This window comes from Orcinus orca, chromosome 3 (assembly GCF_937001465.1).
Source record: "Orcinus orca chromosome 3, mOrcOrc1.1, whole genome shotgun sequence".
NCBI lineage: Eukaryota > Metazoa > Chordata > Mammalia > Artiodactyla > Delphinidae > Orcinus > Orcinus orca.
The window spans coordinates 140,880,834-140,952,922 of record NC_064561.1 but is presented as its reverse complement, the minus strand read 5'-3'; positions in this window follow the sequence as shown (position 1 = coordinate 140,952,922).

Below are 72,089 nucleotides of genomic sequence, written 5' to 3'. Positions count from 1 at the left end.
CATACAGGTCTTTTGTCTCCTTAGGTAGGTTTATTCCTAGATAGTTCATTCTTTTTGTTGCAGTGGTAAATGCGAGTGTTTTCTTGATTTCACTTTCAGATTTTTCATCATTAGTGTATAGGAATGCCAGAGATTTCTGTGCATTAATTTTGTATCCTGCTACTTTACCAAATTCATTGATTAGCTCTGGTAGTATCTGTTAGCATCTTTAGGATTCTCTATGTATAGTGTCATGTCATCTGCAAACAGTGACAGTGTTACTTCTTCTTTTCCGATTGGGATTCCTTTTATTTCCTTTTCTTCTCTGACTGCTATGGCTAAAACTTCCAAAACTATGTTGAATAAGAGTGGTGAGAGTGGGCAACCTTGTCTTGTTCCTGATCTTAGTGGAATTGCTTTCAGTTTTTCACCATTGAGGACGATGTTGGCTGTGGGTTTGTCATATATGGCCTTTATTATGTTGAGGGAAGTTCCCTCTATGCCTACTTTGTGCAGGGTTTTTATCATAAATGGGTGTTGAATTTTGTCAAAAGCTTTCTCTGCATCTATTGAGATGATCATATGGTTTTTCTCCTTCAGTTTGTTAATATGGTGTATCACATTGATTGATTTGCATATATTGAAGAATCCTTGCATTCCTGGAATAAACCCCACTTGATCATGGTGTATGATCCTTTTAATGTGCTGTTGGATTCTGTTTGCTAGTATTTTGTTGAGGATTTTTGCATCTGTGTTCATCAGTGATATTGGCCTGTAGTTTTCTTTCTTTGTGACATCCTTGTCTGGTTTTGGTAGCAAGGTGATGGTGGCCTCGTAGAAGGAGTTTGGAGAGTGTTCCTCCCTCTGCTATATTTTGGAAGAGCTTGAGAAGGATAGTTGTTAGCTCTTCTCTAAATGTTTGATAGAATTTGCCTGTGAAGCCATCTCTCCTGGGCTTTTGTTTGTTGGAAGATTTTTAATCACACTTTCAATTTCAGTGCTTGTGATTGGTCTGTTCATATTTTCTATTTCTTCCTGATTCAGTCTTGGCAGGTTGTGCATTTCTAAGAATTTGTCCATTTCTTCCAGGTTGTCCATTTTATTGGCATAGAGTTGCTTGTAGTAATCTCTCATGATCTTTTGTATTTCTGCAGTGTCAGTTGTTACTTCTCCTTTTTCATTTCTAATTCTATTGATTTGAGTCTCCTCCCTTTTTTTCTTGATGAGTCTGGCTAATGGTTTATCAATTTTGTTTATATTCTCAAAGAACCAGCTTTTAGTTTTACTGATCTTTGCTATCATTCCCTTCATTTCTTTTTCATTCATTTCTGATCTGATTTTTATGATTTCTTTCCTTCTGCTACCTTTGGGGTTTTTTTGTTCTTCTTTCTCTAATTGCTTTAGGTGCAAGGTTAGGTTGTTTATTCGAGATGTTTCATGTTTCTTAAGATAGGATTGTATTGCTATAAACTTCCCTCTTCAAACTGCTTTTGCTGCATCCCATAGATTTTCGGTCGTCGTGTCTCCATTGTCATTTGTTTCTAGGTATTTTTTGATTTCCTCTTTGATTTCTTCAGTGATCACTTCGTTATTAAGTAGTGTATTGTTTAGCCTCCATGTGTTTGTATTTTTTACAGGTCTTTTCCTGTAATTGATATCTAGTCTCATAGTGTGGTGGTCAGAAAAGATACTTGATACAATTTCAATTTTCTTAAATTTCCCAAGGCTTGATTTGTTACCCAAGATATGATCTATCCTGGAGAATATTCCATGAGTATTCTGTTGTTTTTGGATTGAATGTCCTATAAATATCAATTAAGTCCCTCTTGTTTAATGTATCATTTAAAGCTTTTGTTTCCTTATTTATTTTCATTTTGTATGATCTGTCCATTGGTGAAAGTGGGGTGTTAAAGTCCCCTACTATGATTGAGTTACTGTTGATTTCCCCTTTTGCGGCTGCTAGTATTTGCCTTATGTATTGAGGTGCTCCTATGTTGGGTGCATAAATATTTACAATTGTTATATCTTCTTGGATCGATCCCTTGATAATTATGTAGTGTCCTTCTTTGTCTCTTCTAATAGTCTTTATTTTAGAGTCTATTTTATCTGATATGAGAATTGCTACTCCAGCTTTCTTTTGGTTTCCATTTGCATGGAATATCTTTTTCCATCCCTTACTTTCAGTCTGTATGTGTCTCTAGGTCTGAAGTGGGTCTCTTGTAGACAGCAAATATATGGGTCTTGTTTTTGTATCCATTCAGCCAATCTGTATCTTTTGGTGGGAGCATTTAGTCCATTTACATTTAAGGTAATTATCATTATATATGTTCCTATTCCCATTTTCTTAATTGTTTTGGGTTCGTTATTGTAGGTCTTTTCCTTCTCTTGTGTTTCTTGCCTAGAGAAGCTCCTTTAGCAGTTGTTGTAAAGCTGGTTTGGTGGTGCTGAACTCTCAGCTTTTACTTGTCTGTAAAGGTTTTAATTTCTCTATCAAATCTGAATGAGATCCTTGCTGGGTAGAGTAATCTTGGTTGCAGGATTTTCTCCTTCATCACTTTAAATATGTCCTGCCAGTCCCTTCTGGCTTGTAGAGTTTCTGCTGAAAGATCAGCTGTTAACCTTATGGGGATTCCCTTGTGTGTTATTTGTTGTTTTTCCCTTGCTGCTTTTAATAGTTTTCTTTGTATTTAATTTTTGACAGTTTGATTAATATGTGTCTTGGCGTATTTCTCCTTGGATTTATCCTGTATGGGACTTTCTGTGCTTTCTGGACTTGATTAACTATTTCCTTTCCCATATTAGGGAAGTTTTCAACTCTAATCTTTTCAAATATTTTCTCAGTCCCTTTCTTTTCCTCTTCTTCTTCTGGAACCCCTATAATTCGAATGTTGGTGCATTTAATGTTGTCCCAGAGGTCTCTGAGACTGTCCTCAGTTCTTTTTATTCTTTTTTCTTTATTCTGCTCTGCAGTAGTTATTTCCACTATTTTATATTCCAGGTCACTTATCCGTTCTTCTGCCTCAGTTATTCTGCTATTGATATTATGTAGAGTATTTTTAATTTCATTTATTGTGTTGTTCATCGTTGCTTGTTTCATCTTTAGTTCTTCTAGGTCCTTGTTAAATGTTTCTTGCATTTTGTCTATTCTATTTCCAAGATTTTGGATCATCTTTACTATCATTATTCTGAATTAGTTTTCAGGTAGACTGGCTATTTCCTCTTCATTTGTTAGGTCTGGTGGGTTTTTATCTTGCTCCTTCATCTGCTGTGTGTTTTTCTGTCTTCTCATTTTGCTTATCTTACTGTGTTTGGGGTCTCCTTTTTGCAGGCTGCAGGTTCGTAGTTCCCGTTGTTTTTGGTGTCTGTCCCCAGTGGCTAAGGTTGGTTCAGTGGGTTGTGTAGGCTTCCTGGTGGAAGGGACTAGTGCCTGTGTTCTGGTGGATGAGGCTGGATCTTGTCTTTCTGGTGGGCAGGACTGCATCCAGTGGTGTGCTTTGGGGTGTCTGTGACCTTATTATGATTTTAGGCAGCCTCTCTGCTAATGGGTGGGGTTGTGTTCCTGTCTTGCTAGTTGTTTGGCATAGGATGTCCAGCACTGTAGCTTGCTGGTCGTTGAGTGAAGCTGGATGCTGGTGTTGAGATGGAGCTCTCTGGGAGATTTTCGCCGTTTGATATTATGTGGAGCTGGGAGGTCTCATGTGGACCAGTGTCCTGCAGTTGGCTCTCCCACCTCAGAGGCACAGCACTGACTCCTGGTTGCAGCACCAAGAGCCTTTCATCCTCACGGCTCCTCAATTTGGGATGATTCGTTGTCTATTCATGTATTCCACAGATGCAGGGTACATCAAGTTGATTGTGGAGCTTTAATCCGCTGCTTCTGAGGCTGCTGGGAGAGATTTCCCTGTGTCTTCTTTGTTCTCACAGCTCCCAGGGGCTCAGCTTTGGATTTGGCCCCGCCTCTGCGTGTAGGTCGCCGGAAGGCGTCTGTTCTTCGGTCAGACAGGACGGGGTTAAAGGAGCCACTGATTTGGGGGCTCCGGCTCACTCAGGCCGGGGGGTGGGGGTGGGGGAGGGCGGGGCACGGAGTGCGGGGCGGGCCAGAGGCTGGCGTGACGCAGCAGCCTGAGGCGCGCCGTGAGTTCTCCCTGGGAAGTTGTTCCTGCATCCTGGGGTCCTGGCAGTGGCGGGCTGGACAGGCTTCCCGGAAGGGGAGTGTGGAGAGTGACCTGTGCTCGCACACAGGCTTCTTGGTGGCGGCAGCAGCAGCCTTAGCGTCTCATGCCCGTCTCTGGCGTCCGTGCTTTTAGCCGCGGCTCGTGCCTGTCTCTGGAGCTCCTTTAAGCAGCGCTCTTAATCCCCTCTCCTCGCGCACCAGGAAACAAAGAGGGAAGAAAAAGTCTCTTGCCTCTTCGGCAGGTCTAGACTTTTCCCCGGACTCCCTCCCGGCTAGCCGTGGTGCAGTAACGCTTCGCAGGCTGTGTTCATGCCGCCAACCCCAGTCCTCTCCCTGCGCTCCGACCGAAGCCCGAGCCTCAGCTCGCAGCCCCGCCCGCCCCGGCGGGTGAGCAGACAAACCTCTTGGCCTGGTGAGTGCCGGTCGGCCCTGATCCGCTGTGCGGGAATCTCACCGCTTTGCCCTCCGCACCCCTGTTGCTGTGCACTCCTCCGCGGCTTCGAAGCTTTCCCCCTCTGCCACCCGCAGTCTCCGCCCGCGAAGGGGCTTCCTAGTGTTTGGAAATCTTTTCTCTTTCACAGCTCCCTCCCACTGGTGCAGGTCCCGTCCCTATCCTTTTGTCTCTGTTTATTCTATTTTCTTTTGCCCTACCCAGGTACGTGGGGAGTTTCTTGCCTTTTGGGAGCTCTGAGGTCTTCTGCCCACGTTCAGTAGGTGTTCTGTAGGAGTTGTTCCATGTGTAGATGTATTTCTGGTGTATCTGTGGGGAGGAAGGTGATCTCCACGTCTTACTCTTACACCATCTTCCTGGAAGCCTTGGCATTGATTTTTTAAAATATATATTTCTATATCTGTATTATCAATAAACAAAATATAATTTAATTTTGCATTGAAAAAGTTTTACGTAACAATATGTATTCTTACATAATTTGCTTTCCCACCCCTGAATATAATGTTGGGTAGTTTGTTTGTTAATGATTCTGGGATGTGCACATCAAGGATTATGAGGCCGGTGAAGGAGCAGAAGCAGATATACAAATCGATTGATGTTTTGGAAACTGATGTTTGAGTCTGTGAGAAAAGAATTAAAGTATTGGGCTAATGTATATACAAACTAAAAGGTTGCTGTGATGTTATAACAACAATGCTTTTATAATGGATTTTTGTGAAAGACTCTAGATTCAAACAGCTGGATTCAAATCCTACTTTCACCACTGTAGGGGGATTCCTAAAGAAGATTGTTATTGTTATTTTGCCTTTGGAAAAAGTAGAGCGAGCATGAGTCTGAAAAAGTTTAGGTTAAGATATTGAATATATTTTGGATTTGAATGTTCCATTCTGAATAAATAAAACATGACCAAACTCCTAGACATCTGTCCTGGAAAAGGCGTTCAGACTGAAAATATTCTGTTCTGGGGTCCTGGTGCGGTGTGGGGCATGAGACAACATGGGAAAGGGTGGTGGTGATGAGGCATTTAATACATTTCCTTCCTTTCTCCTTTCTAGAAGTGTGTAGTAATGAGAGCTCAATTCACTTGGTCTTGGTGGATGAGTTAGAGAAAATTTGAATATACCTCAACTCTTGTCTCTCTGACTAGCTCATTGAAATTGTTTGAACCGCCATATACTTGGCTGTGTAATCTTGCCCTTTTTAAGACTTAGTTTCTTCGTGTGTAATGTAGAGATCCTATCCGGACAAATGAGATGATGCATGCAAAAATTCTAGGTGCAGTGCTGTGCTCATAGTTGCGTTATCGCTGTTACTATTATATCACAATTACTTATTTTAAAAGCTCAACTCAGGAGTCACTGAACTATGGAGGTTTTCCCTGACCTTTCTCTGTCCTCCATTCCTCTTCTCAAATCTTCTTCAGAGTTTAAGATTGTTTTAGGGGACTTAGTGTTTTTTTAGCACTTACAGTTTATGTCAATTATAGCTTTTATCGTTATAGTACAAAGCTTACTTACTTGTCTGTCTTTCTCACTAGCCTGTGGGGTCCTGTATCCAACCTCAGGCCCAGAATATAGAGCTATTCAATAAATTTTGGTGTGTGATTGGACTAAAATAAATATCCCTTAAGATGTTAATATTATATTTACTAAATATGAATTCAGCCAAGTGACTCTCATTTTCAGATAATTTATTAGCAGCATTTATTAACGTTCATTTGTATCTGCGACTGTTAATTCTCCTAAACTCTCGAACCAGAGAGCATCATGGAAAATAGTGGCCTTGCATCACCATGAATGGAGAGCCAAAATAAGACTTAGGACACAACACTTGGAAAATATATATTGCCCCTAAGGAATGACTAAAAACAGAACAATGAAAACAAATTAGAGCTCAAAACCCAGCCCTCAAGTGAAAACATCTGTCTGAATTTTTCAAAAGTCTGAAAGTTTTACAATTTGTATTAGTTTAATTGAAAACCCATTAAGTAAATCTGGGGAAAATCATTCTTATTCCTGGTAGAACTGCTTTCATTATCACCAACCCAAAAGCTATAACTGTAAATGGGAAGAAAATTTCTTAAAATTCTTGACAAAAGAAGGCATTTATTTTAAATTATTTTAAAATTAATTTTTATTGGAGTATAGTTGATTACAGTGTTGTGTTAGTTTCTGCTGTGCAGCAAAGTGAATCAGTTATACATATACATATATCCACTCTTTTTAGATTCTGTTCCCCTATAGGTCATTACAGAGTATTGAGTAGAGTTCCCTCTGCTATACAGTAGGTTTTTATTAGTTATCTGTTTTACATATAGTAATGTGTATATGTCAATCCCAATCTCCCAATTTATCTCTCCCACCCCCCTTTCCATCACTTTCATGAGAGCTTGGACTTTTGACCATCACTTTCATGAGAGCTTGGACTCTTTTTTTTGAAGGACAAAGGGGTGAAGCTCAGGGTAGTTAACAAATATATCGAAGAAAATTTTCAGAGGGGCAGTTACAATTTAAGGTTGTACATTACCTTTCTTAATTTAACTGAGAAGTTTCAGTTTGTTCTAATGTGCACAGGCCTTCAGACACTGCAACACTTGGAATGTTTTTAGGGTCCATATCTGGCACCTTCAGTGGGTATAATGCCCTAGGCCATGAATTAAACTTAAAATGGTCTTTACAACTAGTAATTGCCGTTGTGTGAATTTTTTAGTGTGTAACATCACAGTCCTTTAATATAGGCCCCCCCTCCTTTTTTATTTTTTTTGAAAATAAATTTGTTTATTTTTGGCTGCGTTTGGTCCTCATTGCTGTGCTTGGGCTTTTCTCTGGTTGTGGCGAGCAGGGGCCACTCTTCATTGCGGTGCGCGGCCTTCTCATTGAGGTGGCTTCTCTTGTTGCAGAGCACGGGCTCTAGGCACGCGGGCTTCAGTAGCTGTGGCATGTGGGCTCTAGAGTGCAGGCTCAGTAGTTGTGGCGCATGGGCTTAGTTGCTCTGTGGCATATGGGATCTTCCCGGACCAGGGCTCGAACCCATATCCCCTGCATTGGCGGGTGTTTTCTTTACCACTGTGCCACCAGGGAAGCCCCCACCCTCCTTTTTGTAGCTAGTTTTCTCTGCTCTAGAGACTGGCCTCTAGCAGGAAGAAGAGGAGGGTGAACCAGTTGCATCTAGGAATGAGTTTAGGTCGTACTTGCATTGCTGGTTGAGGACACGGAGTCTACTGTGAACTCCAGAAGGGTGAGTGAGTTACATGGAGAATCAAAGCAGTCTATTTTCCCACAAAACATGCCAGGAGCGAGACAACATCCGCTGAAGAATAACTCTAACAAGTGATATCTGTCATCCCGGGAGCTCAAAGCATTCATGGCCACTCACTCACCAAGCCGTGTGCCACACCTGTGCTGTATCTATAGCTCATTTACAGATCAAGAAGCCAAATTTTAGCAGGTTTGACCCTGTGACTCAAAGGGAAGCAGGGGAATATATGAGAACATATCCTAGGGGCCAAGTCTTCTCACTCAGAGTAATCGTGGTGTGGAATGGGCTGTCAAGAGGGACAGTGGGCACCACCGTTATCTTTATGATTTTGATTGGCCACTGTTTTGAATGATGGGGATTCTAGAGAGCGAGGAGGTAGTTTCTGCCCTAGAGGAGCTTCTAATTCCATTTGAGAACTTTGCCTCATGTGCGAAAACAAGTAGACAAAGCTAGCCTAGCCTAAGCGCCAAATAAAGAATTCAGACAGGAGGTTCAGAGGAGGGGACTGTTGCTCAGGCTGAGGCTGTCGGAGATAACTTTACGGGGAAGGACGTTGAGTTGGGGCTTTGAGGAAAGACGGGACTTGGGCATCGAGAGAGGTGTGAATTCCAGGCTGAAAGATGCGAGGGCAGTTGGGGGGAGTGACCCCTGTGGGGTGTAATGACAGAGAGGGAGGTACCACTTTTACCCAACCAGGTTAGATTACCCGACAACAGATCTCACATCTGCCTCCCGGAAGGCAAGGAGCCCGGGATATCGATGAGATAAAGCTGGGTTGCGAGGACCTGGGGAAAGCTAATTGGATATAGGAAAAAGGGAAGAGAATCGTCATTCTGCGCAGGTGCAACTAAGCTACGTGCTTCTTTAAGGGACACATGTACAGAAAATGGCAGCATCGGCACCTGAGGGTGGAGGTTTTGGCCCTCTGACGTCAAAAGGTCACCAAGAGGACACTCGCGCAGGCCCAGTTGGAGGGACCGTAATCCAGTCCTAACCGGTTCGAGCTCATACTGGACGCAGCTGACTCCAAGTTCCTGAAGAAAATTCGGGCAAACATCTTATTGTTTACGCTACATGAGGCTTGGAGGACAAGCAGGTTTTTGTAAAAAATAATTAGCTTGATCAGTGAAGGCAGGTGACAGGTGTAATGGATCTAACTGATGATTACCCTCCGTTCCACCACCTTAAAGCGAGTTTAAAAAATCCCTAGAACCTCTGATCAGGGAACAAGCTCTTTTCTCTGAGTTTCTGGAAGTGTAATTTCTTTTGTGAGGTAAGCGTCTGCCCGACCATCCTTTCTCTGAAGGTCATGATGACCAGATTGAGGTTCTGTTTCACCTGCTGGATTTTTACTGGGCAGGATCCAGATTGGAGCAGCTGTCCTCTCTGCTTCCTCATCCTGAATGGTGGCCTTGTCCTTGCCTACAAGAAGTGGCCTGGGGCTTCCCTGGTGGCGCAGTGGTTGGGAGTCCACCTGCCGATGCAGGGAACACGGGTTCGTGCCCCGGTCCGGGAAGATCCCACATGCCGTGGAGAGGCTGGGCCCGTGAGCCATGGCCTCTGGGCCTGCGCGTCCGGAGCCTGTGCTCCGCAGCGGGAGAGGCCACAACAGTGAGAGGCCCGCTTACCGCAAAAAAAAAAAAAAAAAAAAAAAAAAAAGTGGCCTGAAGCAAACGGAGACAGTGCTGTTTTGTGAAAACCAAAGGAAGGATTTTAAGAAGGAAGAATGGTCAACAGTTTTGACGGATGCGAAGTCAAGAATGAGGTTAGAGAATCTAACTTTTTATGGTCGATAAGTAGAATAATTATTCGCTTCTTTGTGGATTAAGGGGGTGCAGATAATCTGAGTCAGGCATTGCCAGGTGTCCTGCACGAGCTTGAACAAACTTTCCAGTGACTCGTATATATGTTATTTAAAAATTTTCACCATTATCCACGTATTAAAAATTAAACTCAGGGCTTCCCTGGTGGCGCAGTGGTTGAGAGTCTGCCTGCCGATGCGGGGGACACGGGTTCGTGCCCCGGTCCGGGAGGATCCCACATGCCGCGGAGCGGCTGGGCCCGTGAGCCATGGCCGCTGAGCCTGCACGTCCGGAGCCTGTGCTCCGCAACGGGAGAGGCCACAACAGTGAGAGGCCCGCGTACCGCAAAAAAAAAAAAAAAAAAAAAATTAAACTCAGCTCTTCTGCAAGATGCATATGTCTAGTGCATGTGTTCTGGAGACTTTTATTATGTTAAAGAATTGCTGTAGCCTGTTATTAAAATTAAGTGGTTTATTTCGACATTAGGCAGAGGGGTTTGACTAATGTCAACATTCTGAGAGAAATTTGTGGAAAACAGTTTTTAAGTTGAAACACTGATGCAGCTGATGCTAATTGCTAGTCTCCTAGTTAAAGCTCGTACATTTTTTGTAGGGAAGTTAGGACCCATTTGATTTGGAAGTTTAGGAAAGTCCAGTAATAAACCAATGGGAAGGAGGGATGCTTTGAATAGGGAAGCAGAAGAAGAGTAAAATGAACAGGTTTTTTTTTTTGGCAAAATATTTAATTATAACAGAAAATTATTAAAGAAAAGTGGTAAATGCTGCTACACTATCACAGCAATTATTTTTGCTTTATGAAAATATTTTACTCCTGCCTTGCCAAGTTTCTGTCCATAATCATGCAATTTTAAAAACATTGTTGTAGTATAGGGTACGTAAAATGGAGTATTCTGCCTTTTAACTTGGGATGTGCCTGACATATGTTGATATTTAGTCTCCATAATTAACTTTTAACATTGTCTTGTAATATTCTGGTAGGGGTTTCCTCTCAGTTCCTGCCTCTGGCCAGTGACTTCCGTTTTTCCTCTCTGGTTGTCAGCTCACAGCCCAGGGGTAGAGTCAGTGCGGAGTTTGGGTTTAGGATCTTCATAATATTTGCTGGTAGCTGATTTTGCCAAGGATATGCTCTCACTGGGCATTTCACGCCACCCTCAGGCTGGGGAAGACCGTGAAGGAGGAGAAACGGGACTGGAGAGTGGGAGAGAGAGAAGCTTGTGGAAGGAGGGAGAGATGCCAGGGCCGGGAGGATGGCTTCCTTTCTCATCCTCGCCCTGCAGCTTTCTTCTTTGACTTTCTGCCCACGTTCAAGCTCTGTCTGCACCCATTGTTGCTTATCCTCCCCTTTGTTCCGGCTCCTTCTTTACCTCTCTCTTCATGGCTCTCCCCTCAAGGTTAGTGTAGTTCAGAGATTCTGAACCCCAGCAGTGCCTACCTTTTAAATACGTATTTTGTAATGTACCTTTTACTATCTTGAAATGCAATTTATAGGTCATAGAAGCTCAACACGCATAATTTAAAAAAATCAATATGATGCTCTAACTGTAAGATAAAGAAAAAATAAAAGGCCATCAGTTTAAAATAAAATCAGGCACGCTCACAAATGCTCAGGCACAGCTGTACTAGAAGTCTCTATGAAGGAGACATGCTCACGCCTACTGATAATGAATACGCTTGGTATTAAGAGAAATAGCATTCAACTGGGTATTTTTGGCCTCAAAAATTTTCAACATATTTGAAAGTGTGCATAAGGGCTAGAGAAACATCTGCCTATCAGGTGTCTCCAGCTCCTGCTTGTTAAATGCCAGTATACCCCCAATCACTATGATGATCAAAATTACCCCAATAAAATTAAAAACCCCCTTTAAGGTGTGGTACCATTCCCATTGAAAATCACTCCTGTAGTTAATGGAAGGCTGAATTCTGAGCTTCAGTACCTGGACCCACGTCACGTCTTTCTCAAGCTATCTCTGGGTGAACAGGACCAGTGGGATGTTCGTAGCTGCGGGCACTTCCTGGTGGGTCTCTGGAAAGGACCCCCCGAGTGGGAGCCAGTCCGTAGGGAGGTCCTCCTCCCTGATTTCTATGACATAGAGCCACAGTGTGCTTGGCCTGACATCATGCATTGCCACTTCTTTTGGAGAGTGAGCCTCCTCTCCCCTCCAGCCAGAAGGTTCAGGAATCTACACCAGACTCTCAGGGGCATAGTACAGTAGCACCAAACACAGTACCCTGCCCTCCGAGCCACATGGAGGAACGTGGTACCCAGTCTGGCCCAATCAGAGTGTTTCTCTGGGATTTTTCACATCAAAATTGATGGAGAGGAACTTTCTTTGCTCTGGGCATGTTGATGAATGAAGTCCAGAAGCTTCTAGAAGTTGTAGTTTAAGCTTGTGGAGAAAGCTGCCATGTGGAAGCAGAAATAGAGACATTGATATCTGACAGCGATCTTTGAGGCTGAGCGCTCTCTCTGCCCTTTCCCTTCCTTGCCCACGGTAGTTTGAATTGTATCTCTGCGATGGGCAAGCTGGCCAGCCCAAATGCCTTTCCAAGAAGTCCTACCCTTATCCAGGGCTACCACGTGATGCAGTTCTAGAACTGCGCTGTTCCATGTGGTAGCCCTTAGGCTTATGTAACTGTTTTTTTAAAATACACTTTAATTTTTAGAGCCGTTTTAGGTTCACAGCAAAATTGAGCAGGCGGTACGGAGCTTTCCCATGTACTCCCCGCTCCCGCCCATGCACAGCCTCCCGCATCATCAGCATCCCCGTTACAGCTGATGCACCTACACCGACGTGTCATCACCCAGAGTCCGTGGGTTACTCGAAGGTGTTACTCTTGGAGTTGTGGGTTCTGTGAGTTTAGACAAACGTATAACGACACGTATCCACCATTAGGGTATTATACAGAGTAGTTTCACTGTCCTAAAAGTCTTCTGTGCTCCACCTATTCTTCCCTCCTTCTCAACTCCTGGTAACCACTGATCTTTATACTGTCTCCATACACGTGCAGCTTTTAAACTTTTGAAATGCGACTAGTCCAAGCTGATGAAAGTGTAAAATACAAACTGGATTTAAAAAATTTAGTACTAAAAAAAGGTAAAACATCTCAATAATTTTCGTATTGATTATATGTTACTCTTTGGATCAGTGACACTTAGTGACACTCTTGGATCTATTGGGTTAAATAAAATATAATGTTAAAATTAATTTTACTTGTTTCTTTTACCATTTTAAATGTGAGTAGAAGAAAATTAAAAATTAAATTAAAAATTAATTAAGAATTAAATTAAAAATTACGTATGTGGCTTACATCTGTGGCTTTCATATAGTTCTTTTGTACAGTTCTGGTCTATTGCCCTCCCCTTTTTTCAAAACAAACAGTTTTTTATTGAAGTATAGTTTATTTACAGTATTGTATTAGTTTCAGGTGTACAGCAAAGTGATTCAGCTATATATATACATTTTCCTTTTTCAGCTTCTTTTTTATTATAGGTTATTACAAAATATTGAATATATTTCCCTGTGCTATACAATAGGTCCTTGTTGTTTATTTTATATACAGTGGTATGTATCTGTTAATCCCAAACTCCTAACTTGTTCTGTCCCCCCTGTTCCCCTTTGGTAACCATAAGTTTGTTTTCTGTGTCTGTGAGTCTATTTCTGTTTTGTAAATAAGTGCATTTGTGTCATATTAGATTCCACATATAAGTGATATATGGTATTTGTCTTTCTCTGACTTCACTTAGTATGATAACCTCTAGGTCTGTCCATGTTGCTGCAAATGGCATTATTTCATTTTTTTTAAAAAATGGCTGTACAGCTCTGGTCTAGAATACCTACCCTCACAATCCTTTCTATCCCCGTCAACTTCCCTCGGAATTCAGTCAACAGGTCAATTTTGTAGATTAAGATGCAGAAGGGTTCCTAGGTGCAGATCCCAATTTATGAGTTTTGCTCTGCTATTGTTGTATGAATTTTGTCCATGAGACTGGATGGATTTTGAAGAACACACACAGGCTCAGCTTCTAGTCCCTCACCAACACCTCTGTTCACAGAGATCAGCAGGGCCATGGTTTAACAATCCCAGCTAATGACACGCTGCTAGTTTCTAGCCAGTAGATAGTGGTATTTTTCTACCAGAAGAAAGAAGCCTATAATCTCTGCCCTTCATGCCATTGACATTTATTAGTGCTTTTCGAAAAGACAGTGACACAGGTTAAGGAATTCAAGTTGCAGGTGCAGTTTCCACCATATTTTAGTGAGATGTTGATGAAACAAGAGATGTTATGGCTGTCAGCACCTCCAGTTTAGTCATTGAAAGTAATTGTGGCGTTCGTGAACCTCAGAGATCCCTAGATTATAGTTTGATAGCTCACACAAATTAGGTCCTGATTAGCCCCTGAGAGGTTTGGTGGTAATTGACTGAGAGAGGTAAACAGGCACACATACACACACACAGATACACAAATGTGTGTGATGTGTGTATATATATTCCAAATTGTTCCTCATTCCTAGAAAGTGATCGAGGTCCTATGAATGAGCATGTATGGTCTAGACTCTGAGGAACACACTTGTTTAGAGAATGCTTATTGCAGTTAGAAGCCTTTATGAGGGCCTCAGAGTTAGGCCGAGTGAACTGATCAGCGTATTTTTGGCTCTCTGGGGGCCCCTGAGGGTAATAGTCACTACCAGAGAACTTATCTGTAGGACTCCACAGGGCCACCAGCCTAGTAGAAAGTGGGAAAATGCTGGAAGATTTTGCTGAAGAATCATAGTGCAGTGAAAAACGCATGGAAAATTGAGTTACAAGACCTGAATTTGAGTCCTAGAATCCATCGTTTACTAGCTACCATGACTTCAGGGAAGTTGGCTAGCATAGCTTCCAAACCTATAAAATAATAATGATGTTAATAATAATAAAAATAATAACCCCCAACTTGCATGGTGGTTTTGAGGATTTGAGGTGCCATATGTAAAAGCAATTTTATTAATAGAAAAATAACTTTATAAATATTACTTGATGTCCTGGTTAATAAATACTTTGGCTATAGGGAATTTTTAGTTATAGCATCATGTATACATATAGAGTGGCAATTTTCCAAAAAATGAACACAGTAAAGTACATTAATAGTAAAATTCCACTAAACACTTAATGTTTTTGGATTATTCTAAAGGCATGCTAGGGTTTTGGCATGCCCTGTAATTTAAATTGCCATACCAATTACAGCAGAAGATAAGAGAGTAGTATAATCAGTTAACCTTCGGACAAATAAAGACTTTTCTGTATAGTGTTTTAACGTGGACCCTGTCCTTCCTGTGATCTTCATAGATGCTCTAATGATAATCCATAAGTAAAACCTAATATCTATTAAAATTTGCGTAGCAGATCCCAATAACTGCTGCACTGGGCTAGGCCAGAGAGACTGGCCTTTGTTGAAGGATGGGGGAGAAGGAGGCCTGGGATTTGGTTCAAGGTTGCTTTTACTTGGCTTTTCTCCTGTGGTGGCTTATCAGCAGTAGGAAGGATGCACACGATATAGGACGTGAGTGGGTACGGGTCTCGTTGCTTCCTTCGTATTTCAGGGAGGTGCCTCCACAGTTTGCTAGCCTTGGCCAACCTTGAGAAGTAGGAAGTCTGCCAACTTGGAAGAGAACAGAATCAACTGCCTTTTATGCCCTGGCATCCAGAAATACATTATTTGAGCATATAATGCAAAAATTTGCCCCCCTCAGCACGCAGAGTCTCCAAGGTCCAGGTTCTTGCTGGGCCAGCACCGTGATAATATATTCTAGGCCAGGCCATGGCCTGCCTCATCCTTATAGGAACAGTCCTTTCAATGGCTGCCTCTGTGGACTTACTGTATCTAAAATACATGTCTGGGTTCATGGTCTGCTTTATTTTTATTTATTAAAAATTTTTTTAAAAAACAATTTATTATTTTGGGTTGCGTTGGGTCTTCGTTGCTGGGCGCGGGCTTTCTCTAGTTGCGGCGAGCGGGGCCTACTCTTTGTTGCGGTGTGCGGGCTTCTCATTGCGGTGGCTTCTCTTGTTGCGGAGCGTGGGCTTGAGGTGCGCGGGCTTCAGGAGTTGTAGCTCATGGGCTCTAGAGAGCAGGCTCAGTAGTTGTGGCGCACGGGCTTAGTTGCTCCGTGGCATGTGGGATCTTACCAGACCAGGGCTTGAACCTGTGTCCCCTTCCTGGGACTTGGAATGCCACTTGGAATGCCAATGCCACTGCATTGGCAGGTGGATTCTTAACCACTGCACCACCAGGGAAGTCCCTAGTGATTCTGTTTTAAAGTATAATTCCCCTTGAGAGGGCACCAGCGTGTTACTGTGAATTAGTTTTTATCTGCTTTATTAGAGTTCTTCCATAACGGGAACAAGGCAGTATAAACACCCTGGATCCCTGTGGGGTGAAATGAGGTTCAGAAAGGAGGATGTTTCCTCCCAAACAGCTTGTCAGTCTTTCAGGAGGGAGGGTTGGGTTTATATGTGTGCCCAGGTTGTCAAAAGTGGATCAGGAATTCCCTCTATGCCCTGTTTTTCATCAATGGCTACCACTGAGTATTGTGTCTTTCAAAATGAGTTGGCAACTGGGCCAATGACTAGAAGAAATATTAAGCAAAGAACTTTAGAGAAATGTATAAATCCCCCCATCCATCCATCCCCCCATCCATTTATCTTTTCATCCATCAATCTGTTCCTTCACCCATTCGTCCAGTCTACCACCTCGCTCATTTCACAAATGTTTCTCGAGTACTCGTTGCTATGCAGGACACTGGTTAAATGCTATGGAGGATATAGCAGTAAGTTAGATATGGTCCACACCATCACCAGATTTAATAAGGGAGATAAAACATATGCATATTAAACTTAAATAATCAGTGAACATTTATTTATAATCTACTTCACATGAAACACATTATGTATATATTAAAAAGTTGAGGAAGACTCTCTGCTTTCAACAAGTTTACATTGTGTCACCACATCAGTCAAATGCCAAAATAATTATGATAAAAGGCATATTATGATACATGACATAAAAGAGGCACAAAGCAAGTGCCTTGGGGATGAGAGAGGGAAGGTCATACACTTAGTGGGCTGACAGGATGGGGAAAGTAAAACTCATGAAGAAAGTGTATTTGAGCTGGGGCATGAAAGATGAACTGGCTTAGAAGAGATGGTGACAATGAGGGAACAAAGACACAGAAGGAGGAAATCACGAGGCATGTTTAAGGAAGAGTGAGATGTCCAGTTTCAACAAAGTGTAAGATAATATGTAGAGGGGAGAGTTTGGAGTCAATGGGGAGCCAGTGAAGGTTGTTGAGTGGGTGAGTGGCATGAGAGAGGAGCTGTGAACTGGGAAGATTAACTGGAAGCAGGTCTCAAAAATGGGTTAGAAGAGACAGACAGTAGGTGGGGAGATCCATTTAGGAAGCAATTAAAGTAGTCCCCAGGGGGAGTTGATGAATGTTTAAAGTGCAGTAGAAGGCAGTTTTAGATTGAGAGACCTTGCAGAGGCAGCTAATTAGACAATACATTTCAATAACAATATTTAAAAAGAATAGAAAATATTTATTGAGCCCTTTTTATATGCCAGACATGGTGCTAAGTGTGTTTTCTTGTTTAATTTTCACAACAGCTCTTTATGATAGAGACTTTTATTGTCTGTACGTTACTGAAGAGGAAATGGTATTTTCTAGAGGCTAAGTCACTGGCTTAGGTCACTTAGCTGTAAATAGCAGAGTCTGGATTGGAATCGCCATTAGCCAGCCTGCAGAGCTCTGAACAAGCAGGCCACACTGCCCCTCCAGGTTACAGCCCAGTAAAGCCTTTGCAAAGCCTTTATGCATCAGATTTTATACCTCAAACCAGAATAATAATGACCTGATACTAAATAAAGATAAGATCAATGGCATGTTCCATGTTTAAATGAAGATTTAAAACAATGGGTGCTGTATTGTTCATTTCCCTTTCTGTCCCTTGTTTTTAAAACTTGTCAGGTTCACCCTTTGCAGTTTCATCAAGACACTTGTAACTTCAGGCTGTGTTGTGGATAATAAAAATGCTAAGAGATTTTCTCCCATGTGTTTAGTCCTTGTCCAAGGGTTCAATGCTTTTATCACTCTAGAGAATCCCCATAGCACAGCGACTCTGGACCCAGGCTGCCCGGGCTTGCTCTTTGGCTCTGTCAGTGACTAGCTGTGTGCTCTTGGGCAAGTCACTCAACTCCTGTGTGCCTCAGTTTCCTCATGACCCCTTTTCAGGGTCATTGAGAGGGTTATATGAAGTATCTGCCAAGCCCTTTGAACAGTGCCTGCCACAAAGTGAGGGCTGTGTACGATAGTTATTATCATCCATTACTTCGGAGTTACTAATTTCTGTCTCCTCAGATTTTCCTTTTAGGGCCTGCCTCTGATTTCCTACCCCCTACCTCTCCAGTCTACCTCCATCAACTCTTAGGCAGGTACTAGTAACTCTTCTGTTGTTAGATGTCACGAGAGCCCAGCTCTAAGGTGTCTTCCTTCACCTTTCCCAAGGTTTTACAGGTAATGTAGGAGGCCGTCTGTTTTAAGTGGCAATAGTCTGGACACTGGAGTCAGACAGAGTAGCTTCAAATCCTCGTTTCATTGTTTGCTCACTATATAACCTTGGACAAATTACTCACCTTCCCTTTGGTAGTTAAAGTCATGCTAGTTGCTGTAACTGATAAACCTTCAAAGCCCAGGCTGGATCCGGTAGAAGCTTATTTCTATAAAGTAAAAAAATCAGGTGCTCCTGAGTAGTGCAGTGATGCGGGCTCCCAGGTTTTCCCTCTTCAGGATGTGGTTTCCAAAGCTGCTCTGGAGAAGGAAAGAGCCTGGAGGAGTCTATGTGGAGGTTTTCAGGGCCAGGACTTAGAGTTGTCTTGTCACCTTGGCTCATGTTTCATTGTCTAGGATTTAGTCAGATGGCCCCACAGGAGCCTGGGAAACCTTAGCTGTTAGCTGTAGGCATAACAGTGCTGCTTCACATGCCACCCCAAACTCTGCAGCTTGTAAAACAGTCAGCGTTTATTGTTGCACTCATGGGTTTGCAGGTTAGCTGCAGCCTGGATGACCTGGGCTGGGCTTGTCTGGGTGGCTTGGGCTCAGGTCCGCTCCCCACATGTTCATGCTGTGGTCCAGGCTCAAAGGGCAGCCACTACCTGGAGGAAGCTCTTCTTAAGGTGATGGCAGAAACATAGGAGGTATATTCATTTCTTAGGGCTGCCATAACCAAATACCACAAATTGGGTGGTGTAAAACAACAGAAATGTACTCATTCATAGTTCTGGAGACTAGAAGTCCAAAATCAAGGTGTGTACAGGGCTGTGCTCCCTTGGAAGGCTCTAGGGAGGAATCCTTCCTTGCCTCTTCCAGCTTCTGATGGCTCCAGGTATTCCTTGGCTTATAGCAACAGAACTTCACAATCTGTGCCTTCATTTTCTATGGCCTTCTTCTCTGGACAGCTGTGTCCTTTTCTGTTTCTTATAAGGATACTCTCCTTGGACTTCAAGTCTACCATATTTCACTATGCTCTCATCTCAATCCTTAATTATACCTGCAAAGACTCTGTTTCCACATAAGGTCACATTCTGAGGTTCTGGATGGACATGAATTTGTGGGGGACACTATTCAACTCACTACAGGAGGGCAAGACCAACCAGGCAAGTACATCATATCTGCTCAATATGGCCAAAGCAAGTCACATGGCTAAGCCCAGTCCCACCTCTGGGGGGGCGGGCAGTTGCAGTTACTGGACAAAGGGTGTATTCAGAGGGGGGAGGTAAAGAAATGGGCCAATAATTCAGCCTACTACAAAAACATAGTTTGTTGTGAGTCTAGAAGAAGGGATTGGTTGGTGATTCTGTAATACTTCTTCTTCATCTGTATAAATGGGTTTACTGAGAAGTACATAACTCATGGGTGTTATGATGATTAAAGACATGTAAGCTGCTTAGCACAGTATGTAGCACATGGCAAGCACTAAATTAATGTTAGCTATTATTGTCCTTATAGAACTTCCATTCCTTTTCTCCCGTCTGCTTCACTTCTCTTTATTATTCCTTATATTCCTCCCCCCCTTTTGCTAATTTCCATCAGCACAAGTAATTTCCATTTTGCATAATTCACATAAACCAGAAAAGAAATTCTCCCAGTGATGATCCTGTTATATTAGAATTTGGAATGAAAGGGGCTCAATTATCAGGAGAGAGAACTATTTAGGACATTCAGTATTAAGATAGTGCACAATGGTGGCAATAAACAAGGCAGACAAGTGCTTTGACCTCTACGAAGGGAGGTTGCTGTGGGAAGAAGAATTCGGTGAGGCTTTCGCGAAAGCAGTGGGAGTGGAACGGGACCATTACCTTTGCAGAGCGGAAACAGTCCAGCTCAGTTTTGAAGCAAAAGCGGATCAGGTCAAGACAACACAGCAAAGGATGCTGCGTTATCACCAGCCTGGCCTCTTGTCCGAGAGATAAGAACGGGTTCCCCAGTAGCAAATGCACTCTGTTTGGAATATGAGTTGTTCTATGCTAAGGAGTCATATTTCATCATTTCTGGGAGTTGATGCCAGAGAAGGAACTGTTGTCACATGAAGCCTTTTTATAAAAACTGTTTATTTGGTGGAGTCTTTATGTTTAACTTTTGTACCAAAATAATTTCTGAATGATGACTCACTTCCAACCTACATGGCATGCACAGATGCAGCTAATGTCACATGTTGTTGAAGCTCACTGTTTTCATCTTAAAGAGCCAGTGTGCAGCTTCTGCTAAGGTCTCAGGGTTTCCTGAGATTCCTGTGAACGCAGTATTGCAAGCTGCACCCTAGGCAGAGAGTGATGGGACAGGGTGTGACCTTTTAAGGACTGTATGGACAATTGGAGTACACAGGAAGCTCAAACACTGCAAATGGACTCAGGGACTCTCTTTGTGTCTGTTAGCTGTGGATGTCCTTTGTAATCTTGAAAACTTTAGGAAAGATCAATAGTTTCCATCAGTTGTGTGATTACAAATTTCTGATGGTGTAAATGTAAACTTTTATGTGGAAATACACATGATTAGTAAAATGGGTTCCCCTGCAAAGCCTGGAGCCAGCTCTACTTTGTTCAACACACTGCTGTGCAAAGGAACACTCTCTCCTGGCCAAGAGAAGTGGGTGTGGGTTAGGAAACATGAGTCCTTGGCTGGAGATGGAGAGGGGACTCCTGGACTTGGAGGGGGATGTGGTCTTGCCCAGCAGAGGGCAGAGCTGTTAGGGGCCCTCCCAGGAAGCTTCGCATATGGGTCACCTGGAGAGTGAGGGATCATTGCTCTTCTCCCATTGACCTCTGGGTCCAGAGGATGACCACAGGCTTCTTGGTCCCTTCTCTACCATCCATGAGTGTACGTGAGCGTGCGTGCATGCGTGTGTTTGTGTGTGTGTGTGTGGGAGTGGGGAGGAGGCTGGAATACCAAGACAGAGGCGTTAGTTATCCACTCGCCTCTGTGCTCTGCCACTGTGCCAACAGCATCCAAATGCACCCATTTGGGTTCTCCACCCAGACGTAGCTACACAGGCCCCTCATAGCCCCTGGGCCTCACTGGAGTATGGGGCAGACACTGTCTATTGCCTACTCACGAGCCATTTCCTTTTTCAACCCCCTTCTTTCCTACTAACAGAACCTGATTTATTCAGGGAGCAGGTGGAATAGCAGGTTGATCTTTGGGAACACAGACCCTTTGTCAGCCTATAGGATAAAGCATTGAAATCAATTAAGGGAATTTCATTCCTTTTGGTTCGTGATTGGTCTAAGTATTTCCATATAACCCAGTTTTGATGAACTAGATGTAAGTGGAAGTCTGCAGGGGATGGCCTTCTTTGGTGGGGGGGGGAAGAAAAAGCTGCATGAGATGGGGCCTTTTAGCCTTTTCTTTTCTTCCTACCTGGAACATGGATGTGATGCCTGGAGGTTTAGCAGCTATCTTGAAACCATGAGGTAAAAAAACAAACCAGCATACTAAAGAAGTCAGAGTAAAAAAACAAAAAGAACCTGCCTTGGTTTGCTTATTTCCAGACTGTTTTATTGTATAAGGAAAATGTCTCCCTACCCCAATAAATGAGATCCACTGTTACTCTGTTTTTCTGGTACTTGTAGCTAAACACTTTGGCTTAGTTTCACTATTGGCTATTTTCCTAAATTCTGCAAAATGTGAGACTGCCCCAATGCAGGGAACAGGTGACAGTATTGAGGAAGAGAAGAAGGTGGTCCAACGAAATGGTGCTCTCCTCTAACTCACCAAAATCTTGAGGTGCTACTCTCTGATTACAGTACCTCTGTGACAAATGTGACACTAAATAGGTGTAAGTGCATTGTGCTAAATGGAGTGGGGCCTTAGATTGGTGACAAGTAAAGGCTTCTAAGGGAGCCTGGAAAGTGACTCTCTTATTGGAAAAATGGGATGGGGGAGAAGAATCAGAGGAAACAGAGGAGAAGATGGGGTTATAAAGGAGATAAAAAAGGTCCTCATACGCTCAGCCACCTTTCACCACTCTGTGAGTTTCAGATGAAATGTGGTCAGCTGCTGAAGGGGTAGTGAGCCTGGGAAGCCAGGGGTGACCCAGAGCAGAGAACCCTTGTTCCCTAGGGCTGGACATGAATGTCAGGGGAGATGCTTTGGAAGAGTGTGGCAGGACTCCCCACATTTAGTGACAGAATGTATAAAATCTGGAACGTGATGGCATGGGAGAAGGGCTGCCTGCTAGTCTTATACACCACCCGCAGAATTAATGTTGTTACCTATTATTTTATATACGTGTGGACCTACATAATACTAGCAACGATGCTGTTATCCAGGGATTGGACCCAGATGCATTGAATGATCAGGCAGTTTATGTAAATGAGAGAAACACATGCCTCATTTAAGGGGAGCAGGTATTACTAACCTCTAGCTCAGTGTTGCCAGAACTTCTAAGTTTCCCAGAGGACCTGAAAAAAATACTGATTTCTATATGAATTCCTCTAATTTTAAAAGTTGGTAATGAAGTCCAACTTTTAAAAATGCTGCGTAGCTAAGCAGCTGATAGCGTCCCTGGCTGGTGGGTCACCAGTTTACAACCTTGCTGCCATATAGTAACTCTCCAAGGTAATACTTTAAAAAAAATTTATTTTGTTGAAGTAGATTTACAATGTTGTGTTAATTTCTGCTGTACAGCAAAGTGATTCAGTTATACATATATTCTTTTTCATATTCTTTTCCATTATGGTTTAAAACAGGATATTGAATATAGTTCTCTGTGCTATACAGTAGGATCTTGTTTATCCATTCTGTATATAATAGTTTACATCTGTTAACCCCAAACTCTCAATCCACCCCTCCCCCACTCTTCTTTACCCTTGGCAACCACAAGTCTGTTTTCTATGTCTGTGAGTCTGTTTCTGTTTCGTAGATAAATTCATTTGTGTCATATTTTAGATTCCACATATAAGTGATATCATATGGTATGTGTCTACTTCACTTAGTATGATAATCTCTAGGTTCATCTATGTTGCTGAAAATGGCATTATTTCATTCTTTTTTATGGCTGAGTAGTATTCCATTGTATATATATACCACATCTTCTTTATCCATTCATCTGTCAACAGACATTTAGGTAGTTTCCACATCTTGGCTATTGTGAATAGTGCTGCTATGAACATAGGGCTGCATGTATCTTTTTGAATGATAGTTTTCTCTCAATACATGCCCAGGAGTTGCTGGATCATATGGCAACTCTATTTTTAGTTTTTTGAGGAACCTCCATACTGTTTTCCATAGTGGTTGCACCAATTTACATTCCCACCAATAGTGTAAGAGGGTTCCCTTTTCTCCACACCCTCTCCAGCATCTGTTATTTGTAGACTTTCTAATGATGGCCATTTTGACCAGTGTGAAGTGGTACCTCATTGTAGTTTTGATTTACATTTCTCTAATAGTTAGTGATGTTGAGCATCTTTTCATGCCTGTAGGCCATCTGTATGTCTTCTTGTCTCCAAGGTACTATTGATGGAGAGAGGCCCACAGGTACTGGAAGGAATGGGATACAGACCCAGAGAGGACAGGTGAGAGAGAGGTGGGAAAGTTCTGCATAACTAAGCTATTTTCATTAAGAAATAAAAACCGGAATCTGGAAAGTTACATATTGAGAAGAAACCAGGTCTTCTTAAAACATCCATTGATGAAGGACTTGGTACTGAAAGATAGTACATGGACAAGTACATAAAAGAATCATGAAATATCTGTGATTACATGATATAACAAGGGACCTGATATAAAAAATGGACATCTCAATGGATATGATGTGAAATGAGGAAAATATACAACAGATGGAAGAGGACTAAACAGGATGGAGAGTGTTCTGTTATCCACAATATTTAAGAGTTATCACCAGTTCTTCAGGAAGAGAGTGTTGGTATCAGAATTCCTTTAGACATCTGTATAAAGTCCATCACCTGTCCATTTAGGAGGTCCTGCTTTCCCTGTCTTAGGCTTTTCTGGAGACAAATGGAGAAAGTGGGAGAAAGGGGACTTACTGGAGGTTTGCAGAAGTTACGTAGGGTATTTGGAAGAGAGCAGATTTGGCATGTGAGAGTAATGGGTAAGGAAATGAAAGGGGGGGATTTAAAATATTGCTGTAGTCTCTGGATACATCCCGTCCCCGACCCATGATGCTAGGGAATTTCAGCAACCTCTTCCAGTCGTAATGTAATCTTTTACATGTTGTCTTGATGCAGTTTTGAAGCTCTGGCTAGAGGCCAGTCAGTTCCCCTTCTTAGACAGGAGGCTAAGTCCACACTCTAACCATCTCCCTAACTGGGCTCACAGTCTGGGCCCTAATCACTCTGTGGCCAGGTACCAGGCAACCAGGGACACTCCCTGTACCCCAGAGACTGCTGAAATTATTCAAACTAGCTGATCCTGTTCACCCTGCCTCTCCTGTTCCTTCCTGCAGAAATAATAATGAAGGCTCTTGCCTACCCTTCCCCCCTCTTCCTCGGCCTAGTGGCTGACCCTGGTGCTTTCCCATGTGGCCCCCTGTGGCATGATGTGTACTCCTTCTCTTGGGATCTGTGAGTATAATAAACTGTCTTTTCATTAGCTGTCATCTCTTGATCTGTTGGCCTGTCATACCTAAATAATAATAAAACCTATCAAAACAGGTATATGGGCCCTCTGACTGCATCTTGCCTCTGGGGTAATAACTTTATGAGTTTTAGGCCAAAAGGTAGCATAAAAAAAAAAAAAAGATCACCTTGACTGTGGGTATCATGTAACTTTGCTCTCCTGTGTCATTCCACATGGCACTTAGGGTACCAGGGAGGATGTGTGGACTGGGTACTTTGGGTTGGGGTGGGAGAGCATTGTCATTTAGAACCTGCTTTCGGTTCTTATGTGGGAGATCAAATAGTTGGTTTCAAGATTTTTTTTTTAAGTATGCTTTTTTTCCCCCTTGATGGGCTTTGTTAAAGATACATTAGTACAAGAACCAATATCAACCATGGCTGTTATTTTAATGTATTTCTTCCTTGGCCTTTTCTATGCATTAATTTTTTTCTTTACAGAGATAATATTTATTGTATATATATATGTGTATGTATATATGTATACACACATACATATACATGTATGTAGTATCATTTCATATAATATTAGAACCTAAATAGGCCATAAAGAATCCACCATTGAAATCCATTCATACTAATAATTTTAACTACTTTATGGTATTTTATTTTATGGATATACCATAATTTACTCAATGATTCTGTTTTTGTCATTTTGAGTTCTTTTCCCCCACCAAAATAATGTGTTAATTAGCAACTTTGTGCAAAAGTCCACCTACCTTTGGGATTATTTTCTCAGAATAGATTCTTTAAATTAAAATTATTGAGTTAAAGGATATTAATATTTTTCTCTTATGTACATTGTTCAAATCTGCATCTATTTTATACTTTGTCAACTGAAAACATATATTTCACATTCCATAATATTTAAAAATTGAGAAAGAATTAGAAGTAGAATTTTTAAAATTAAAAACAAAACCACATGCACATGTTATGTTGTGGAATGAAATTTGGGAACTATATGTCTAGAAAATAAGATTCCCGAACCAGACCTAACTGAATCAAAATGTCTTAGAACGCAACATGTTAACTTGTTGAAAACAAACTCCCCAGCTGCTTCCCTGGTGGCGCAATGGTTGAGAGTCCGCCTGCCGATGCAGGGGACATGGGGTTCGTGTCCCGGTCCGGGAGGATCCCACATGCCGCGGAGCGGCTGGGCCCGTGAGCCATGGCTGCTGAGCCTGCGTGTCCGGAGCCTGTGCTCCGCAACGGGAGAGGCCACAACAGTGAGAGGCCCGCGTTATTCATATTATTCACTTTATTTTACAGGTGAGGATTAGAGACTCAAAGAGACTGTGTATGTCTTGCCCAGGGACACAAGCCCCTGGGTTATAATGTGGATGGTTTTAATCATACCTCGAAAAGGTTAAGCCAGCAGCGAACTGAGAGAGTCATTAATTCCTGCAGTCCCTTGCTTATTAGAGCTGTCTCCTGACCTAACCTGCTATAATTAAGGGTCAGGAGATAGTTCCATTACAGTCTCTTTTTAACTTGGGATTGTCAGTCAACTTATTTTTGACTCACTCAATAGAGGAAGCCTATTTATTAAGCCATTAGTCAACTTGCTCTTTTTTAAAGACAGCTAATGTCCTTTGTCCTTTTCCAGTGCTTAAGTCTCCATTTTCCCATTTGGAAACTTACTGTCATGACCTGGCATTTGGTTCAGTAATTTGGAAGAAATTGAAAAGGGGTTGGAGGTAGGGAAGAGAGACACTAGGTCTCAGAGTGAAGGTTATTTTGAGTCCTACAGGGCTGGGTCTCATCATCTTAGTTGACTTGTGAGAGTGGGAGAAAACCTCAGTTAGCAAGCATATTTGAGGACATGACTTTGCAACTCCACTTCTGAAGTCCCATCTCTGGGTCCTAATCAGAGAAATTTCTGGGAAATTCATGACAGAGAAGGACATAATTCCTAGGTGTTAATTTACATTAATGTCAAGTTTTTGGAGAAATTTTAGCAGAAAAAAATCTAGGAAACAACCTCCGTTATGATGACATTTTCTTTCAAAAGACACACACATCCATATCCTCCATTGCCTCTCACTTAATTTTTTTGGGGGTGCAGGGAGAAGCTACCAAACACTTATGGGATGGTAATGAAAACCTCTTATTAAGAATGCAGAGGGCTGAATGGCCAGGTGTCAGATGACCCGCTTCTCCACTTCATCTCTGCCCTTTGTTAGATCTGTGATCCAAAATCAGATGAAACAGAAGAAACTTGATTGCATCCTTTTATATTGAATTGGCCCCCAAATCTCTTTTATTCCATTTCCAGTGCTTTGGGCACTTAGCCCACTTGCTGTCCATCTCTCTTTTTACTTCTGAGATTCCACCACATGATGGAAGACAAAGAAATAATGAAGATGAATACCAGTTCCATGAATCTCCTCTAATAACTAAAGTTCTTAATGTAATTACAAATATTTAGATCTTGCAATGGTTATTTTCTAAAGGACAATTCCTACTTTTAATACAGTTGTAATATCAATGGATACCATTGTAATCTCTCTGCCTGCAAACACACAGACAAGAAATGAGCATTTGTGTAAACATCTCTGGAAATTTTTTTTTAAAGGTACATGAAATATAAATAATGCATAATGAGATCTTCTAAATTCTAAAGAAAAAGTTAAGCAAAATGATTGTCAATAAATGCTTCATTACTTTTTGTAACTTCTGAGAAAATGATTAGTTTGGACCACATTAATAATCCTACAGGTTTTAATTTTTCTGTAATCTGTGTACCCATTAGTACATTGGGATTGCTTTTGCTGTTACTGAAACCATGTGTATGCCAAGTCTTATACTATAATGTTGTTCCAATGGAGGGAACATGCAAGCTGCTTTACAAAGGTGTGCTTTGCAATGACCCACCTTATACTAATTCCCTTTATAATGATCTACTTTGCTACACTCTTTTAAGGCATTTGCTAGTGAGCAGAACAGTAAAAATTCTCATAGCTTTGAAAAATTTCATCTATCACTCATTGCAAGCCCTACCTTTGGTATCTTCATCTTTCCACATCAGTTGCTATAATTTCTTTCAGGGTATAATTATATATCCATGTTATTTCACTCCCATTTTTGTTACTCATTTCAGGACAAGAAATTTATAACAAAATGACATTCAAAAAAACTGAAGGATATCAATTTTGGGGAAAGACATTATGAAACTACATAGTAAGGAAATATAATATTTTTGACTTAAGTCCATGTGTATTTTCAAAAGGTAAAAGAATTTCACATCATAAAGGAAAAGAAATGTAACTCTAAGAATAGCTTTTTTTTTTTTTTTCCCCCTCCCAGATGGTTTGTTAACTATTCTTAGTATGTATTTGATCTTTGGTGTTTTTCCAAAGTCTGATTCAAAGTGAATATTGTCAAAGGCCATCCTCTTAAATGAGTAGATGGCTCCTTGCAGGTCTTCAGTTTAGTGTAACAAACAGTTGTTAATCCCCGCTGCATGCAGGGTGGTGATACGAGAGAGATACAATCAGCGCTTGCTTTCTGAGAGAAAAGGGCACACAAGAACATAAGCAGTAATGGTGTCACTGGAGGAACAGTGACTTCCTTGGTTCTTTCTCCAGGGAAAGAATTCAGTCAGGAGGCATAGAGCAGTTTTAAGTAGCAAGAGTTTTATTAAGCAGAGTGAAAGTACACTCCCAAGAAAGGATAAGAGCGGGCGATCTGGAAACCAGAAGCAGTCCTGCAATGGGGAGGGGTTGAGTTTTTTAGAGTGGTGGTCCCTCCCTGTGTATTGTGTCATTTGACTGACAAATTGATTGACAGCTTTAGGTCATATAACTTTTCTCTTAGTGTGTAGGTGCTTACCCATAAGCACCCAAGCAAACCCCACAGGGTGGGAGGGGCAGAAACCGCAATGCTAATTTATTATAATTACGGCATAATGAACCCCGGGTTACCCTGAGTCACCTTTTAGGTCTTGGTGCACCTGCGCCAACCTGTGCTGGCGGTTTTATCTTGCTTGGTCCTGATACGGCTGGAAACTTAGAGGTGGTCCTTGACCACAAGAGGGAGGATCTCTGGGCCTGTTCCAACCACCAGTGTCCAGGTGGGGGAGGGAAAGATGAACCATCCAGGATGGGGACCGTTCCTGTCTGACTAGCCACCTACCAAAAGGACAATACAAAGTCGATGCTGGGTCTGTAAGAAGTACTATTTTTTTATAATGTGGGAAACACTGAGCTAGCTCCTGTGGTACAAGTGAGAATAAGAAGCTAAGGTCTTTGTCCTCAAGGGTCTTACAGTTTAGTGGGGGAGTGGGGAGGAGGACGATAAGAGCAAGAAGGGGCGGGGGAGAAAGGAATTAAATACAGAAATCAATATAATTACAAACCATGGCAAGTGCTATAAATTAATAGGTTGCCGTGTTGTACATGGCGACCTAGTCTGTGGATCTGTTTCTCTGAGGCAGTGACATTTAAGCCAAGATGAAGGATGATACATCAGTCAAGGTTTCAGCACATGCAAATGATAATATTTGAGGAGAACTTAACACAAGCACTCTTTGCAAAGTTGTGGGTGAGTGTAGAAAATTCATAAGGGGTAGAGCAGCATCTCAAGGATAGTTAACACTGGACCGTCCCCTCTCTAGGGCTGAAAGAGTGAGGGAGCAGATTCAGAACTCACAAGGAGAGAGCCTCATGGACAGAAGCTGGGACATTGGACTGAGGAACCATTTCCTCTGAAGTGACTCTGCAGGAAAGGAGCCCGGGAGATAAATGCTGCAGCCTCACTCACCTCCCTCCCTCCTGCCTCCTGCTGGGGCCTCCTGTTGGTTGAGCGTAATGGGAAGCCAGTGGGCCCAGACAGCTCAACTTGTTGCAGCAGAGAGCAGAGTGGAGAAGGGTGGTGAGTAGGTCTGGAGGGGAAAGAGGAACTATATAATGGAGATGAGTACGACTCTATCCATTTGCAGGGAACGAGGTAGAGTAGGGGACTGTGGGTGTGAAGTGTAGGCAGGCAGAGGGAGAGCATGCACAAAGGCCACGTGGTGAAATCCAGGAGCAGGAAAATCAGTGGTGAGCTGGGTATGCGCCACAGGTTGGATTTTGGTCTATATCCAGAGAGCAGTGGGAAGAGATTGGAGACTTTTTCATGAGGTGGGGCAGGGGAGGTGGCAGGGAGAGAAGATAAACCGGATGAGATGCGGGCTTTGAAGAGATCCTGGTGGCTGTGCTGTTCGGGAGGGACAGGAGGAGGTCAGAGTTCAAAGGCTGTCACGGTTGCTTTGCAATGTTCGTATATTTTATATTCCAGTATGCTGTATATATGACTCTTTAAATTGCTCTTGTTAAGTTAATATATATAAATACCTTTCCAGCTAGTACTTTTAATAGCTCCATAATATTTTGTTACATATGTAAATGCCTTCTTTAATCTTATTGAAGGACATTTAAGTGTGGCCAATTTTCCTCTTCCATGTGGTGCTGCAGTGAATGTTCTCATACCTGAAGAAGAGATTCCTAGAGGGGGGATTGCTGTGTGTGTGCGTGTGACTTTTTTATAGGTGCTGCCAAAGTGACCTTGAAAAAAGCTGTACTGATTTTCACTTGCGAGGAATATTTCTAACTGAAGGGAAAAGCTATATATATTTTCATAAACTAGAAAACTATACCTCACTTACAAAAATATATTTTAACTTTTTTCCAAAAACAAATCCTGCCTGTTCACTTGACATTACCTTAGATGTGTGTCCCTGTACCCATAATATGGCAAGTTAATATCTAAGTGACTATTTATAGACATATCACTTTAGGGGTATGTTCTTTTCTTTCCCTCCCTCCCTACCTCCCTTCCTTCTTTCTTACTCCTCTTTTTAATAAAATAACTTGAAAAATAGTAAACAATTAAAATATTATTTGATTTATAGATCCAGTTTTAGAATTTAAATATGATTATATTACAGAATTAAAATGGTTGATGGAAAATATTAACACAAAACATTTAGAATATATCACAGATTGGAGTAAATTCTAATGGGGAGTTTTTAGTTTTTTCTTTTTAATGGACTATATTATTTTTTCAGTCAGATAAGTTAATATTTTGTTAGTAGCCAATAAAATTTTGGGCAGGTTAACACAAAACAGACAGAAAACAACCAAACAAAGAAACCTGTGAAACTTATAGAAACACCCCAGAACTGATTTATTTATGTTGGATAATTTTGAATTATAAACTAAAAACACAATGTGCTTGTATTATTTCATTAATCCTAGTTGTATGAATACCAAAATGAAGAGGAAAAGAAAAAACAGTAGTGATTTCTTGAGCAGGGGGATATATTAGTCATTTGGTTGCAAGTGACAGAACCTAACTCCACTGGGACTAGGCACAAAAAGGAATTTGCTCATCACATCACTAGGACACACAGAAGAGAAATGGCTACAGGCACCTGATCTAAACACCAAGTGATGTTGACAGATTGGGTACCCCCTTCCTCACTCTGTCCCCCATCCTTTCCCCTCCCTCATATTTCAGCTCTGTTGCTCTCAACGTTTCTTTCTTTCTCATTGCATGTGTCAGGCAAGGTGGCCGCCAGCAGCCCAGGATGCCAGCGTTGGAGTTTAGTGCCCCTGAGGGAAAGGGAGCAGCTTCTTACAGAGGAGACAAGGATGTTTCTGAGCAAACAATCAGCTGACTTGGTACTAATATAAGAAGCACCGTAACCTCTCTGAAATACACTTTCTACACTCCTTCAAGATTTGTGAATTTAGGTGAAAGTTGGATGTAAAGTCTGGAGCACAGTGCCATGAATAAGGCAGGTGTCCAATAAATGGTAGTTCAAAACAAAGGAGTTGGGAGGTGGTGCACTTTGGAGAGGAAAGTGGTGGATTCAGTAGTCTTCTTAATAATGTCTGAGGTGCCCATGGGAGACTTAGAAAGAAATCTCTAGCAGACAACCAGTGACAAGGATCTAGAAGCTGGATAATATTTGGGAGAGGTGGTGGTTAGAATTATAGGAGCTTGTTACAGATTTTCAGGCCCCTGTTCGAGCCAGAGAAGCCTCAGCCCCCTCATAGTTACAGGTGTGTATTTTGCACTGGGAAGATCTCACTGCGGGAGTGATGCCCTGGAGGTGAGTTGGAACAGTTTCTCGCTGGGGACTCTTCTGCCAAAACAGGATTGTGCTCTTCAGTTGTTCTCTCAGGAGATTCTGCCTAGAGCTTGGGTTGATCTTTTTTCCTATCGCAGTTTTTTATCCATTGGACGGTGTGGGATTTTCTAAGCTCTCACTTCATTTCTTTGTTTAAAAAAATTCTTGCCATTCTCATTTCCAAGTGCTATGTGAGGTCACAAGGGTGAACATTACAAACAGCAATGTGACAGATCAAGACAGTTCCTTATGGGATCAGATGAAGGATCTATCTGCAGGGTCCTGGAGGAATCTGTGACTTTCAGAGGGTACAGTCAGCCCCTAACAGTCATGAGGAGAACTCAGGGCAGAGAATACAACCATGGATATATACGAGCGTGGTGTCATGTTTAGCATGGAAGCTGCTGATTCTGAGGAGTCATTTGTAGACTTTACATAAATTTCAGTTTAATGTGGTTGCTCAATTAGTGGTGAAAAGTAATACCTATCATTCAGAATGATGTGTGAGAAAAAGTCATTGCTAAACGGGACCGATGTGGGTAAATTACATTTAATAACAGGATGGGTGTATTAGTTTTTATTGCCACTATAATAAATGAGCACACACTTAGTGGTTTAAAACAACACACATTTATTATCTCATAGTTCTGTAGGTCAGAATCCAGTTTCATGCACTTACAGGAATGAGGTCCCCAATTTCTTGTTGGGTCTTTGCCAGAGGTGCTTCTCAGCTTCTAGAAGCCACATGCATTCCTTGGCTCATGGCCCCCCTTCCTCCATCTTCAAAGCCAGCAATGGCAGATGGAGTCCTTCTCACACTTTGAATTCCTCTGACCTCCTTTCTGCCTCATCTCTCCTACAGCATCTCTCTGAGAGACTCTTCTGCCTTTCTCTTCTGCTTTTAAAGATTGTGTGATGGTACTGGACCCACCTGGATAATCCAGGTTAGTCTCCCTGTTTTAAAGTCAGCTCATCAGCAACCTTAATTCCACAATGGTATCTGGTTTAGTGTTCGATTGACTCACCAGGGGATGAGGGTCTTGGGCGTCCATCTTTGGAACTCTGCCTACCGTAATGGGTTTCATGGGAGCTGCTTCCCCAGTGGGTCTCTATAGAGTTCTTTAAACGTTCTCATGGTTCTTTCAGAGCTTCGGAAATGCTCTTATGTTTATAGAATGGGAGACACTGATCTATAGCAGATCTACAAGAGTGGAGAAAATATTCCTGTGTGCGTGTGTGTGTGTGTGTGTGTGTGTGTGTGTGTGTGAGAGAGAGAGAGAGAGAGAGAGAGAGAGAGAGAATGCGTGAGAGAGGGAGAAAGCAAAAGCATGCTCTTCCTGGAGTTGGATGGGAGGAATGGCTTGGCCAATGGGGTAGTTTCTTGACTTTAGAGAAAAGTCAGGCAGGCAGGGTCAGTGCCAGCACAAATCTGCATCTAATGAGGTTAGTTGAGGCAAGAGATACATCAAAGAAGACAGGTCATTGTTTTTTTGGGGTTGGTTCCTGGTTATGTTCAGGAGGTGTTAGGTCTGACTTGTGTCTCCTAAAATTTGTATGTTGCAGACCTAACCCTCAGAATGTGGCTGTATATGGAGATAGGGTCTTTAAAGAAGAAATTAAGTTATAGTAAGGGTGGGCTGTAATCTAATATGAGTAGTGTTCCTATAAGAAAAGGAGATTAGGGGGGCTTCCCTGGTGGCGCAGTGGTTGAGAGTCCGCCTGCCGATGCAGGGGACACGGGTTCGTGCCCCGGTCCGGGAAGATCCCACATGCCGCGGAGCAGCTAGGCCCGTGAGCCATAGGCCGCTGAGCCTGCGCGTCCGGAGCCTGTGCTCTGCAACGGGAGAGGCCACAGTGAGATGTCCGGGTACCGCAAAAAAAAAAAAAAAAAAAAAAAAGGAGGATGCAGAGATGTTGAGAGGGAAGGTCACGTGAAGGCTCAGGGAGAAGGCGGCCACATCCATAAGCCAAGGAGAGAGAGACCAATGCTACTGACACTTCAATACTGGGTTTCTAGCTTCAGAATTTCTGTGTTTTAAGCCACGCAGTGTTTGCTACTTTGTTACGGTAGCCCGAGTAGACTAAAGGGAGGCTGAAGATCCCCAGCAGAGAAAAGCCTGTTAGCTCCAGCATACAGCAAATATTCCTCCTTCCCCTGGTGGCAGCTGAGGTTTGAAACCTCTGCGAGCACGGCCCTGGAGAGAACTCTCTAGCTCCTGCTTATGTCTGCTCTGGTTTCCTAAGGGTGGGCTCTGGCCATTCCTACCCCAGACATCCCTCACAAGTGGTTGGGGTGATGGCACATGCTGGGAGTGGGGGCGGGAGGGATGTGGGCTCTTGTCTGCTGATTTCAGGGCCTGCCCAGAGGAGGACATGGCCAGCTAGCTCTGTGTACTCAGGCTCCCTTCTCGTCTCCTTCTTCAGGGTCCTGCAACCTGTAGAATGATGATTCTGGCAGCAGGGCTCTGGCACTCCTGGTTTTGGAATAACAGGAAAACTGGGGTGAAAGGTTAGGTGATTCAGGTTCTTGTTCCAGTGTTGCAGGTAATTAGAAATTTTACCTTGGACCGGTTACTACTTTTCTTCATCTGTAAAGTGAAATGTTTGGATTCCACAATTCTGTAGTTCTGTGAATCATTAGTAGACGGCAGGGTGGATGGGGGATAGACTGGGAGTTTGGAATTGACATGTACACACTGCTGTATTTAAAATAGATAACCAACAAGGACCTACTGTATAGCACAGGGAACTCTGCTCAATATTCTGTAATAACCTAAATGGGAAAAGAATTTGAAAAAGAATAGATAGATGTATATGTATAACTGAATCACGTTGCTGTACACCTGAAACTAACACAACATTGTTAATCAACTGTACTCTAATATAAAATAAAAATCAAAAAATAAAATATGGAACCTGAGAAACACCACCATAAGAAGATGCAGTGCAAACTCTATCTTCTCTTTCTGGGAAGTGTGAAGCAGTTCATAACTGCTTCTGCACTTCTATTACTGTGTTTCATGTAGCTATTCATTTGTTTAGCTAAAAAGAAAGATTTCACAATAACCCTCTTTTTGGACAGGATCAAAGTTCAACTCAGGAGATTCCAGAGACTGGCTATTAATTTTCTTTCTATTTTTAACCACACTTCATTCCAGAGAATAATGTTTTCCTCTGTGTTTCAGTGGGGCTATAGAAACAGAAGTTAGCAGTGAAAACATGCTTCTCAAAAACCCCACGCTGCCCTAGTGAGCACCGACCCTGCAGGGCATGCCCAAGTTCAAAATGTAGAACTCTGAGAATGTAAAATTTTCATCTGTTGTTAATTATTGCTGTATGTATTCAAATTCCTGAAGTCAGATGGTTTGTGTTAGTACATTAAATTTTCATGTCCAGTAAATATTTGTATGCACACCACCCAAATGTGTGGAGTAAACATGATGATTTCCACTTCCTGTAAAGTAAGCTTATTTTGAATTTGAAAATGCTTGCAGAGGAAAAAAAGCATCTAGGCAAAATGACAAGTTTCAGTTTGTAGTCACCTTCCCAAAGATTTATTTGGAGCAAAGCTGAGAGCATGAAGTGCAGGGTCTGTATATAAAACTGGAGAGTCCTTGCTTGGGCAAAATGTTCGTTAGCTTCAGTCTGTTTTCTAATTGGAATGTGAAAATATCTTTTGAGCAGAGTCCAGCCCAATTTTATTAGCTTGGCAGACCATTTTACCCTAATGGAAAATGAACAAAATGTGCACTTTTTTGACATTCAAAATATTGTACCTCTAGACCGTGAATTTCTTTGGAAAATTTATATTTCTTGGATGAGCTACACCGAATGAATGTGGGGGCTCTCACAGACCCAAAGGTAAAATTTGTAGTTGCTCATCTTATATTTATTGCTATTATCCCAGGTCTTCTCAGATCCTTTTTTTGAGGGGTCACCATTAAATGGTTCTCACAGATTATACGGAAAAGTTTAAGAGAAAGCTGTGATTTCCAGGATATTATAAAGTAAACATTATAAAAAATTTAAGTAGGAGTTTAGCGTAACTAGGGGCAAATTCGAAGAGCAGGGAAATGAAGGAGAACTAGCCATTTACTATAGCAACAGGAGCAAATATAGAAAATGAAAAGCTTCTCTGTGGCCTTAGGTATCATTGGCAACAACACGGCAGTGGGGACTTAGGTCTGAAAAAACAAGGAGTTTTACTTGATCATAAGGTACTAAATTTAAACTTCTAGCTGGAGCCCCAAATGGCCCTAAATTAATAGGAGTTTGCCAACTGGTGTGTGTGTGTGCACGTGTGCACGTGTGTCGGGGGGGAAGGTTTGGGAAGATGTACATACAAGGAACTAATTAGAATGCAAAACAGTGAAAATGTGCTAACTTGAGAGACAAACTTATTGGCAAGAGGTAGAGGGAGGGGTTAATGATGGTTTTGGCTAAAGCAATTGAGGAAGTTTCCATGAGGAAGTGCCGTTTTGTCAGGGCCTTGAAGAATGAGTAGTTTTTGATAAATAGAGGTAAATTAACAACAATAGCAGCGACAGAAACTAAAATTTGAACATGTTAGGCATTGTGCTAAGCTCTTTTCAAAGTATCATCTCTTATATCTCACAAAAGGTCTAAGAGGTGCATATAATTACTGTCCCTATTTATAAGTGAAGAAATTCGGGTAGACATAACTTGACCAATATCACACTTGAGTTCAAGTGCACTTGAATTCAGATGTATTGCTTCAAGCAACTGTGCTTTTTTTTTTTTAAAAGAGAAGGGCAATTTAGAAGGAGGAGAAGCCTTGAGCAAAGAATAAATGAGCAGTTTTGGAGAAATTGCAAGGCTTTGTGTGGCCTAAGTATAGGATGTTTGGGGAAATGAAGTTGGGCTAGATGGCAGAGCCTTGAATAGCATTTCAAGGAGTTTTTTCTTCCAGGCAATGGGGAGACATTATGGGTTTTTGCGTAGAGGGGTCATGTGATGTGACTAGCAATTATAGATAAGTCTGGAGGTGGCCTGAAGCATGGGTTTGAGAAGGGAGAGATTGGAGGTCAGGGGAGGTCAGGTTACAGAGCAACTGTGACACACAGGTGTGATGACAGGTGAAGACCCAAGGTGGGGTTGGTGGGAATGAGCGAGGGAAGATGAGGGAGACACTATGGGAAGTGGAACTGGCTGGATATTATAACTGCTTTGTATCTGGGAGTGAGAAGAGAGAGTTTTAGTTTCCACTATTTGGAATATAGTGATGTGACTGACCTAAGGAGTACAGCAGCAAGAAGCTGGGAGGAAGACTGTGTATTAGGTTAGAAGCATGTTGAATTTGAGGGGCTATGTAATATTCAGATAGAGATGTCCAGTGGGAATTTGGAAAATCTTTGTCTAGGGCAGGGTAAGAAAATTTGGCAGACGCAACATAGAGGTAAGAGTTGAAACCTTGGAATAGAAATGGGACAAAAGCGAGGAATACCAAGGCTAAATCTCTAAAGAATACCCAGTTTTAAAGAAGTAGTTGGATGAATAGACATCAGTAGGAGAAGACTTAAAAGACAAGGTCAGGAAAAGCCTTATCCAGATTATCCTGGATTCCAAAGGAGAGAGTTTCAGAAGGGAAAAATCATCAAGAGTGAGAGGCAGGTGTATAGCACAAATTCTGAAAAAAGATCATTGGATCAGACAAGTGTTTCTTAAATCTTTTAGTGTCAGGACCCTTTTCCTCTTAAAAATTATTAAGGACCTTGTCTTAGTTAGTTTGGGCTGCTATCACAAAATTCCATAGACTTGGTGGCTTAACTACAGACATTTATTTCTCACACTTCTGGAGGCTGTGAAATCCTAGACCAAGGTGCCAGCACATTTGGTTCCTGGTCAGGGCTCGTTTCCTGTCTTGTAGACAGCCACCTTCTCTCTGGGTCCTCACACGGCAGAGAGAGAGAGGGCTCTGTGCTCTCTTCCTTTTCTTATAGGGACACTGATCCCATCACAGGGACCCCACCTTCACGACCCCATTGAAATTTAATAACCCCCCCCACTGGCCCCACTTCCAATACCATCACATCAGGAGTTAGGGCTTCAACATATGAATTTTGGGGGAAATAACAGACCCCAAAGAGTTTCCTTTTTATATGGGTTTTATCTATTGATAGTTACTATATTAGAAATGAAGACTGAGAAAAAATTAATTACTTAGAAAAGAATAAAAACTCATTCCATGTTGATGTAAAATAAATTTTATGAAAAACAACTATATTTTGCAAAGCAAAATTAGTGAGAAAAATGGTATTCTTTTATATATTTCACAAATCTCTTTCATGTCTGGCTTAATAAAAGACAGATGGCAGTTCATAACTGCTTCTGCATTCAATCTGTTGCCATGTTACACATCATGGAACCTCTGGAAAATGCAACTGTGTGTTTAAAAGAGAATGAGAGTGAAAAAGCACCCCACTGTCTTGTCTATTTAGCCTTCCCTACCTCCAACCCAATAGTTCTATTTTAGGTAATGGTTTGTTTCCCTCACTGGATTTCATGCAATTTGTAATTATTTCATTGACTTTTTTTGAGTTTGTTTGTTTTTGGTTAGTTGGCCCTCTTCGACTGTAAATTCCACAAGGAGGGATTGCATCTTACATCTGCCTTGTCCGTCACCATTTCACAGTAGCTCACACTCAGTAGATGTTCAATTTAAAATTATTGAGTGAATGAAGGAAGTGGACTAAGGTAAATATAGCTAAGGGATAGTTGAGTGGACCAGCTGGTGTCATTGAGGAGGTTAGGCATAGCAGTGTGGGTGGTGAGGGAGGGTTTTCCTGATGCTCTGGAAGTGGCAATAAGACTCCATAGCTGAAAACAAAGTCCTAGCGCCATGCCCTTCTTGCCATGCCCAGGTGTGCATAAGGGGAATGCTGCAAGGGGAGGGCAGAGTCGCGGAGAGGGTTAGGGGTGTGGCAGAGTGTTTATGGTAAGAGAGCCTTTCTCTCCCCTCCCTGTGATGGTGAATGAGCCAGGACTGCTCCAACCACCCTACTAGATACAAGGAACTAGACTGAGTGTGTCTGTAGGAAGGGAAGATTGACATCCTGCTCCCTGAATGGATGCTTGTGGAGGAACAACTTGCAGCTGCCATTGGCACAGAGGAGAGTAGGCTGAGGGGCCTTGGGGAGAGCATGACATACGTCCTCAAGGAAGGGAAGAGGTGTTCTTGAACGTGAGACTAATGCTGCTTCTCATCTGGAGACTTCTGAATCTGATAGTCCTGTGGGAGGACGAAAAACGGTGAGAAATGCTCTTCACTGCTCCACGCCCTTCAGAGGGTCCCAAAGAGACATCAGCAATGCCTGTAACTCCACAGGAAGGAGCACCGAGGTTCAAGAGTCAGGTTGTAGTCACCGGTCCAGGTGAGGTGATGCTCCATCTGCGCTGATGTGAGGAAGGGCTGGGGTGAAGCGGAACGATACCTAAGAGAAACACACACACACTGTTTTTGTTGATACGCCATGTCAGTAGATGGAGCCACACTAACCAGAGCAAAATGGGGCCACTTGTCTCCACCACTGGGCTGTCCGCTAAGATGAACTTTCTTCCCTGTATCTCCCAGCCCCAAACTCTGAAGGTACTAGCCCCAGAAGGAAAAGGTGTGGGTGGGGAAAGGATATGCCCTAAAATTAGACGACTCCCCACCCTCCCTTCCAGGCAGCTGGAGTGAGAGGGGGAGCAAAGGGACAGATCACACCCTCTTCCTGACCAAGTCCCCTGAGGCCCAACATGGAGAAGGTTTTGAATCAGATGTGGATTGGAGGTTTAAACAGAATTGGGCTTTTAATAATTTCAAGTGACCAAAAAATATGAAATGTGGGAAATAGGAAGTGTGGTTGAAAGCAGGAATTAGAGAAAAAGAGAACCATTTTGTGTTAGCACCTCACTGAATTAAGATGTCTTACGGAGGAAGTTATAATTTGTTTACTTTCAGGTTCTATGGGCTTCTGACTACCCTGTGGGCAGTGACAATCCATGTTTTAGTCATCTTGCTCCTCGGCATCAGCTAGTGGTGCCTTATGTGAAATGAGAACACTACCCTACAGGTTCTTGTTAAATTGAGTTACACATTTCTGTTCCAGGAAACCAGGAACACAGTAGGCTTGCTAGGAAGGGTTGTATGTATTCCTTTAGCCTTGACCTCCCTTAATAGCAGACCCATGAGTGACACAGAGAAGGGCAAACAGCCTTGATGACCAATTCCCTATTAGTTTTATTCTTTATGCTTTTCAATATTTCCTTATTCTAGAGGTAAGTAAGACTAATCAGGTCAAAGAGAACAAGCAAGTGGGGTCGAGATGGGAAAGAGACACATGCCTGGTCATAGCATCAGATTTTAGGAAAAGAAGCATACCAACAGGGGATTAATCTCCAAAATATACAAACAGCTCATGCAGCTCTATGTCAAAAAAAACAAAAAACCCAATCAAAAAATGGGCAGAAGATCTAAATACTTCTCCAAAGAAGACATACAGATGGCCAAAATGCACATGAAAAGATGCTCAACATCACTAATTATCAGAGAAATGCAAATCAAAACTACAATGAGGTATCACCTCACACCGGTCAGAAAGGCCATCATCAAAAAGTCTACAAATAATAAATGCTGGAGAGGGTGTGGAGAAAAGGGAACTCTCTTACACTGTTGGTAGGAATGTAAATTGGTACAAACACTATGGAGAACAGTATGGAAGTTCCTTAAAAAACTAAAAATAGAAATACCATATGATCCAGCAATCCCACTCCTGGGCATATATCTGGAGAAAACCATAATTCGAAAAGATACACGCACCACAATGTTCATTGCAGTGTTATTTACAATAGCCAGGACATGGAAGCAATCTAAATATCTATCGACAGAGGAATGGATAAAGAAGATGTGGTACATATATACAATGGAATATTACTCAGCCGTAAGAAAGAACGAAATAATGCTATTTGCAACAATATGGATGGATGTAGAGATTATCATACTAAGTGAACTGTCAGAGAAAGACAAATATCATATGGTATCGCTCATATGTGGAATCTAATTAAAAAATACAAATGAACTTATATACAAAGCAGAATCAGATTTATAGATATTGAAAATAAACTTATGGTTACCAAAGGGGAAATGTAGGGGGAAAGGATAAATGAGGAGCTTGGGATGAACACAAGCACACTACTGTATATAAGATAGATGACCATCGGGGACCCACTGTATAGCACAGGGAACTCTACCCAATATTCTGTGATAACCTATATGAGAAAAGAATCTTAAAAAAAAAGAATATATGTATTATTGAATCACTTTGCTGTACACCCGAAACTAACACAACATTGTAAATCAATTATAATCCAATAAAATTAAAATATTAAAAAAAAGACGCACATCAGAGGGATGGAAAGGCAGGTGGAGAGAAGAAGGTGATGGGTGTAGAGTGGACTATTGACTGAGAAAGTCTGTTTCTTTAGAAGTTTACTCGAGAATTGTACTACATGTTTAATAACTCAGAGGATGTATTTACAGAAAACTTGGCAGTGAAAGGTTTTTTTTTTTATTAACATCTTTATTGGAGTATAATTGCTTTACAATGGAGTGCTAGTTTCTGCTGTATAACAAAGTGAATCAGCTATACGTATACATATATCCCCATATCTCCTCCCTCTTGCGTCTCCCTCCCACCCCTCTAGGTGGTCGCAAAGCACCGAGCTGATCTCCCTGGACTATGTGGCTGCTTCCCACTAGCTATCTGTTTTACATTTGGTAGTGTATATATGTCCATGCCAGTCTCTCACTTCGTCCCAGCTTACCCTTCCCCCTCCCCGTGTCCTCAAGTCCATCCTCTACATCTGCGCCTTTATTCCTGTCCTGTCCCTAGGTTCTTCAGAACCTTTTTTGTTTTTTTTTAGATTCCATATATATGTGTTAGCATACGGTATTTGTTTTTCTCTTTCTGACTTACTTCACTCTGTATGACAGACTCTAGGTCCATCCACCTCACTACAAATAACTCAATTTCATTTCCTTTTATGGCTGAGTAATATTCCATTGTATATATGTGCCACATCTTCTTTATCCATTCATCTGTCGATGGACACTTAGGTTGCTTCCATGTCCTTGACTATTGTAAATAGTGCTGCATTGAACATTGTGGTATATGACTCTTTTTGAATTATGGTTTTCTCAGGGTATATGCGCAGGAGTGGCATTGCTGGGTCATATGGTAGTTCTATTTTTAGTTTTTAAGGAACTTCCATACTGTTCTCCATAGTCATTGTATTAATTTACTTTCCGACCAACAGTGCAAGAGAGTTCCCTTTTCTCCACACCCTCTCCAGCATTTATTGTTTGTAGATTTTTTGATGATGGCCATTCTGACTGGTGTGAAGTGATACCTTATTGTAGTTTTGATTTGCATTTCTCTAATGATTAGTGATGTTGAGCATCCTTTCATGTGTTTGTTGGCAATCTGTATATCGTCTTTGGAGAAATGTCTATTTAGGTCTTCTGCCCATTTTTGGATTGGGTTGTTTGTTTTTTTGATATTGAGCTGCATGAGCTGCTTGTAAATTTTGGAGATTAATCCTTTGTCAGTTGCTTCATTTGCAAATATATTCTCCTATTCTGAGGGTCGTCTTTTCATCTTGTTTATGGTTGCAGTGAAAGTTTTAAAATGGCCTTCCTGTCGCTGGAAATCATCACAGACATGTTTAGATAAGGAGAGCTAGAAATGATGCAGTAAACATCTTTCAACATGATATTTTCAAATCTAATGACCTATTAGGGAGGACTGATGCAATCCATCATTGTCCTCTAAGCTCCAGACCCCATGGAGAGCTAAGCTCAGAGTGGAATAGTATTTAACCCCCAGGCTGAGGACAAGGGCTGAGGTGTCGGATTTTTGAGATATATCGACTGTTGCATAATGGGGGAAAATGACTGTGCCCATATCTGTACTTCATTTTCTGCTCTCTGTACTAGAAGGATTGGTAACAGCTTGGTTCACGCCTGAGTGCGGCAGATCCGGACAGTGGCGGCTTTTAAACTGAGACTCTGTTTAAAGGCAAGAGAAGATTTCATTGACTAGAAGCTATGTCATTTAGGACTAGTGTTGTCAGATAAAATAAAAATGCTCAGTAAAATGTGAACTTCAGGTAGACCACAAAAAATGTTTAATATAATTAAATACCATGCAGCATTTAGGACATACTTATACTAAAAGAAAATTGATGTTTATCTGAAATTTAAATTTAACTGAATATCCTGTGTTTTTATTTGACAAATCTGGCAACTCTACTTGGAAGTCTGTCTCATCAGTGAGAAGTTGCTTTTCTCTTTTCTTAATTCAAACCAGGATCTGGTCAAGAGTGATAGGAAAACTAACTTCAAATGTTTGGGTTGGTTCTGGAGAATTTCTATGTGTACCAAGCTGAGAACAGGCAGGTTTGCAGACACATTGGACACCCTTGACTTTGCTTTTATAGATGTAATTGTTTTATTGTTGTAAAATATACATAACTTAAAATTTACCATTTTACCCATTTTTAAGTGTACAGTTCAGTGGTATGAAATGCACTCACATGGTTGTACAACCATCGCCACTATCCATCTCCAGAACTTTTCTCTCTCCCCAGCCTGAAGCTGTGTGCTCATTAAACAGTAACTCTTTGTTTTCTCCCCCCACCCTCCTGTCACTGGCAACCACCATTCTACTTTCATCTCTATCACTTTTGACTATTCCAAGTACCTCATATAAGTGGAATCATACAAGAGTTGTCCTTTTGTATCTGGCTTATTTTACTTAGTGTAACGTCTTCAAGGTTCATCCATGTTGTAGCATGCATCTTTTTAAGGCTGAGTAGTATTCCATTGTGTGTATGTGTCACATTTTATTTATATAGTCATCTGTCAGTGGAGATTTGGGTTATTTCCATGTTTTAGTTATTGTGAGTAACACTGCTATGCACTTCGGTGTACAAATTATCTGTTCAAGCTCTTGCCTTCAATTTTTTGAGTCTCTACCTAGAAGTGGAATTGCTGGATCATACAGTAATCCTATGTTTAATTTGGGGGGGAACCACCATGCTGTTTTCTATAGCAGCTGCACCATCTTACATTCCCACTAGCAATGCATGAGGGTTCTAATTTCCCCATGTTCCTGATAATACTTTTCTTCCTCTCCTCTCCCTCCCCCTCCTCCCCCTGTAACTCCTCTTTCTCCTTTTGCTAATAGCCATCTTAGTGGGTGTGTGTAGATATAACTTTTTCTTTTTTTTTACCCCACTGTGCAACCCACTTCAGCACCCACAGCCTAGGGGCACAGAGGCCAGGCAATAATTTGGGGTCACAGTCTGCTGTGGCTTAGGGCACGATTTAGGGACATAATTTTTAAGGATGGTTTGTTACTTCTGCTATTAGTGTAAACAAGAATAGTTCATTCTTTCTTGTTCTGGACTCACAGTGACTTTTGGCACTGACATAATATTATGTATTTACTGCACAAGATATATCTAAAATGTTTGGATACAGATTTCCCAGTGGGGCTTTTAAACTAGCCCTGAAAGTACAATCAAAAGAGGAGTTCTAGAAGAGTTGCAAACAATGATAGCAGGACATGGCATGAATTTCTTTATTTAAGGTCTAGTTTGTTTGCTGAAACACACACTCATACTCGAACATCATGATTTTGTAGTCATACCTCATAGATCCATACTAAGGGGTCTGGAGAGATTCTGGGAACCTAGACCTAGAATCTTTTCCTGGATATTAGTTCCCAAGATATCTGAATTTTCAATAATAACATGCAGGACAGCAGTATCAGAGAAAGGAGTGGGCTGAATTCAAGGTTGAAATAGAATCTGCTTTCTCCTAAATCTAATTACTAACCACCTTTCAGAAAATAGAGGGTGACTGTTCCTATGGCAACAGAATCCTTAAAGCAAGAAAGCATTCAACGGCCTGACGTTTTTAGCCAGCTCTGCAGTGATGCAGCCTGCTGCTAAGGGAACCAAGACCCAGGGCCAAATGTAACCTCTCTGGCAGCAGACTCTCACTTCACAGCTCTCCGCTCTCCATAGTCCTTCAAAAGACAGATCTGGGGCTGGCTGTCTTGCCTGTCTTTCAGCCTCCCCCAGACCACTTTCCCAACTTCCTGGTCTGTGTGTGTGTGTGTGTGTGTGTGTGTGTGTGTGTATGTGTTTCTGTATCTGTTCATATCCTATCTGTCTTACTCATCTCTCTGCAAATCCAGATTCATTTTCTTCGTAGTTGTCAATGAATCATTCAAAGTGTACTTTTAGCTCAGAATTGAATAATGCCTTAGGAATAAAAAAGATTCTATTATTAAATGTCTCTTGAGCAGGGCTTTTTGGATTGCTTGTTAAGGGCAGGTCACATTTTCTTAGCTGTTCTTTTTCTTTTCTTTTAAAAATATTTCTCATGGGTGCACACTTCTGAATTTGTTAGTTTTATTTTCATTGGTACTAATAATACTTCTAATTGTTGTTTCTTTACTTCTAAGTGAACAATCTGAGTGGCCTGCTTGCCGATTCCCCAGTTACAAATGCCATGTTATTTCTAGTACTCTCAGCCCTACTAAATAAATTCAGTCTTAAATTATGTGGGGCTGGACTCATCGTTTGCTTTATGTTTTGAATGTCATAAGCAGACAGTGATATGAATAATTGAGTATACATGGACGCAGTTTCAGTCTTTGTCTTAAAGACAAGACTGAAATTTTAAAGTGAACTGGATGGAGTCTTAACAGAAATAAATCCATTTTCATGCTGTATTTGACTGACAAGTTATGAATCAGTCTGGGGTATCATTTCAGGAGCCTACCGCCCAGCAGGAGATGGCTTGACAGAGTGTTGTTGGTAGCAGTTACTGGAAACGAATTGTATCATGTTTACATCTAGAACGTTGAGACTCTTTACCAACCTCTTTGCATTTCTTTTTCTGGGTTCACTATCCCTCACCTGAAAAATCTCTTAGTGGGGCGTTTGGTTATTTGTTGTTGGCCAACGAACCCTGAAGGACTAGCCCCAGTGCTTGAGGAATAACAAGCTATGAAAACTCTGAGATAAAACATTGTTGATAACAGCCCCTGGTTCTGAGAAACAAACCTGAATTTATTATGCTTGCCAGGCAAGGGAGCCCTGTCTTTAGGAACACAGTCTCTACAAGTGGTGCTTGAGCAGAGCTTATATATGTTGCTAGGAAAGCACAGGCGATTCTAATTAACAGAAGTGGTGACAAGAATACTGCCTGACTCCTAGACCAGAGCAGAGCTGCTGTAACACACTCAGCATTCCATCTGTCTCAGGTTAAAGCTGGTTTATTTTGGCCTTGAAGTTCCTGATTTGATTTCAAACAGCAGGGTTTCTCAGTACTGTACTATGTCCTTGATGCTGATGTGATTTAAAGCACAAGATTCTTAAGGTTATGTCCTAGATGCTTGCTAGCAGAGCTGTTTTATAGTTTTATTCAATGGGGGTTGGTGTGCAGGGGAGGCGGAGAGAGCCAGCCATGGTTGGTGGTAGAAAGCAGAGGGGAACATGTTGAAAATAGATCCTGGATCACGGCCACATAAAAGTGCTTGCGCAGGGCTTCCCTGGTGGCGCAGTGGTTAAGAATCCGCCTGTCAATGCAGGGGACACGAGCTCGATCCCTGGTCCGGGAAGATCCCACATGCCACGGAGCAACTAAGCCCGTGCGCCACAACTACTGAGCCCACGTGCCACAACTACTGAAGCCCATGCACCTAGAGCCCGTGCTCTGCAACAAGAGAAGCCACAGCAATGAGAGGCCTGTGCACCACAATGAAGAGTGGCCCCCACTCATCACAACTGGAGAGAGCCCGCGTGCAGCGACGAAGACCCAATGCAGCCAAAAACAAAAACAAAAATAAAAAAAGTGCTTGTGCAAAAGAACAGAGCAGGGGACACATGCTGCTTGAGCACAGGGACTGTCTGTTGGACCTCCACTGCATCCCCCAGGCTTAGCCTGGCACCCAGAACGGAGCAGGTGCTCTCTAAATATTTGTTGAATGAATTCATGGTGGAGGAAGATGAAGAAAACAGTCTGATAGGAGAACAATTTCAGACAGTCGGAGTTCAGGCCCTGGGCCTGTGGCTGGGAGAAGTAGATGAGCACTCAGGTTCCCTGGCCCCCAGTAATTACAGGGGCAGATGCTCCAGCACAGTCACACCAAGTGGTGCCTGAGAGCGGGCCCAGCTTTGCTCTCATGGTGGAGTAGCGGCGAGGAGTGGAGAGAGGTGAAATCACAAGGGGGTTGATAAAAAATGAGTGAAAACACCCCCCTCCTCTCTTTTTTTAACCTTGTCTACTTCAGACACTGTGCTAGACACTTCACAAATGTGATCGGTGGTCCTGACTTTAGTGTCCTTACAGTGAGGGTAATAATCTCCTTATTATCAATGAGGAGTCTAGGGCTGGAGTGGTCATGGCACTCATCTGGGCTCACACAGACAGGGCAGGCAGGCCAGGTCCCAGCCCCATCTGGTCTGTCTGGCCCCAGAGCCTCTTCTCCTCCCTGTGCAGTCTCCGGTGCCCCCCACTCTCTGAGATGCTCCATCCTGGTGGAGGCCACTGCTGCCTAAAGTAGGAAGTTGACAGGCCACCTGGGACCCAGAGGCGTTTGCCAGGTTTCCCTGAGCCCGACAAGGGGCAAGGAGGACGAGGGGACAAGGAGGACGAGGTTCAACTTGTGGATGTTGGCTTTGGGGGCCTCAGAGGCCTGCCTTTCCAGTGCCCTGGCTGCTTCTTCCACAGGGTGGGACATGGAGTTGGCAGCAACCTGAGGAACCATACTCTCCATTCTTTTCTTGTTTCACGAAAAAATTAATAGAACTTGAAAACCTGATTTTAAAGTTGGCCTAAATGAGAACTATGCTAAGGCAATTTTGAAACATAAGAGTAATCCGTGAGGGATGCGGAACTATCTTGGCTTACCAGATATAAAAGAATACCATAGAGCTAGAAAATTAAACAGTAATGGAGTATTTTTCAGTGGTAATTTGGCAGTATTCATCAAAACTGACAATAAGCAGGAATTTTATTTCTAAGAACTATTCTATGGAAATACTGGACATAAAAACAATGTGCTAGGATGTTCACTGCAGCATTGTTTGTAATAGCTTAAAAGTAGAAGTGCCCTAAACTTCCATCAATACAGTAGTGTTATATTACTTTAGCTTATTTTCTTAATTTTTAATGTAGTATTAATTGAATAGTATCCTAGATTAATTAGGATATGTCACACTATGGAATACCATGGAGCCATTAAAAGGAATTAGGCAGACCCAAATATGCCGACATAAAAAAGTTCTGAAATATATTGGGAATGAAGGAATGAAAAAAAAAATCACAGAACAATATTGTGTTCTTAGGTTATAAACACATTGGAAAATATTTGGAAGGATACACGCAAATGGATTTCAGTGATTAATTTTGCAGTCAGAGAAAAAGTCAAGAATGAGTCTTTCATGTTTTACTTAATACACTTCTTTGTGATTCTACTCTTCTATAATGAACATATTCATATGTTCTTTGTGTATTTGTAAAACAATAATATGGGGGAAAACAGAACCTGGTGATTTGGGGAATAAGAGGGACAGATGAATTCAAGATTATTTCAAGGTTTCACCCATAGGTGAATTGACCTGAAACTTCATGGACTAGACAGACCCATTGCTGTCATTGGTGTAGACCACCCATTTGAAGCCAGAAGACCCCTGGGCCTAGTGTGAGTTAAGTTTTTGTGGTCAAAGCGAAGGTAGTCCCCTAAAGTGGTTTTGGGAGCTATTAAGAAATATTGTTTTATTGCATTCAGATTGAATATAACCTTACTGGCTATTATCAAAGAAGTGTTAGTACATTGAAGAAAGGAAAAGAAAATAGGTTGAAAATGCAGGAAGCTCCAGCAGAAATAAACAAGGCAGTGTCTCTTCGGAAATTATCAGGAGGCTCTGTGTCAGCCTCTGAGATGGGTGAGAAGAAAGCTTCCTTTCAGAGCTGCAGTGAGACAATTCTCTTTTCAAGCAGAAAATGGGCTAGACGACTTTCTTTGACCTAATGGCTTGTTGTAAAACGCTAAAACGTTATAGAAGTATGCAGTCTAGCAAGGAATCTTTCCCCTTCATCCGTGTTTCTAATTCCACTCCCCTTCCCACGAATCACTGCTGTTACAGTTTGGTGTAAATGCATCTAGACAGTCTCCTGAGCATACAGGCTCACATATTTGCACACATACACATGCAGAAGCAAACACACGCACGACACATTTGCAGAGTTAAAAATGTATGTAAAATGGGACTTCACTATCATATTGTCGTTGACAGGAAGCTGAAACACTTCCAGCCCGGCCTGGTTCCCCTCTTTGGTGGAGCCTTTCTCTGCGTTTCTTAATGGGACTTTCCATTGTTTTTCTGGAGAGAAGGACTTAAACATAAGTCTTCTATATTTTCACTGAAATACTCTGGAGAGCGGTGTAGGGCATCAGAAATGTCACTGAAGGGAGAGATGATGTAAATTTAGCTGAAATGAAGTGCAGAGTTTTCTATTTGGCTAGTTTGTAGCATAGTGAGTTTAAGAATTTGGGTTCTACAAATTTGAGTTTGAATAAGGTTTCACATTAATTATATGACCTTGGGAAAATTACTCAACCATTTAAAAACTCAGTTACCTCATTTGAAAAACAAGAATATAATGGTGCCTATCTTGTAAGGTGGTTTGGAGGACTTAACTGGCTTGCAAAATGCTTATCATATTGAAGGCATGTGGTTGACTGCTCAATTGAGTTAGACTTTATCATATTCCCACTTCAGGGTCACTTTTGAACACCCATACTTCTAGCCTATCTGAATACTGCTCTTCTAAGGATTTGGCTCGCTTTTAGTTTGGATTCTGGGCTTATGCTCGTTTTCTCTTTTCAATCTATCATCTCCGTTTCACATGCCAAGTCTCCTACATGGCATTTTGGAAATGAACCAAGAACAAACCCAAGTGTTTCACACACAGCTTCTTGAGCTTTCCTTAAATTGAGTTATGGCTGATCATTTCTTGCCCTTTTTAAAAAGCCATCATCTTTTGGTTTCTTTAATGACATAACTTTCCAAGTTGGTTTTTGATGTCAAAGAATTAGGAGCTCCCTTGTGTTTGGACCTGTGCAGATTTGGTTGCTTTTGTGCTTGTTGTCACTAGCTCACTCTTGACTCTATCAGCCCATGGAGGATTGCCATATGTTAGTTTGGTATTAAATCAGATTATGCCTTAGTTGTACATCTGTTTCATTGATTTATCTATTCAAAAAATGCTTATTGAGCATCAGTGTGTGCCAGGAATTTTACTATGTTTCAGGGATATGGTACAGATACAATAGAGATGGCCCCTCCTTCCATGAAGCATGAGGTCTAGCAGGGACTATACACATTAAATGATGAATCCCTAATGTAGCAGTGCCCTGCTGGGGGCTGCACAGGGCTGTGGGTGACTCCTTAACTAGCCTGAGAGATGGACCTCGGAGGGCTTCCCTTGAAGGAAGTGATACTGATGTGAGATCTGATAAAGTGAGTCAAGTGAGGAGTAGGCGAATATTCCAGGAAAAACACCACCATATTCGAAGACCTGGACGTGGGAAAAATCTTGGAGCATTTGAGGAACTGAAATAAAACTAATGATTGGAGAGGAGAGAGTGAGGGTGTTGAGTGCTGAGGTGGGATTGAAGCCATATGAAGGATTCAGTCTTTTCAGGAGTTTCTTTGATGGGTTTCTGATAAGTGGTTACATAGTCTAGACAGTTGCTAAGTTCAGTGATGATAGTATATTTGGACCGACCTCATTAAGCAGCAATATTTTATTGCTCTTTGGTGATTAACGAAACCTTGTCTCTGGCCAAGTAAACAGATTCTTAGCATGATATGTTTTAATTCAAGTCAAGAAGACAAAAGTACAAGTGCTAGTGAATACCTCCAGTTAATACACAGGTAGAAGAACTTGGAACTAGAGAATCTTTCCTTTGTTTGAACAGTCTTATCTGCTCTTTGTTAGTCTTCCTCTCTCTTCTACTTTTCAACTTTTTCAATTTTGTCTAAATGTTATCAAATAGAGCAAACAAAAACCCAACAATAGATACTGCTCCAAAGCTGTGAGACTCAGGGCAACCTCAATGCGTCAGTAGTTAAATTTTTCCTTTCAGTAGCTGTGGTTAGAATTATCTATAGTTCCAGCAAGTGGGTAGTGAGGAGTCATCCAAGACCCAACTTTCAAGGCATGTGGAGCTGGGATACTACATAAAAAGGAATTCTAGCCTTTTATTGATGTGTGTGTGTGTGTGTGTGTGTGTGTGTGTGTGTGTGTGTGTGTATATTTTACAGCAACAGAAATCAGTTTATTCTATACATGAAAAAGGAAAATTACCAGTAAGAGATAATAAGCTCCATTTACAATTTAACCCTTGACAGATATTCTTATTGTTTGTGCTTATCCCTTGTAGGGGATCAAGGACTCTATCTTGGGAATTTTAGAAGGGTGGGCAAACATATTAGATTCCTGTGGAAAAGTTATAATAACTAGCACCTTTAAATTCAAAACATTTTGCTGCTGTTATATGAAGGCACATCAGGGGACATTCCACCATTTAAGAAGTGTTTCTCAAAGAGTGGTTTCACTCCTGCTCTGGAATCAGAGTGCTTATTTAGAAAATATGATTTCCTGACCCCACAAAAGAACTATCAAATCCGAATCTATAGCATGGGAGCAGGAGGAATTGGAGAAAGTCTAGTCTTCTATTTTATGTAGAGTTTACAAACTTATTTTTATTAACTAAAACCCCTAAACCTTAAGAGTAAACTGATGTAGAAAAATCAGTAAGTAAAAAATATATTTATAAAAATAGAATATAGAATATCTGATATACATTTTTAATTTTAATTGATTCTTCATCATACCTAAAGAGTTTCACCTATGGATTTTTTGGTCTTATTTAAAAAGCAGAACAATTTTTTTCTTAGCAAGAAAACTACTGGTTCCCAACTGCCCAGTCCCATTCTTCTTAGGGAATCAAAATTCTCTTTCCAGCCCAGATTTCTCAGTGAATTCTCCAGTATGTGTATAGCTCTCATTCTAGATATTTCGAGATCTTGAAATCAGAGTCTTGTGTCTTTAGGGGAGCCATTAAATCCCACATGAGCTCTCTTTCCCTAACCACAGTAGGAAGGACTAAATTGTGTCCCAACACCACTGTTGGCTTACTATTGAGAACCCTTGGAACTGGTTTTTCTTTTTCTGTAGTTTAGTGCGTGCTTGTGAAAAACTATTTTGAGATAATAAAAGATACTGGCAGAAGGATTTTTTTATGTCAAAAACCAACCTATGGCAGAAATGGCCATTTGACAGCTTTGTGTTGCTAAATTGTGTAGTTATAGGTTTATTTTCCTAACATTTGCACTTTTTTGGGGGCGGGGGGAGGGTCAGGTAGATGTGGCCAGAAAATTTTGCACAATGAGGAAACCTTCAGTAAAGAAGTGAATTTTGCTCAAGGAAGGATTCCCAAAGCATAGCATATTCTTGGCCATCCAGAAAAGCATTCTCCCGGGACAGCGGGAAGTGTGGAGATAAAGTAGAATGAAAATGAGTGACGGGAGATCCAAATAGGTAGGAACACGGTAGAGAGCCTAGATTTTGATGAGAGAGCAGAGGGAAAGTAAGAAATAAGGTGTGAGAAGATGATCGTAGGAAAATGGGTTAGAAGAAAGCCCACTTTGGTTGAATTTAAAATGGACCAGAGAGAAACATGGTGTGAAAAGTAGCATGATTGAATGATATCTGGTGTGTGGATGGGGGCGCTGACAGAGGGAAGGTCGATTTCAGAGAGAGGAAGAGCCTTACTACAAGGTAAAAAATGATTCTTAATTAGTAATGACTAGTGGGATTTTTAGCATAGGTGCTGTGATGAAGGGACAATTAGGAAAAAATTATACGGTTATTTTCTCATCCTTCCTAAACACTGGCCATTATAAAAAATAGCGTTTTGAGAGTTAGATGAGAGTTAGATGTTTGTGCATGGCTACTAAAGGGCTTACCAGGGCAACATCTTCTTAGGCTCAGTTACATATTTAGACTCAAGTGATGACTACAGGCCACCTTTGTCCCCCCCGTCACCATCCCCATCTATACAGAGTGCCAGCAGGGCAGTACCAGGCCCTCCTCTGCCGGGGACGGGGAGTTCTTGCAGTGGTATTTACCACTGTCCACAAAGCTGCCCAGGAACCACTCTCTCGGACCCTCACATGGAAGGAATTAAGGCCCCATCTGGTGGGTATGGAAACAGCATTAATTTAGAAGCCTCATGTCCCACAGGAGCCAGTACCTCTTATAACAACTCCCATCACATGTTCGTTCCTAGGTCTGCCCAGTCCACATGCAACTTACTAACCAGGAGTCATTTTTATCATCAGTAATGTGTCCTGGCAACAAAGTAGACCCCATTGAAATCAGGTCAGCCAGGGGACAGAGAAAGAAAGTTAACTGAAGGTCATATTCGCATGTGGAAAGAAAAATGGTTTTGTTAACCCTTTACACACAGATACTAAGCAAGGCTCCAAAGGAAACCAGTATTAGTGGACTCCTGTTAAAATGAGTTGTTGGGGAGGTTTTGGAGTACTGGCCCGGCACAGCTGTGATAAACAAATGTTGGTGTGGAGGTTTATCACTCTGAGAGGGATTACCCCTTCTCGCCTTTGCCTTCTATCTGGGACTTTCATCTCCCCTTTGTTACTGGACTAACCTACTTAACACATCAGCTTGGATGTTACCTATTCCAGGAAGCCTTATCTGACACCCCCCACCCCGAATGTGGGCCAGGTACCCCTTTTGTACACTCCAGTACCACCCTTATAATTCTGCACTTTATGTTCGTCTCCCCTGCACTTCAGAGCAGTTGTTCATTCCTGTATTTCCCAGAACTGAGCATCATTCCCGGCACATGGTAGATGCACAGTAAATAATTATTGAATTTAAGTTGAATTGATAGTTTTAAAAAAATAACTGAATTGTCCATTGGGACAAGGAAAAGAGGGAGGGAGGCCAGAGCTCACTCTTAGGCTGGGTTGGTAGAGAAAGATTATGGAATTTCAGAAGGATTTTTAAGTCTGTGTGTGTGTGTGTGTGTGTGTGTGTGTGTGTGTGTGTGTGTGAGAGAGAGAGAGAGAGAGAGAGAGAGAGAGAGAGAGAGAGAGAGAGAAATGAAGAAACAGAACATCAGTAAAATCAGTTGTGCTTTTTCATTGGATCCTTCTTTGATAGTCTTTCAGAGGCTAAGATATAAATTATATTTTCAATTGTTTTTGATTGTCATGTTATCAGTGAGGATTTTCCTGACCTATTTAAATTGAACCTCACCTGTAACCCAGCACTTCCTATTCCCTTTCCAGCTTTACCATAGCACTTACTGCCCTCTGATATGCAATATATAATATTTATTTATCTAGTCCCCTCCCACTACGATGTAAACTTTATAAGGGAAAGAAATTTTATTTATTTTCTGCTGTACTCCTATCACCTAGAATAGGGCTTAGGACATAGTAGGCACCCAACAAATATATATTAAGTGAATGACGATGGGAGTGGTTTTATCTGAATGCAAGTCTATGATGGGACTGAACGATATGGACCTTAGAGGTTTGTAATTTACAGAAAGGATATCCTAATTTCTATTTGCTTTATATAAATGCGTCAAATGCCAAGTTCAACATCTCCTACAGATGAAATTTGCTCTAGCATGTCTAACTTGAAATGATAAAGAAAATAAATATACATAAATGTTGCATAGTGTACTTAAGCCAAACTAGTATAAACAAAATGCAGCATGTGTACCTACAGTACTGCTGTCTCCTCTAGGTTGAGCTAGTTTGTGGTGACAGGGGAATGGCCTGTGGTCTGTGATCTAGAAAGACCTTCATTCACATGAAGCTATAAGGCTGTTTAGTGTGCTTCACCATGGTGCTCTCCTGGCCCATGCATCTCAGTGATCAATCAGTACTCCTGGACTTACATGGGTCATGTGATGCAAGCAGGGAAATGTGGGTTCTCTGAAACCAAAGGGCTGAAACTGGTGGTTCCAATGGTCAGACCCTGCTTCACAGTCCCCATCAGGTCTGTGTAGCCAGGCTACATTCTCATTAGTTATTCCTCATAAAATACTGCAATGTGGGTCCCCACTTTGCCGATTTTTAGACAAGATAACAGGAATATAAAGGGAAACCTACCAAGAAAATTATTTTCTCTTTGAATAAATATTTTGATAATGGCGAGACCTAAATAATAAAGATACAGGGACTTCCCTGGTCCAGTGGGTAAAACTCTGCGCTCCCAACGCAGGGGGCCTGGGTTTGATCCCTGGTCTAGATCCTGAAGGCATGCCGCAACAAAGATCTCACGTGCCTCAACTAAGACCCGGTGCAGCCAAAATAAATAAATAAATATTTTTAAAAAGGTACAAATTAAAGAGGGCTTATGGTTTCATGTGTACAGTTTCCACTCTCTTGAAATGAATTTCTCTCTCTTAGTGTTAGGCAACACCTTGAGTTTTTTCATATCAAGATAACTGCTGTTCAGAAACATTGAAAATAGAGAAAATTTTTGAAGAAATGTAAGTTCGATGTACAGGCTGCTTCTGACCTATTTGCTTTCTGTCAAATTCTCTTTTAGGCTGGACGGTCCCACTTCCAGGTGTTCTGCACTTTTTTCACATGACAATTTCTGTTGCCTTTCTCCATGTCTGCAGGATTTTTCTTTCTTCCTTTCCTTTGTTCACATAGCATTTGTTGAGTGACTCCCATACCAGCCACTGAAGTTACATGACTGACATCTTCTGATCACAGGACTTAGACATTGTTGGCAGATAGACTTGTCAGGTACACTTGTCCTTACTGCAAAGTTCAAGAGGGAAATCAGGCATCAGCCTCACACTGATATTTTTGAACACATGACAGATGTAATCCTCTTGGAGGATAGCTAATTAAGATAGGAGGGTCACGTATATATGCTGTCTACAAGAGACCCACTTCAGACCTAGGGACACATACAGACTGAAAGTGAGGAGGTGGAAAAAGATGTTCCATGCAAATGGAAATCAAAAGAAAGCTGGAGTAGCAATTCTCATATCAGACAAAGTAGACTTTAAAATAAAGACTATTACAAGGGAAAAAGAAGGACACTACATAATGATCAAGGGATCGATCCAAGAAGAAGATATAACAATGGTAAATATTTATGCACCCAACATAGGAGCACCTCAGTACATAAGGCAAATGCTAATGGCCATAAAAGGGGAAATCGACAGTAACTCAATCATAGTAAGGGACTTTAACACCCCACTTTCACCAATGGACAGATCATCCAATATTAAAATAAATAAGGAAACACAAGCTTTAAATGATACATTAAACAAGATGGACTTAATTGATATTTATAGGACATTCCATCCAAAAACAACATACTACTCTTTCTTCTCAAGTGCTCATGGAACATTCTCCAGGATAGATCGTATCTTGGGTCACAAGTCAAGCCTTTGTAAATTTAAGAAAATTGAAATCGTATCAAGTATCTTTTCCAGCCACAACGGAAGTCTGTGAGACTAGATATAAATTACAGGAAGAAATCTATAAAACATACAAATACATGGAGGCTAAACAATACACTACTTAATAACCAAGAGATCACTGAAGAAATCAAAGAGGAAATCAAAAACCACCTAGAAACAGATGGCAATGAAAACACAACAACCCAAAACCTATGGGATGCAGCAAAAGCAGTTCTAAGAAGGAAGTTTATAGCAATACAATCGTACCTCAAGAAACAAGAAATGTCTCAAATAAGCAACCTAACCTTACACCTAAAGCAATCAGAGAAAGAAGAACAAAGAAACCCCAAAGTTAGCAGAAGGAAAGAAATCATAAATATCAGATCAGAAATAAATGAAAAAGAAATGAATGAAACAGTAGCAAAGATCAATAAAACTAAAAGCTGGTTCTTTGAGAAGATAAACAAATTTCATAAACCATTAGCCAGACTCATCAAGAAAAAAAGGGAGGGAGAAGACTCAAATCAATAGAATTAGAAATGAAAAAGGAGAAGTAACAACTGACACTGCAGAAATACGAAGAATCATGAGAGATTGCTATAAGCAGCTCTATGCCAATAAAATGGACAACCTGGAAGAAATGGACACATTCTTAGGAAAGCACAACCTTCCTAGACTGAACCAGGAAGAAATAGAAAATATAAACAGACCAATCACAAGTACTGAAATTGAGGCTGTGATTAAAAATCTTCCAACAAACAAAAGCCCAGGAGCAGATGGCTTCACAGGCGAATTCTATCAAACATTTAGAGAAGAGGTGACACCTATTCTTCTCAAACTCTTTCAAAATATAGCAGAGGGAGGAACACTCCCAAACTCATTCTACGAGGCCACCATCACCCTGATACCAAAACCAGACAAAGATGTCACAAAGAAAGAAAACTACAGGCCAATATCACTGATGAACATAGATGCAAAAATGCTCAACAAAGTACTAGCAAACAGAGTCCAACAGCACATTAAAAGTATCATACATTATGATCAAGTGGGATTTATCCCAGGAATGCAAGTATTTTTCAATATCCACAAATCAATGAATGTGATATACTGTATTAACAAATTGAAGGTTAAAAGGCATATGATCATCTCAATAGATGAAGAAAAAGCTTTCGACAAAATTCAACACCCATTTATGATAAAAGCCCTCCAGAAAGTAGGCATAGAGGGAACTTACCTCAACATAATAAAGGCCATATATGACACACCCACAACCAACATCGTTCTCAATGGTGAAAAAATGAAACCGTTTCCACTATGATCAGGAAGAAGACAAGGTTGCCCACTCTCACCTCTGTTATTCAACATAGTATTGGAAGTTTTAGCCACAGCAATCAGAGAAGAAAAAGAAATAAAAGGAATCCAAATTGGAAAGGAAGAAGTAAAGCTGTCACTGTTTGCAGATGACATGATACTATACATAGAGAATCCGAAAGATGCTTCCAGAAAACTACTAGAGCTAATCAATGAATTTGGTAAAGTAGCAGGATACAAAATTAATGCACAGAAATCTCTTGCATTCCTATACACCAGTGATGAAAAATCTGAAAGAGAAATTAAGGAAACACTCCCATTTACCATTGCAACAAAAAGTATGAAATACCTAGGAATAAACCTACCTAAGGAGACAAAAGACATGTATGCAGAAAACTGTAAGACACTGATGAAAGAAATTAAAGATGATACAAACAGATGGAGAGGAATAAACCTACCTAAAGAGAATAAACCTACCTAAGGAGACAAAAGAACTGTATGCAGAAAACTATAAGACACTGATGAAAGAAATGAAAGATGATACAAACAGATGGAGAGATATACCATGTTCTTGGATTGGAAGAATCAACATTGTGAAAATGACTATACCACCCAAAGCAATCTACAGATTCAAGGCAATCCCTATCAAGCTACCAATGGCATTTTTCACAGAACTAGAACAAAAATTTCACAATTTGTATGGAAACACAAAAGACCCTGAATAGCCAAATCAATCTTGAGAAAAAAAAACGGAGCTGGAGGAATCAGGCTCCCTGACTTCAGACTATACTACACAGCTACAGTAATCAAGACAGTATGGTAGTGGCACAAAAACGGAAATATAGATCAATGGAACAGGATAGAAAGCCCAGAGATAAACCCTCGCACATATGGTCACCTTATTTTTGATAAAGGAGGCAGGAGTATACGATGGAGAAAAGACTCCCTCAATAGGTGGTGCTGGGAAAACTGGACAGCTACATGTAAAAGAATGAAATTAGAGCGCTTCTTAACACCATACACAAAAATAAACTATAAATGGATTAAAGACCTAAATGTAAGGCCAGACACTATAGAACTCTTAGAGGAAAACATAGGCAGAACACTCTATGACATAAATCACAGCAAGATCCTTTCTGACCCACCTCCTAGAGACATGGAAATAAAAACAAAAACAAACAAATGGGACCTAATGAAACTTAAAAACTTTTGCACAGCAAAGGAAACCATAAAGAAGACCAAAAGACAACCCTCAGAATGGGAGAAAATATTTGCCAGTGAAGCAACTGACAAAGGATTAATCTCTGAAATTTACAAGCAGCTCAAGCGGCTCAATATCAGAAAAACGAACAACCCAATCCAATATTGGGCAGAAGACCTAAATCGACATTTCTCCAAAGAAGATATACAGACAGCCAACAAACACATGAAGGAATGCTAAACATCACTAATCATTAGAGAAATGCAAATGAAAACTGCAATGAGGTATCACCTCACACCAGTCAGAATGGCCATCATCAAAAAATCTACAAACAATAAATGCTGGAGAGGGTGTGGAGAAAAGGGAACTCTCTTGCACTGTTGGTGGGAATGTAAATTGATACAGCCATTATGGAGAACAGTATGGAGGTTCCTTTAAAAACTAAAAATAGAACTACCATATGACCCAGCAATCCCACTCCTGGGCATATACCTTGAGAAAACCATAGTTCAAAAAGAGTCAAGTAGCACAGTGTTCATTGCAGCTGTATTTACAATAGCCAGGACATGGGAGCAACTTAAGTGTCCATTGACAGATGAATGGATAAAGAAGATGTGGCACATATATACAGTGGAATATTACTCAGCCATAAAAAGAAACGAAATTGGGTTATTTGTAGTGAGGTGGATGGACCTAGAATCTGTCATACAGAATGAAGTAAGTCAGAAAGAGAAAAAGAAATACCATATGCTAACACATATACATGGAATCTAAAAAAAAAAAAAGTTATTAGGTTCAGCCGATGTAGAGAATGGACTTGAGAACAGGGGGAGGGGGAAGGGTAAGCTGGGACGAAGTGAGAGACTGGCATGGACATATATACACTACCAAATGTAAAATAGATAGCTAGTGGGAAGCAGCCGCATAGCACAGGGGGATCAGCTCAGTGCTTTGTGACCACCTAGAGGGGTGGGATAGGGAAGGTGGGCGGGAGACGCAAGAGGGAGGAGATATGGGAACATATGTATATGTATAGCTGATTCACTTTGTTATACAGCAGAAACTAACATACCATTGTAAAGCAATTATACTCCAATAAAGATGTTAAAAAAAAAAAAGATAGGTGGGTCAGCTTAGAGAATCCTCCCTTTGATTGGTCACCTCACACGGTCGCTTGGTGTACACACTGCATGATCCCAGTGGGTGCCGTTTACACAGAAGGCAGTGGGAATTGGGTCTTCCGGGGCTGTGCCCCACAGAAGCTGGGCTCTCCCAGAGGTAGGCTTGGAGGTTAAAGTGCAAATGTGTATTTGGGAAGTACAGAGAATACCAGTAGGGAATTAGGGGATGATACAGAGAAGGGAAGGGACTTCCCTGCGGTGCAGTTGTTGGGAGCCCGCCTGCCAATGCAGGGGACATGGGTTCAAGACCTGGTCCAGGAAGATCCCGCATGCCATGAAGCAGCTAAGCCTGTGCACCACAACTACTGAGTCTGTGCTCTAGAGCCCATGAGCCACAACTACTGAGCCTACGTGCCACAGCTACTGAAGCCTGCACGCCTAGAGCCCATGCTCTGCAACAGGACAGGCCCCCGCAACAAGAAGCCTGCGCACTGCAGCGGCCCCCGCTCGCTGCAACTAGAAAAAGCCTGCGTGTAGCTATGAAGACCCAACGCGGCCAAAAATGGATAAATATATTAATTTATAAAAAAAGAAGACTACAGAGAAGGGAAGGCAATAATATAGGGTGTGCTACCATGCCAGCTACCACAGTGGACAACTGGAGCTTCATCCTGTGGGGAAATCTGGGAAATGGTGGAAATACACGCCTCAGAATGAGCCCATCTGGGGGCCAGGGAGTTGTGGGGTTTATATAACAACTGCCTATAGTCATTGGTTGAAGTTATTAATTCCCTGGCCCTCTGGTCTGCTGCATGTGGGCAGGGAAGATTTCTGGTGAAAAGATCCCTGAGGTGAGAGATACAGGTAATAGCATCTGGATGTCACTTGAGTGCAAACATCCATGGGGATGGAAGGGGCGTATACAGCATCTCTACCAGCAGCCTTGCATTCTGGGTCTGGAAGTGACACAACAAGCAACTCTCTTTTCTATCCATTGATAAATGAGGATGAAACTCTTAATCTGATGTCGATGAAACAGTATGAGCAGAGTGATTAAGTGCTGTTGGGAGTTTAACAGTTCCTGGGTTTTAATCCCATCTTTGCCCCTTATATAGTTTACCTGTGTAATTTTGTCAATTTCTATAACTTCTCTATGCTTCAGTCTCCTCAGTTACAGAACTGGTACAATAAAGTGGTTGTGAGGATTAAATTAGGTGATATAAATAAAACACTTAAACATATCAGGTTGTTAGCGTCAGAGACGAATAAGTGAGTCTGCTCTCATATAATTTAAATTTTAATGGGGAAAATACTTGAGCAATCATATTATCTTAATATAACATCATAAAATTTAGGATAGTGGCAGGCACAAAGTATTTTGAAAGCAGTTAGCACACCTTGAGGAATCAAAATTACTTCCCGAGAGAGGTGATGACTAAACTCCTAGACAAGAGGGACTGGATGAAGAGAGAGATGTGTTACGTGAAGGGAATCGTTTGTTCCATGTAAAGGAATGTGTACTCCACTCACCTTTTTCTCATTTGAGTTGTGTGGGATGCAGAGCCTGAGGAGTGAGCTTAGGCCATTCCTTAAAAGCATTAGCACCTAACAACCTGTGTGAATGCAGGCAAGTCCCTCATCCTCTCCAAGCCCTCGGCTCTCCATCAGACCATGAGGGACCCTGCATAGTGATAAGGGCTATGGCTCTGGCCAGTCAGGCACCTTGAGAAGCTTTGGTTTTGTGGGTGGTTGTATGGCTGCTGCATCCCACGATTTAGAGGGTTTGTGCTGGGAGTGCCTGCTCCCTCCCATGCTTCCCATATGGAGTTCTCAGCTCTTTGCCAAATTTCTCCCAGCTCCTTGGTACAGAGGCTGCCACAGCCTGGTCCCAGATGGGCTGTGCTTTATTGGCTTTTTGGGGTACATTCTCCAGTTCGGGCCTGTGATGTGTTCTTGCTTATGTGGTTTCCATCAGTGCCTGCTGGGATTTGGCTGGCAAACCCCCAGCCCAGACTCAGGATAGAAGACAATGGGAGCCCCTCACAGGACTGCCCCAAAGTGTGGAAGGACCATGCTGTCTGTGTCTTGGGTCTCAGATGAGGTCTTTAATGCATGATTTGGTATCAGAACTAGGCTTCTGGTATTTGAGAGGTAGCAGAGCTTTCAAAACATCACATCAGAGGATGTAACTTTCAACTCTGTGACCTCCCTTTCCACTGTGAAGGTTAGTACTTAAGAGGTTGGATAATTTAGTTTAGAGGGAGGATGTTAATATAGTTGCTTCTCTACCCAAGAGGACTAAGATAGCAAAATGCGTTTCAATGCAACTTAGCTGGTCAAATGATTGTGTTAAGACCCACGGAAGTCACCTGGCTTTTCCACCTCAGCTGACCATTTGTAAGGAAGCTACCTGCTCTCATCAGATCGTTTCTGTCTCTAATCACCTATGTCCATCATATTGTAGAGAAGCAAACTACTTATCAGTTAGGACTTAGTTCTCAGTTAAAGTTAGGTTCAGTTAAAGTAGTAGTAAAATCAAAACAGCAATAGCTTAAACAAGGCAGGAATTTGCTCTTTTATCTCACTCTCATATTTCTTTCTCATATTAATGTCAGGATGTAGGCTGTCCAGGGTAGCATGGCTGCTTTATGCCACAAAGTCTGTAGGCACCCAGGCTTCTTCTGTCTGTGGCTCTGCCATGCAGGACCTCCACAGCCAGGGTTATCTCATCGTCCAAGATAACTGCTCCTGTTCCTGCCATCATGTCCACAATCCAGTGAGTAGGACGAAGCAAAGTATAAAAGACTGCGTGATACCTCTCACAGGTCCCTTCCTGGAAGTTGCATATGCCTTTTTCCCTTAAATACCATTGGACAGAAATCAATGGTTTGGTCCTGCCTAGCTGCAAGGAAGTCTGGGAAATGTAGTCTTTTTTCCCTGGGTGGCCACATGCCTAGCTGGAATTTGGGGGTTCTGTTACTCAATGAGGAAAGAGAGAGACTATATTAGGGGACAACTGGCAGTTTCTGTCAATAACCGGATTGGACTCTTTACAGTGGTTTGTGATCTTGGGCACAGAACTGCAATTTTCTGAGCCTCAGTTTTCTTATCTGGAAAATCACTATAATAATATTTACCTCATTCAGTTTTTGCAAGGATAACACAAAATTAAATAATGTAATGTTTGTCAAAATGCTCTGTCAACCAGAAAACACCATACAAGACATTATTAGGCAATAATTTGTTTTTTAATTAAAAAAATAAATTTCTCTCATTATGAAAATGGACAAAAGGAGGAGCACGGTAAACACATTTTGAATCAAATAGAAATTACTTTGGAGACAGAGGCTGATCTAGGGGAAAATGTGGAGTTTCATCTTGTGAAATCAGGCAGAAACTCTCAAAGGCAAATATTCAAATGTGAGTTTTCAATTGCATATGGAAAGATGATGTATTCCACTCATAAGGAGTTTCCTTTGGTATTTCAGCATCATTAGCCTCAGCTCAAATCTGTAACAGGAGAGGCACTCATAACAACAAGTAGTAACAAAATCTTCAAAGAGTTTTTACAACAGAAAGGCTTTATTTGAATTAGGGGAGAGGGTCTTAAAAAAAGCCCAAATCCATTTGCCTATTTTGCCTAATAAGGTAATACTTTATAGCACATGATGCAGTGCTCTGGGAAAAGAATCAGCATTTTTTTCTCTTTATTTTAATGGGACCTGATGTAATAGGAATGGACTGCAGTTAATATTGCATATAATTATTTATGAGACTTGCAAACACCTCCTATTGCCAAGGCTCCTGGGCATATGGACAAAGCTGGAATATTAGGTAGTAAATAGAAGCTGACTCAGCAAACACAGTTGCAAGGTCATTCTGTTAGTGGGATCAATGGAAACACTGGCTCTTCTTGAGGACAGAAGTAGGCAGACTCTCTGGGGAGAAAAATGACCAGGTTAGAGGCAATGGCCTCTTCTTTGGCCTGTGTTATTGTTGGGAACCACACTTTGCTGGAGGGAGGAGGTCTCTACAGTTCTTTGTGCCCATAGTGTATGGGCCTTTGCCATACTGGTCACTGAAATCACAGTGCAGCTCACTGAGGGGCTGATTCCATGACCCATGGACCCAGGGAATCACTTGAAGTACAGTTTTCTTGTTTTACGTGGAAGGAGCTGGAGGTGGGGAGAGTAAACTGTCCTCTGATTTTCTTGTCATATAGAAATAGCCACAGTAACACAGTGCTTAAAATAAACCTCGAATCAGGCATATTTGGACACAAATCCAGATTCTGCCAACTAATATCTAGATGTTTTGGAGTAAATTACCTATATTTCTGAATTCTGCCAGGTTATTTTGAGGATGAAAACAAGATGTAGTAGACACTCAATAAATGCATCTGAGAGCTAGCTAAGGGATATCATAAAGAAGAAGGTCAAATACAGTTGACTTATAGCTCCTTCTCTGCCCAGTGAAGCAAATGGGACCTTATACTAAGCATGGTCACACCCTCAGATTTTGAGTTTTGAAGGCACCGTTATTTGTCCAGAGCATTCTAACTCAGAGAAAGAGGTAGGTTTATAAACCAAAGCATTATTTATGGGAAAAAAGTCTTTCTGACCTAATTTCTTTACTTTCCTTAATCTATTTCACCTTCAATTTTGGATATTTCAGACAGTAGCCTTCAGTGCAGCTTTGATGCAACTTTATCATGATACACAAAACTTAAAACTAATGCTTCACATTTCTGAGACCGTTAAGAACACAGTTTTATTGGTCTCAATGAAACAATAAAAGAATTACAAAATAAACATTTGTAGAGACCTCTGTAGTTTATAAAGTATTTTCATTTCCCAACACCCTGTATAATAGGTCAGGGAGATACTATTCTTTTTCTCAGATAAGAAAATGGAAGCTCAGAGGTTGAGGAACCTGTCTTGGGTCACCTAAATGGAATGGCTGTGCTGTGGTCGTTTAGGTTTAGGTTTCCTGTGCCTCAAGTTCATGCTGATAGCCTATTGTACTCAAGTCTGTGAAAGCCCCATTTCAATAGATCCAGGAGGATATTTGAGTCATTTCCCATAAAGATCAACCTTTACCTTTGGAATTGCTTGGGCCAACTTTTGTTTCATATGCATGTGTTGCTTATCACAATGTCTTGTGTTTCTGTTGCTCATTTCTCTGAGAAAATCCAGGCACATTCCAGACACTCAAGTCTAATCAGCTCCGATAGCAGGGAAGCAGGATTGGACAACCATGGGGGTTATTTGGCACGTTCCCAGAGGCTGTGGGGTAACCTGTTCATTTCTGGCATTCCTGGAACAAGAATGAGCCCCAGTCACCTGCCATCTTAGGTGTTCTAGGTACTTGGCTGGTTGTCCCCCTCCTTAGGATCATGCTCACATGACCCTGCTGCCGACCTCCTGGCTGTCCTCCCTTCTGTGCCTAACTTCTCAAACAAGTAGTACACACCTGCAAATTCTAATTCCTCTGCTCTTATCTTCAACCTGTCGACCTGGCATTAGCTTTTTTTTTTTTTTTTTTTTCTCCCCTGGCATTAGCTTTGATCTTTCCTCTAACTTATTTTCTCCAAAGGTCACCTCCAATATGAAGATCTTTATATGTTTTCTCAGGTTGTTTTCTCCTTCACTTAAACTTGGCTGCATTCCTCTTCTTGAAACTCTCTCTCTCTTAAATCTCCTGCTCTGGTTCTCTTTCTAGCTCTCCAGATACCATTTTCTCTCCTCTCCTCTTCTCCCTTTCCTTCCCTTTCTTTTCTTCCTTCCCTTCTTCCTTCCTTCCTTTCTTTCTTTCTTTCTTTCTTTCTTTCTTTCTTTCTCTCTCTCTCTCTCTCTCTCCCCCTCTCTCTCTCTCTCTCTCCCTCTCCCCCTCCTTCCCTCCCTCCCTCCCTCCTTCCCTCCCTCCCTCCTTCCCTCCCTCCCTTCCTTCCTTCCTCCCTTCCTCCCTCCCTCCCTCCCTTCCCCCTCCAGCATCATTTTCTTCTTACATTCTACGACAGTGGGTTTAACCCATAGTCCTCTAAGCTTTATTCACATTTCCCTCTTACATACAGTTGCTTTTGTGATTTCATCTCTGACCCCAATTTTGAATGACTCCCAAATCCAAGGCTCAAGCTACGTGTTCTTTCCTTGGCTTCCACCTCTAATCTCCCGATGCCTGTGGCACAGCTTTACCTACGCGTCCAGCCACCACCTTTAACTTGCATCTAAACACTGACTCTTCCTGATCGCTCCCAGGCGTCTTCATTTCTGTTGGTGGTGTCATTCCTCAATTCACCAGAAGCCGATGTTTTGTATTATTTTGGGCTATTCCTTTTTCTTTCTCCAAATGCGACATCAAAACTCTTTCTTCCTAACACCTCTCAAACCCACATCCCACTCTTCTGTTCCCAATGCCATTGTCATGGTTCAGACTGCCTCTATTGCAATGAATAATCTGTCTTTCTTTGGTTTCTACAAACTGCTGTACCATCCTACATGTTGTTGCCCCTGACTAGTTCTCTTTTATTTTCATTTGATATGATTTATCTCTATGCTTTGAGCTGCCACTTCCCTACCATATATTGTTCTATGCACTTCTTCATCCAGTTTTAAAAATGAAAGAGTTATAATATAACTCAAACAGAAACCAGTTTGCTCTCTCAAGGAAGCCATAGACTCCCATAAATTTTAACGGGGTCTTCACTTCCTGATGCCCTCCCCTATTTGGGTTGAATGCAGGTGGTAAGGAAAACGAAATCATCTGTTAGTCTTCTCTTCCTGTGTTGTGGTTTCTCTGGGCTGATTCCCTGGTTGGAAGAACTGGCTCCCACAGTGAGGTTTGATGTGCTGTCTCCGGGCTGTGGTTGTTCCGTATTAGACTTGAATGTATGCACTGCTTAGCCTCCCAGACATGGTTTGCAAAATTCTTTATTGTTTTTCCCTCTGGGGAGCGATAAGGTATAATGTTCCTTATTGATTTTGGAACTGTTTCTACAATACAAGCAAACACTTATCTGAAAAACCTTGTACTAATCACAGAAAAATGTGACCATGTGGGTCCTGGAGTGTAAGAATTTCCATAGCTATAGGTCTGTGGAGAGTTTTCTTCTTATTATTCAGGGTTCTGTTAAAAATAGTTCTCTCAATGGAAAATGAACAATGCAGAAACAGGATATTGGAACTCTTTCTGCATTAATTCTCGTGGTAGCTTAAGATTAGAAAAACCCTTGCCTGCTGTATCTCCCTGTAGGTGACTCAGACCCTAGATTTCCTTGGTTGCTGAGTGTTGAAACGTAATGGAACTTCTAGCCCCATAACCTTAAGACAACTCTGAGGGACTTCCTGGCTGCCCAGTGGTTAGGACTCTGCGCTTCCATTGTAGGGGGAACGGGTTTGATCTCTGGTCAGGAAACGAAGATCCCGCAGGCAAAAAAAACAAATAAATAAAATAAAAAACAGAAGAGTACTCTGAATACCAGAGGGGACGTTATTTCTGGCTGCAGGGCACAAAGATTGTTGGTGACAGCCTGGACAGATGCCCTCCCCCACCCACCTGCCCACCTTCCCCACACTGTGTCCTGCCCTTGGTTCTAGTGTTTGCCTCCTGCTTGAGTGAAGAGATTTACGTGAAATCCAGTGGGCCCACCCTCAGACTTGCAGGGCCCAGGACGAGAGTACAAATAGAAGCCCATATATCTTACGTCTAAATAGTGAAAGTTATAAGTCAAGCTACAAAATGTTAAATAAAATATGTTCTATCTTTCTATCTTGACAAACATATCTTAATAATGAACTGCAAGGCCAGGTTTAAATTTCGACTTTTCAAAATCTTCAAAGTCTGGTTCCCAGACATCACCCATCCTTTTCCCTTCCCGGCATCAACTCCAACGAGCACCAGGAGGGGCCTGGCGTGCCCACATCTGAGTTCTTCCCGCTCTCCCCTTCAGTTAGCTGCCCCTGGGGCTTATGTGGCATTTGCCAACTATGCAGCCCATTCTCGGTAGAACAGACCTGGGAGGAGACCCTCACAGGCCCAGCAAGCAGGCTTGGGGATGTTTGGGCAAGAAGTTCCAGGATCCTCAGCACGCAGAGATTGGTCTAGAAGCGGGATGTGAGTGCCCCTTGGCCACGAAGACTCCTTACCCCGTGGAAACTGGTTATAGCCACAGTGGGTGTCCAAGGCAGGACTCCGCTTGCTTGGGTCTAGGAGAAGCACTGAAATGTGTCAAAAATCTGGGAAACACCATTTGGAGGCTCTTTCACTCTGACTTCATGTCATCTGTTAGGGGTGGCTCCCACCTGGTATAGAGAGCACATGAACCCCTCGGACAAGCCTTCAACTATATATATTATTGGCCTGAAATACCCCCATCCTGTATTTCCTTTGTTAAGTTTTGCCCTCCAGCATCACTGCTAGGCGTCCATGTAACCCCGGTACAATTTCAGCCTTTGAGAATCAGCTGTCTGTTATGGTTCAGTGCCAGTTCCAGGGGATGCCGTGCAGTAGAAAGGTACGTGCAGTAGAAAGGTAGAGTCCTAGGCTTCCTTTCAATTCTCTCTCTTGCTTCCCAGATGTCCCCCACACGCCCACCCCTTCCTGCGCCGACTGTCAGATGCCTCTTCTCTCATCTCTTTTGTCTCCTTCACCCTGCCCCCTTCCTCATGCTTTCAGTACTTTGAAAATACCACCCCCTTCCCAGCCTTTTCTTTTTACCTCTTTCTTCAGTCATCAAAACTCTTTCCTTCAGAAAAGCTGTGTTAAGTGTATGAAAAATTTTCAGATTAATCCGAAAGAAAAACTGGAAAGGTGAAGAAGTTCACCTTTAAGCACCAGGCTGCCTTTTTCCACCTTTGTGTTGTCCCCATTCTCCCTTCTCAAAATCGGCTCTCAGGAAAGAATCCTAATAGATCATATGCACATCTCTGATGTGGAAGACAAGACCTGAATTCTTCCAAAGTACCTGCCGTGCCGCTGCTGTGGGGCTGGGGAGTAGTATTTTAGGGCACTTGAAAAGGCTTTTGTCTTGAGGTGCTGGATGCCTGCAAAGCATGAGGGTCCCACCTTCAGGAGTGAGTCTACATGTCCTGAGGGACACTTTGTAGGAAGACTGTAATGGCAACCGTTTATGCCCAGTTTGTGCAAATTGGGATTGTCTTCCATTTAGGCAGGGAAGCGAAATGCATGGAAGCTTCTATTGAGACTGAGCACAAAGTGTTGAAGAGCCTGTTCCCAACGGTTTAGACAGGGCTACTCCCTCCCTTGCGTCGCACCTCCTCCCTCTTCCAGCACTGTGACTTCAGGAGTGGACGCAGCGTGCGCATGCAGTCACAGGCTCTGAGGTGGTGCGCCTGTGTTCTCTGCCGTACCTCCTTTCAGAACTGATCAAAAGGATAGAAAACATAAAGATTATCTTGTCTTTCTGATATAAACAATCTGTGGCTGCAGGAAAGGGGGCTGGAACTTGCGGCCTAGGTATTAATCACATTGATGGTTTGCTTGCCGCACAAACGCCATTTTAGGCCTGCGGAGAGAGAGGCCAGGAAGTGCTCTTCAAGTATGGATACATCAGTAACTGGGACATGTGTGTGTGTGTGTGTGTGTGTGTGTGTTCATGAATGTTACCAACTGAAGTGGTATGCAGCTCTATTTCTGTAGTTCTTACAGTGTAGTTGAAGTTACTCCTTCACATTCTCCAGGGAAGAAATTGAGAGATAATTTTAAGTATTGATACAACAGAAGTCTGGAAGATGTGCTCTGTGTTTGAACTTTGGCAAAATGTTTTTCCTTGGAGGAAACTTTGAAGGCTGAATGGTTGTGGATAGAGTTCAAGTTTTGAAGTTAGATCTGGTTTAAATATTTCCCTGTGTGTGGGGCTGGCTTGCTTATTCTCTCTGATCCCATTATTTATCTGTAAATGTAATGATAACTTTCAAATCTTTCTGGGTTACTATGAGGATTAAATGAAAAGAATTTATGTGAATTGTACGGCAGGGAGTTGATACTCAATAAAATTTAGAGCCCTTCTATGGCCAGAGACTGCTTTTGCCCAACCAATTTTCATATCCCCGTTTTGTTTAGTACCAGAACCCTGATTGCATTCAGATGGCAGTGTGCTCCGTAATGAGGCCATATTTCCCAGCTGCTTTGGCTGCTAGATATGGTCACGTGACTAAGTTCCAACTAATGAAGTGTAAGAAGTTGTTGGCTGGGAATTCTGGGAAAGTGCCTTAAAAGGGAGACAATCAACTAATGCAGGCTTTAAAAAATCTTTAACTCCCCACTTCCCCTGGAAAGTAGACATGATGGCTAGAGTTGCAGCAGCCATCATGGATCATGAGGCAACCTTGAGGGTGGTACAAAGAATTGTAGAGAAAGATAGGTATCTGGATCCCTAATGATAGTGTTGAGCTATAGTACCAGCTGAGGACTGCCTACATCCACCTCTTTTTTTTTTTTTTAATTCGTGAGCTAAAGAAATTTTTATCTTGTTGAAGCATCTGTTATTTTATTTTATTTATTTATTTTTTTGCGGTTTCGCGGGCCTCTCACTGTTGTGGCCTCTCCCGTTGCGGATCACAGGCACCGGACGCGCAGGCTCAGCGGCCATGGCTCACGGGCCCAGCTGCTCCGCGGCATGTGGGATCCTCCCGGACCGGGGCACGAACTCGTGTCCCCTGCATTGGCAGGTGGACTCTCAACCACTGTGCCAGCAGGGAAGCCCGCATCTGTTATTTTTGGCCTCTCTTATTAAGCAATGGAGTGCAATTCCTAAAACACCTTTCCTTTATGCCCGTATGCTCTTATTTAATCCTCACATTTATCCTGAGAGTTAGTATAGTTCTTCCTATTTACAGACAAAGATACTTAAGTAGAGGGAGTTAAATATTTTGTCACACATCACGTGGCTATTTTGTGCCACTGCTGATTTCTGACTCTATTTATTGTACTTTCTACTATGAAGGGTAATCTTGGGTTTTCTCCAGATCCTTCTCTTCTAGGTCTTCTTGGCAGTATGGCATAATGGCTAAGAGTTCAGACTCAGGAGCTAGATTGCCCAAATTTGAATCCTGGTTCTGCCGTTTATAGCTGGGAGATTTACATGCAAGTTGCTTGATCTCTCTGTGCCCCAAATTCTTTTCTGTAAAATGGGGATATCCATAACCTCACAGGGTAGGTATCAGGATCAAAAAGAGTTAATGTATGTAAAATGCTTAGAACAGTGCCTGACATATAGAAAGAACTATTAAGTGTTAGCTATAATCATTCCTTTTTTTCTACAGCAGGCAGACGAATTCACTCACTGGACGCAAAGCCTCTGTTAGGACCATAGCTGATGTTTGAATGCTTTACCATTATTTCTCTCCGTGTTACAGGCTGTGGGTATCCTTAGCTAGTCCTGAGACCTTCCTGAGAGCACATGGGTGCAAGTGGAGGCTCCATGTAATGGTGCCACTGACGGCCTGGGGGGCCCGGGAATCCCTGGGGGTATGAAGTGAAGTCTGTTACGCAGGGCATGGGAAGAGGGGCTGGTAGGACTCTGGGTGGAGAGTACCAGCGCATGGGAGACTAAAAGCCAAGTAGGGAGTAGAGGCTCAAAAAATTATGTTGATATCTTGGGGAAGAAAAAGATGTTCTTGGCTAGAGGCAGCAGAGGGGAAAAAGAAGAGAGGATTAGAAAGAGCAGGAAAATCCTCCAGCCTGGTGATCATCCAGATGCTAAGTCCTTGGGGTTTCAGGTGATACCAGCCTGACATGTAAAGTGGGAAGGAGTAAGTGAACAATGGTTTCTTGTGGGTGCATTATCTAAATATATATATATATATATATTTGTCATCTGACAGTGAAGACCGTGATGAAGCTTCAGAGGAAG